The 72089-nt window shown below is 43.6% G+C and overlaps 1 pseudogene; it reads left to right on the forward strand.

Annotated features, from left to right (window-relative positions):
• Nucleotides 1–13755: 13755 nt before the first annotated feature.
• On the forward strand, nt 13756–13874 carry LOC124557202 (annotated as a pseudogene).
• Nucleotides 13875–72089: the final 58215 nt, after the last annotated feature.

Consider the following 72089-nt stretch of genomic DNA (forward strand, 5'->3'; position numbering starts at 1 on the left):
GATATGAGTGTCACTGAGGGACGGAAATGTGTCCCTACCAGATGATAATGCATTGTAAAGTCATGTTGTGGCAGTTCCTTATCAGTGGAAATAGAACCACTAAGTCAAAGGGCATTACCTCAAAACTCTTCGCCTATCAATCTGTCTATCTTACAAGGAAATGAAAAGAATTCTGTGAGGTCATCAGTGGCTCCACATGATGAACCATTACCACTGCCAAGCGCTGCATCATGAAGAAAAAAGAAGAAAAAAGTTGGAAAATTCTGAAGGAGTATTTCTGCGATTCTTCGTTGAAGGCACAGCAAGACATTACCCAAAATGACGAAGCTAATTACTTCCTAACGATTCTCAGGAGTCCCATAAACACTCTTCCCCTCAGAGGTAAGCGTTTGTGAAATTTAAAATACAAAAGCATGACTACAATTAATTGGAGGTAGTGAATGCTGTACAAAGTTCTACTGCAAACCAAAAAGTGTGTACTAACGAATCTTACCTTATCGTTATACAAAATTTTTCTTTTGCTGTTATACTTCTGCGAAAATTTGTGTTCTGTTTAGAAATTTTGTCTTGAATGTTCTGTAGCACATACTGAAATGTATGATTCATTCTGTAATTTGAATAAAATTTTTCAGGATAGTTTTTAAGTTCTTCATATAAAGAAAAAAACTCTCCTAAATGTCTGTCGCTATTTATGGGATGAATCCATAACCTCCTAGTTCTTCTGTACTTCAAAACTCGACGAGTTACTGCAGAGTCAAAACAATACCAATAAAAGAGTGAACACATTGTTCTACACGATAGCACAGACTAGCTAAAGGCGAGCAACTGTTGACTGCAGCTGCGTTTTCTACTGACTTGCTTGTCAGCTGTCGAAGGGTGGGGATCTTTTTAAATTTATTTATTTGGCCTCCCGCCAGCCATTTAGCCAAAGAGTGGGGATTACCATGACAGTGCAGCGCAGCCTGCCAAGGAAAAAAAAAAAAACAATGAAGAACAATGAAACGCACATCTGTGCCGATCTATAGTAGTTTCATTAACTCTCCATTATTTTTTCTGCCAAAGTAGACAACGAGACTACAGAATTGCGCTTCAGTTACCTTTTAGTTCGAAATACGAAATGTACATCATACTAATTGTAGGATGTTGATGACAAATAATTGTTTGTCTTTTGTGATGCAACGTGTGGCCAATTATAAAAGTATAGCAGATGATTGTCCAGTAGCCGAGGGAAAAATTCTTATACATTTGGATTTATCTAGAGAATGAGACCATAAAATAATAAGAGGGGCCGGCACTAGGTCTGCGCTGATCACTAGTAATTAGTTTTTTTTCTGTGCTACATTATATGACTACACTAAACCAAGCTGTAACCGCGCGAACTCCGTGGCTTGCGGACGCGGCACTGACGCCACTGAATAGCTCGCATTACTTGAGACCAGAGACAGATATCAGTATCATTGTCATTTCAAAAACTTTTTGGTACTTTGAGCTACATTTCATTCCCAAGCATGTATGGTCTAAAACGGATCTAACAGTAAGCTACCCGCTACATAACTTTTTCACTACAAGATTTGTAAATCAAGTGCACAACGTTGACAAATAGCATCATTTACAATGACTGTTAAGAAATATGGAAAGATAAATGATTCAATATGAAGCTAAGATGTTGCACTACCACGTGTACAAAAATCAGATTCTTTAGCCGCATACTTTCTTCAAAATCTGTTGGGAAGCGTTACGAAACTAAGAAATCACGCGAAACGAAAAGTAGACTTTTTCTTCTTTCACGACGTAAGTTACACTTTTAAGGAAAAAATAAGTTCATAAAACGATGTGGCGAAGTCTTATATACCGCTAAGAATTTTTAAAACATGAAAATCGGAGAAGTGGAAGGTAGCTCGCTACTAGTGTACGATCGGTTTCCGAGGAGTGAATGCATGAATCCGTGTACAAAATATGATCTCATGTAAAGACCGAACAGTCTGTTGAGAAATAGCCTCGGATGAAGTACTTGTGCGATGTTGTGTTAATATAAGACAGTCTACGGTAGATTTTCGAGGTGGCAATGAGCGAACTACTGTGTGAAGTGCAACTCAGCGTTTAGTTGAAGTTGCCTCGGAAAACATATTTGTACGATCTCATGTTGATTCTAATATCGTGTGAAGCATTTTTGTATCTTATGCGGTGCTCGAGAACTAATGATTATGAATATTAAAGAAACATAGACTGACTCTAGAAATCGGTTTACTAATTTTGTGACTGGTGAAATAAAACTGAATTTGTTGGCATGCTAACATTTTACGGTTCTTATTATGCTTAGCATTTAAACCGACCCACTTCTCACATTATTGTGCACTGTTTACGGCACAAGCGTTAGAGCTCGCTATTGACGGAAAAGAAATCAACTAGAGCAACATCTACAAGACTTGAGGTAAGCAAGTTGACTACAATTTAGCTACGTGACGTAGGGGGCGGACGCACTAGACTTTCTTCTGTAAATCACACGTAGCATCATTGTGGCAGACGGTATTTCGAACATTCATTCACCTGTCTGCTATGATAGTATTACAATAGGATGTGCGATTTCTACAGGACGAAATCGTAGATCATGTCCTCGTTCTTTACTCACAAACAATCTCTACGTGTCATGCCATTGGTTGACCGCTTTGTCACTACACTGAAAATGTTGATCAATTCAGGGAAGCAATACAGATAAAATCGCCACCATTCCAGGTGCGATAACCGTAGAACTATTTCCGTTAACAGAACGGGTTCAATAAAGTGTCATAGATAACGCCATCCACTGATTTTTAAAATGAATTGTGTTTATTATAATTAATTCAGTTTTGATTTATTATGGCTTTTTTATTTGTCATTAAGTGTCTAGGAGTAATTTCAGGCATACCTGGCCACTTTCACTCATTCACTGACAACATGGAAACACCAAAAATGGTTACCATCAAACTGTGTCTGAATAAAGAGACAAGAAATTATGGAGTGAAAATGCACTGACTATGGGAATTTTAAGGGGTGCCTCCCCTAAGTTTACGCCACTCTCGGGCTGAGAAGCAGAGTCAATGAAATACATATAAGTCATGATCTACGTAGACACTGATTTTACAGCATTTCAGTCAACTCCTCCATACGGCAATACATATTACCCGGCAAGGCTAAGTGCTAATTCCAAAATAGCAGGAACTAACGTGCTAACGTGACTAGGTACAGCCACGCTTCCATTAATGTAACGAGCGGTGTTACGTTGCAGCGCAAGCATAGAAGGTGAGCGCGGAAAATATCTTGACTGGTTGGCGCGACGGCTTCTGATTAACGTGACTAAATTTGCTGACGATGACAAAGAAAAAGGGTTTGTATTTCCGGTGGAGAAAGTGCAACCGAAATGTTAAAATTCAGCAAGAGGATTTACGGAAAGCGGGCAGAGTGGAATTCAAGTTTCTGCGCCAAATATGGATAAATATGTTTTCAGACAGCAATTTCTAATCTATTAAGAACAATATAAAGAAATACCAATTTTGAGAAAACTACACAGCTTTTGTCGTAGAGAAAATGAACTTCAAATCTAGCAAGGAATCTCTCAGAAAATTTGTTCTGTCTATGGGATTATTTTTAAAATGTGCTAAAATAAACGTGTTATGTGCGAACGAGAGGACGTAGTTTCAAGAAGGTCATATTAAATTAGGCTTTTACAGAAAAGTGAGCCATCACACACACATTACATTGTAAATACATGTTGGCAAAGTGACACTTCGAGAGAAGTATTATCGAATCAAAGTGCCGCGCAGCGTTTAATAGTTATGCATGCGGGCGGTGACATTGGTTGATCATTTAAGCGTTCAATTCTCATTTACGAGTCAAACACCAAAACGTCGGACTGTCACACAGAAATGGACCATGAAGTCTTTTCCTTATTTATAATCTAGAAATATTTTCTAAATAATCAAAACAAAACTAACTGGCGACAACCGTATTATCCTTCGTGGCAGGTTAAAAAAATGTGTGTGAAATCTTATGGGACTTAACTGCTAAGGTCATCAGTCCCTAAGCTTACACACTACTTGACCTAAATTATCCTAAGGACAAACACACACACCCGTGCCCGAGGGAAGACTCGAATCTCCGCCGGGACCAGCCGCACAGTCCATAATTGCAGCGCCTCAGACCGCTGACCGAGCGAGGTGGCTCAGTGGTTAGACACTGGACTCGCATTCGGGAGGACGACGGTTCAATCCCGCGTCCGGCCATCCTGATTTAGGTTTTCCGTGATTTCCCTAAATCGCTCCAGGCAAATGCCGGGATGGTTCCTTTGAAGGGGCACGGCCGACTTCCTTCCCCGTCCTTCCCTAATCCGAAGAGACCGATGACCTCGCTGTCTGGTCTCCTCGCCCAAACAACCCCCCCCCCCCCCCCCCCCGACCGCTCAGCTATCCCGCGCGGCCGTGGCAGGTTAATTTGTAAATTATTATACTCACTTTCCCTTGCTGGAAATGCTCTCGTCTGCCGTCATTTGCTGGTGACAAGACATTCGGTAACTCACAAGAAGAGAGGTGGGACTGGCTTTTTCAAATACTGCATACGGTGGTGGGGGAATAAAAGAATTATTACGATGAGTAAATGAAGCGATAAAGGATTATAAATAAAATAAATATAATTAATTAAATAAGGAATAGTCATTTTTATAAAGATTTAAAAGTTTCACCGCCCCTGAAGCGATTCGAAATCAGAACCTCTTGCGTGTCAGGCGAATCTTTTACACCTTTAAAAGACTCTTGGTTATAAATTGTAGACTCTTGAGTCTAGAGCAGCACGCAAATTATTTTTGATTATTCGCAATATTTTACTCTTCGGTATATTTCTAGCTATTGTAAGTGGCCAAAATGTTTCGTTACAATAACACAATAAAAACCAGTGATCTCTTCGCAATTATTTTCCGTAATGAGGGTGATCTGACGGGAGTAATAACGGTCTTACATGAATAGTATTTTTAAAAATCACTTCTTGAACAACCTCCTCTCTGTTTTAAATAGAAAAAACTCTGTGGTCTATTGGCTCTTGTGTTATGTACCATGATTGGTGGTCACCGTCGAATGAGAAGTTGGCTGCTGTTTACCAACTGCTGGACGTCGGCCGCGCGGCGGCAGTTACTCGCCGGTAGTGCTCGTGCCTCGTGTTGACACTGCGGTGTCTTGGGCTCTGATTGCTGGCAGCCAAGATGGGGCAAGCCTGAGTCCACCCTCCCTGTTCATGTTATTAGGGTGTTTAAGTGTAAGTAACAGAGGTCACGTTCTCCCTCCACCACAATAACCTATTAAAATCAAGTTCCCTCTCCTTCTTCCTTAAGTGACCAATGAAACTAACTACCTTTTTAAAATTATGACGTAATGCACTGCGCAGCGAACAGTAACAACAAAATATAAAGGACACTGCATAGCTAGAACTCACCATTAGACCCAGAAGACGGCCGCTGCACCCCTTGGCCAAAACGTTGGTTTTTCTCCAGCAGCAGTAGTTCTTTACATTATGACGCGTTACCATACCCAGAAAACTTTTATGTCGACTGACTCTGGCCGCGGAAGCCTACGCAATTAAATGAGTAACTACACTGTTTCACGGCGCAAGGCGTCGTATGGTTCGCACTTTCCGAATGACTTGGGGTCGTTGTTTACGTGCCCTCCACACCGTTAGAGTGTACCGGGTGTGAGAAGTGATAGACGATAAAGCACACAGTGGACTGATGAGAGACATCAACGGTAATTATAGGGTGTTTCACCCTCGCTTAAAGAGAAGACGACCTGCACATCGCACCGTCTGGCTGCTGTGAAGACCCCTGGAAGAAGATTTAAATAAATAATGAAAACATAACAACAAAAAATGAAACACGCAACATCCACTGAAGAGCCATAGAAACTGGTACACCTGCCTAACATCGTGTAGGGTTCTTGCGAGCACGCAGAAGTGCCGCAACACGACGTGGCATGGACTCGACTAATGTTTGAAGTAGTGTTGGAAGGAACTGACACCATGAATCCTGCAGGGCTGCCCGTAAATCCGTAAGAGTACAAGAGGGTTGAGATCTCTACTGAACAGCACGTTGCAAGGCAGCCCAGATATGCTCATTGATATTCACGGCTGGGGAGCTTGGTGGCCAGCGGAAGTGTTTAAACTCAGAAGAGTGTTCCTGGAGCCACTCTGTAGCAATTATGGGCGTGTGGGGTGTCGCATTGCCCTGCTGGAATCGCTCAAGTCCGTCGGAATGTACAATGGACATGAATGGATGCAGATGGTCAGTCAGGATGCTTACGTACGTGTCACCTGTCAGAGTTGTATCTAGACGTATCAAGGGTCCCACATCACTCCGGCTGCACACGCCCCACACCATTACAGAGCCTCCACCAGTTTGAATAATCCCCTGTTGACATGCAGCGTCCATGGAGTCATGAGGTCTTCTTCTTTAACGTACACGTCCATCCCCTCGATACAATTTGAAACGAGACTCGTCTGACCAGGCAGCATGTTACCAGTCATCAACAGTCCAGCAGTCATCAAGGGTACACGAGTGGGCCATTGGCTCCGAAAGGCCATATCGATGATGTTTCGTTGAATGGTTCGCACGCTGACATTTGTTGATGCCCAGCATTGAAATCTGCAGCAATTTGCGGAAGGGTTGCACTTCTGTCATGTTGAACGATTCTCTTCAGTTATCGTTGGTCTCGTTCTCGCAGGCTCTTTTTCCGGTCGCAGCGATGTCGGAGATCTGACGTTTTGGTTCAAATGGCTCTGAGCACTATGGGACTCAACTGCTGAGGTCATTAGTCCCCTAGAACTTAGAACTAGTTAAACCTAACTAACCTAAGGACATCACGCACATCCATGCCCGAGGCAGGATTCGAACCTGCGACCGTAGCGGTCTCGCGGTTCCAGTCTGCAGCGCCAGAACCGCGCGGCCACTTCGGCCGGCGATCTGACGTTTTACCTGATTCCTGATATTCAGGTTGCACTCTTGAAATGGTCGTACGGGAAAACCCCACTTCGTCGTTACCTCGGAGATACTGTGTCCCATCGCTCGTGCGCCGACTATACGACGTTCAAAGTTACTTAAGTCTTGATAACCTGCCATTGTAGCAGACACTTGTTGTCCTATTCAGGCATTGATGACCGCAGAGCCGCATTCTGCCTGTTTACATATCGCTGTATTTGAATATGTATTCCTTTATCAGTTTCTGTGGCACTTTGTGTAGTAAAATATTGTACCCTTTCTATTATCCTTTTGTTTTTTTAACAAAATGATCAGAGGCGTATTTAATTCTTGTTCGTGGGAAGATACTGAAGTGGTGGCAAACAACCGCCCTAGTTAGCTTTTAGGGTGAAAGTAGCGGTGGCACTAGCTTTTTTCTTGTTTTTAGGTTAGATAGGTTCTAATGGTTCAAATGGCTCTGAGCACTATGGGACTTCTGAGATCATCAGTCCCCTAGAACTTAGAACTACTTAAACCTAACTAACCTAAGGACATCACACACATCCATGCCGGAGCCAGAATTCGAACCTGCAACCGTAGCGGTCGCGCTGCTCCAGACTGTAGCGCCTAGAACCGCTCGGTCGTTCCGGCCGGCGGTTATATAGGCTTTTGTGGGTAGTGTGGGTAATAGGGGTCAACGCCTGAAGTGGAAGAGGTCTAGGGAAAAGAAAAGGCGGTTAATGCAACCGCTTATGAGAAGCGTTAAATACAAAAAATGGTTCAAATGGCTCTGAGCACTATGCGACTTAACTTCTGAGGTCATCAGTCGCCTAGAACTTAGAACAAATTAAACCTAACTAACCTAAGGACATCACACACATCCATGCCCGAGGCAGGATTCGAACCTGCGACCGTAGCGGTCGCTCGGCTCCAGACTGTAGCGCCTAGAACCGCACGGGCACTCCGGCCGGCGCCGTTAAATACATGTTCGATTTGTGATCCGTGACAAATTTTCGACTTCCGCCATTGCATTACCGCAATGCCCTGTGCGGCTGGAAGTCAGGAATTCCCACCCATCCCTTCCCTACCTTTCTCGATACTCTGTTTCGTACTACTCATTTTTCATCCCAACAATGACTACATCAATCGCATGTATCCAGGTATCAGGTGTGCAAACCCAATCAGCATCTCTCCCGTCGACGACTGCTTTCGCTGGTACCCAGGTGTCGGGGGTGCCACAGAGCTGAAGGTGGTCATTTAAAACAGTTTTTACGATTTTAGTTCTTTCCTCACACTTTTTCAAATTTGTTTGTTTTACATTTGTATGCAGTTAGCATTCCTTTATATTTGATGGTTGTGCCTATGTTTCTCTTCCTTTACAGCAGCGAAAACTGAGGAATTCTTAAAATCTTTTCCACACTTGTGAATGTCAAGTGACCAGCATGACGTGCACTAGCAAGGACGGCGATACGGTCTGCTTGGGTGGCTACCTAAGTCCTCAAAACTTCACAGACGTCCCCCCGAATACTTCGCTGGACTAGCACTCCTGTAATAAAGTGTGTCGTGAAACGTACCTGAAGAGCTTAGTCGGCTTGACGGCACGCTAGCTCAGCTTGATCGGTCGTGGGACTGGGGACCATTTATAATAACAAAAATTGGTGGAAGTTCTTGTCTGAAAGATATCATGCACCATTAGCGCAGAACCAGCGATGAAAAACGACGAAGAAACAGATCGAAAGGAAGAAGACAAAAAAGTAGGTAGAGCCACTGACCACGACATGTAAAGGTTCTTGGATCGAGTCCCGGTCTGGTACACAGTTGCAAACTGCCAGGAATTATCAAATCTGCACGCACTTGGCTGCAAAATGAAAATCATGTGAGGGGGTCCACTTGTTCTTGGAGCCCGATTTTGTAATATAGTTCATGAGAATTGACCTGAAACGATTGTCATATGAAGGAAAGATTGTATTTTTGACACCGCTGATCCAAAGGTGTTGCCTGAATGACAGAATCGGTAGGGCGCGCGGAGCGCAGTAGCAGTTGCCGTTGCACTGATTCATAGGTAGGATGTAACACTTAAAGCTAGTGGCCAGCTGGGAGAATTTAGTAGTTGGCCTATGGACGAATGATATTGTTTATACTCACGCAGAGCCAGTAAATGCTAGGTCGTAGTTATTACTATAAAGTGTAAAGTGTGTTATTAATTGGTGAGGCTGTAAGATTATCAGGAATTGAAGTGATACTGATTGTTAACTAATACTGAGCATTGCCCATGGCAATTATAGAAGGGTAATAAATTTATACCGTAACTCAAAGGTAAAGCAACTGGAACAAATTTGTAAGGTAATGAAATTTAGTATATTTAGATTTAACTATGCAGTGACGCAATTTGTGGATTTTGCTGAATTTTAAAGTACTGACCCCTGAATGCAGGAACCAAGTATTTTCTATCAGATTTAATGTATAGGTTGATTACGTATATCTGATTGGTAATATTTGGTGTGTTTTGTAATTCTGATACGGAGAAGTTAAATTTTGGAATCTATTTTGTCAAACGATGTCAGACTTTTTGTCATGTAACAATGAAAGTAATTTTAATGAAGACAGTAAGTGAGAACTGCAGAACAGTTGAGAAGTTCACTGTATTTGAAGTTAATCTAAAATGTTTCATATCAGGTTTTGTGAAGGAGAAACTTCATTTTGAATACAATTTTCAAACTGAAGCATTCGGTCCACAAAACTTTTTTAAAGAACGTTACAAACATTATGGATCATATGTAATAATATATTTGGTAACTTGGTGGACACTATCTGTCGGTGTTGGCTGTATTCATCCCTGTTATTTTTATTATTTCATTTATCTTTCGCGTAACCTCGTAAAATTCTAACGCTGCATCAGTGTTCTGGACTGCCTGTCGTCCACTTTGGAAACTTCCAATGAGAACTTCTTTTTGGCGGACTAGTCTACAAAATTATTGCAGTCATCTATGCATTTAGCTGTTAATTCGCCTGTATCGACGAATTTCGGAAAAATAAGCACCGTTAGTATATCTTGGTACAAGACGAAAATCTCCTCGTATTAAAGAGAATCTTGATGTACAAAGGAGGAACTTTCACGATGTGGGTCTTCTGGCTATTTTGTAAGACGAACAACTCCTTTCTCTTCAAAATTTTGTAATGAAAATTTCATCATCGTTTTCTGTTTAACAGGAATGCAGAGAGAGTTTGTCTCTTCAAGTGAGAAACACGACTGTACCTTAGCAGAGCCACACCCTATTTTCCTTCCCCATACTTAATATGGGCATAAGCTCCAAAAAAAAAAAAAAATGGTTCAAATGGCTCTGACCACTATGGGACTCAACTGCTGAGGTCATTAGTCCCCTATAACCTAGAACTAGTTAAACCTAACTAACCTAAGGACACCACCAACATCCATGCCCGAGGCAGGATTCGAACCTGCGACCGTAGCGGTCTTGCGGTTCCAGACTGCAGCGCCTTTAACCGCACGGCCACTTCGGCCGGCTGCATAAGCTCCGTCTCTGTTAATACTGATGTCAGTGAGAAGTTAAACTCCAACACTCCTTACTTTTTTTGCTTTGACGTGGCTATTTCGGTATAAGGTCAGTGAATGTCCTCATTTTTTCGTGTGGAGAGCATTGCTGCAGGAAATGCACAACTGGATAATTCATGAAAGAAGCTTCTGCTGCCATCTGGTTGTAGGGTAGAACATCAGTTGAATAATTCAGACGCTATGAACTGGTGCCACTGCAATATGTTGTCTTGGAATGACAATTACGGTATTGTGTCTGCAGATAATAAGATGTACCAAAATTTTGTCATTGGATTTTACTTTTAACTCAATGATGCAGGCAAAGATTTCAGATTTCTATTAAAACTAAGAATTACAGAAGTTTCCAACATTAAATCATAGTTTCCGTGTTACAAGATACAAAAAAATCTGTTAAAATGTATAGGTATTTCACGGTGCTGTATAAACCAGTGGCAGAGAAATTCTGACTGAGATGATGACGTTGAAGCAGGGAAGCGCTGGCCACAGAAAGCTGCGCGTGACCTCATCCAATACAAGCGCCGGCTGCCGCCACTCTGCAATCGACAATATCCGCACTCGGTCCGCGCGACGTCTTGCTTTAACATGCTCACATCTCCTTACGAGAAACACGACGTCCCAACCTCGCGCCACTCCGTCTGATTGTCAACGACGTTCAGTGCATCGATCGTGTCAGCGCGCACAATCTGGTAAGTGACTGACTGTCAAGCCTCGTAACTTTCTTTGCATTCCCTTCGTGGCACGTACCTAGCATGCACATACCACATGGTTGCATACTTTGATGTAAGTTGTTGTTTTATTGCGTATATTGTTTGGATTCCGAATTTCAATCGGTAAAAATGGTGTCCTGGTTGGATCACCCTATTGTTCGTCTAGTTGTCTTTCCGTCTGTTACGATCCCTTTTTCTCAGGAACGGGTACAGCAATTGGGTTGAAATTTAAGCCAAATACTAAGATCTACGGTTCCTTCGTGGTGGAAAAAATGTACGCCTCTAAGTCAATGAAATCAAAAGATACAGACATTTATGTCACATATTTTGATACTCGCACACTCAGTCGTCAGATCCAATAGAAATAACTGTGCACATAATTCAGTTTTTACGGAACCCTCACAGGGCGACTCCTACTCGCATTTTTCCAGTTTTTTAAGTAGTAAATTTGAATCTAAATGCGTCCTTTAATACTGAATTTATCCTAATACAAGTATTCGCTCTGCGACTCTACTGAAGAATTTCACATTCTCAAAATTGTTTCTAAAGTCTTCTTTTTTTACTCGAGAATAACAATGCTGGATTCAGAATTTCGTGTATTATTGTGGTTTTAGTGTTATTATTAACAGATTAGCTCGTGTCAGTGTTCCAGACGACGGTTTCGTCTAGTAGTTTCGTTGAAAGTTTGTCTTTTTATCGAACATAATAAAGTAACCACTATGTTTCACACGACATTACTGTTGAGTTCCGCAATATTTAATTTACTAGTTATATGGAAACTGAAAATACTGGCTCTCCGTTGAAAAGCTGAACAAGGAATGCAGACGCAAAGTTTTTCCAATTTACAGTTACTCAACTCGACGTGTACTAGCAAAATACTGCGGATAGAACAGTAATTATGTTGGAGCCTGCTTTTGTTTGTTCATGTACAGTCACCACCAAAGAATATTTCTTTATATAATAGTGCAGAGTGTTTCTACTATTTTACTTCCGTTTAGTATTAGGTAACGATCTTAGGAAGTCTGTAGGTTTTGGCTAGAGGCAACACTTGAAATTAAAAGAGGTGTCATACACTATTATTTTTGAATAGCAGTTGTTAGTAGACTTAAACACATGCCACTACCTCGAACATCCAAAAATCTGAAGGGACTGTCAGCTGTCCGACTATGCGCGGCGCATCGAAAGAGCGACATTGCCGCTTGCCGATTTTAGGTGGATTTTACATTGCTTGTTAGGTTTACTCAAAACACTTTGCATGTTAGAATACATTGGTTCATGTATAGGAATATAACACCTCACGGCTTATGCGCAGTAACTGGCGTTTAGGAGAACCCTATGAACGGAGCTAGTATGAGAACGAATGTTGTTCTTGGAGGTAATTATCATCGCTTTCCTTAGCTTACTTGGGCTTATAAATAAGTATGACGTTACCGTGTGATAAAATAGCAACAGGTCTTCAGGTAACGGTATATATCGCAACATCCTCTCTACCGCCTGTCCACCGGTTACTGAGAGATCTACGTCCCTGTGTCACTGTGGTTGGTTGGTTGTTTTGGGGGAGGAGACCAGACAGCGAGGTCATCGGTCACATCGGATTAGGGAAGGACGGGGAAGGAAGTCGGCCGTGCCCTTGGGAAGGAACCATCCCGGCATTTGCCTGGAGCGATTTAGGGAAATCACGGAAAACCTAAACCAGGATGACCGGACGCGGGATTGAACCGTCGTCCTCCCGAATGCGAGTCCAGTGTCTAACCACTGCGCCACCTCGCTCGGTGTGTGTCACTGTGGTTGAATAGCGCCCGGAAAACATATGTGAATAAATACAGATTTCCATGCTAAAGAAAACTTTCTTCAGTGCTTACCGGTTGGGGTAGTCACATTCACTTCAGTATCTATCTATCTTTGTTGAAATATCGTGAGCATTCCAGCTTATGGTAGCGCAGAAAGTTCTCGTTATGTTTGTTTTTATTTCCCTTTGCAGACATTATAACGTTAGTAGTATTAGACAACAGCAGCATGTTGTCATGTGCCTTGCCAACAGTTCACACATTTGCTCGGATTCAGCATCCCACTTGAACCGATGTCGCTGGAAGAGAGGCACTAGTTAGGAAAGCTGATACATACAAGGGAAGTGACAACGGAGGATAACGTAACGCAGGGTTTCAAACTCGGAATTTGCCGTGAGATTACTGGAGAAAACAAATCTGGTCTTCATCTAAGCTAATCAACGAAAATCCATCTCCAGATGACCAACCAGCTACTCCCAAATATGAGTCTACTCTTCTAACACTGCGCCAGGTAACTCACTCTTCTAACACTGCGCCAGGTAACTACAAACATTGCATTATTGTTTTCAATTCCTTCGCAACTCTTAACGTATTACGCTTCACACCTCACTTAGTTTCCTCATTCCTCGTCCGCACCGACTCCTGAACTATAAGGTAATTTTTGTAAAATGTAGCAGTTACAAAACAGGCAGCCTTCCGCATTTTTCATCATCCAGTTTTGCCAACGGCCTTGTCGCAGTGGTAACACCGGTTCCCGTCAGATCATCGAAATTAAGCGCTATCGGACTTGGCTAGCACTTGGATGGGTGACCGTCCGGGTATGCCGAGCGCCGTTGGCGAGCGGAGTTCACTCTACACTTGTGAGGCTAATTGAGGAGCTACTTGACTGAGAAGTAGCGGCTCCTGTCACGAAAACTGACAAAGGGCGGTAGAGCGATGTGCTGACCACATGCCCCTCCATTTCCATATCCATATCCAGTGACGCAAATCGGCCGAGGACGACACGGCGGCCGGTCGGTACCGTTGGGCCTTCCGAAGCCGGTTCGGACGGAGTTGTTTAGTTAGTTTTACACAAATTACAATGAGATATTCCTAGGACTGCTTTGTATAGATTATCGAATAAGAACATCAGATTTTATCCCATCAATTATTTAAAATGCCTTCTTGAAGTTCACCTGTGTAAGAAGATTACATTCGTCCACTGGGTAACGTAAACAGCAGAGAACGGAAAAATACATTTTAGGATGTTTATTTTCCTAATCAGTTTTGTTATTACTGAATATGGGTCATTTGTGGTGATACGACCATCGGCATATGTTCATTGATTTTTAAATCATACGAGCCAAAGGCGCACCTATGTCATTCTGATAGATAAAAGCTCCAGGTAAATAATTCCATACCTCTCATCAACCTTTAATGGCACTGTAGTGAGCTACTTCCAGTCAGAACATATTTATTGCTTTTATTAAGTCTGACGTATTCGGAAGTAAACTTCTTTTTCTAGGACAGCCATTCGGTATTCTTGTTTAATCTTCTCCAGCTTTTCATCTCCCTTCTACCGCTGAAACTGAAGCAAGAATAAAGATACAGATTTTTTTGTTATTATTAAATACTCTACTGTAACAGCTACACTTATTTATACCTGCACACAGAAACGTCCGCAAGTAATATGGTGAACATTCACCTTTACTCCTGACGTCATTTAATAGGCACATCAACAGGAACAATACACAAAGCCACTGCACTGTAAACACGGTATCTGCTGAATAATAAAGAAAACGTGCTGATTTAGGAAATAAACTTATACGTGATCGTAAGAAGCAGCTTCTGTGGTTCTGGTCATGTAAAATTCAACTATGTGAAACACGATATACACTGACCTGTGGATCAATGCACAATGAAATTTTATAGCTGTGTTTTGATTCCTGTCGAGTCAGTCAGCTACAAGATAAAGTAAATTTTTGTTATATATTGCTCGTATCGATGATTTAGCTGAGGATTTGTTGAGAGACAGATAACGGAAGATTGCGAGATCGTATGGTGACATACGTAAAATTTATAAAAACGCCAGTTGCACGAAATACAATATGTGACAAAAGTATCCGAACACATCGCGGAATTGACCACTAGATGATACGAAATGAGGGTCCGGTACTATTCATACACTATATGATCAAAAGTATCAGGACACCCCCAAAAACATACGTTTTTCATATTAGGTGCGTTGTGCTGCCACCTACTGCCGGGTACTCCATATCAGCGACCTCAGTAGTCATTAGACATCGTGAGAGAGCAGAATGAGGCGCTCCGCGGAACTCACGGATTTCCAACGTGGTCAGGTGATTGGGTGTCACTTGTGTCATACGCCTGTACGTGAGATTTCCACACTCCTCAGCATCCCTAGGTCCACTGTTGCCCAAACGATAGTGAAGTGGAAGCGTCAAGGGGCAAACCTTGTCTGTTGACTGACAGAGATGGCCGACAGTTGAGGAGGGTCATAATGCGTAATAGGCAGACATCCATCCAGACCATCACACAGGAATTCCAAACTGAATCAGGATCCACTGCAAGTACTATGACAGTTAGGCGGGAGGTGAGAAAACATAAATTTCATGGTCGAGCGGCCGCTCACAAGCCACACATCACGCCGGTAAATTCCAAACGACGCTTCGCTTGGTGTAAGGAGCGTAAACATTGGACGATTGAACAGTGGAAAAACGTTGTGTGCAGTGACGAATCACGGTACACAATGTGGCGATCCGATTGCAGGGTGTGGGTATGACGAATGCCTGGTGAACGTCATCTGCCGGCGTGTGTAGTACCAAAAGTAAAATTCGGAAGCGGTGGTGTTATGGTGTGATTGTGTTTTTCGTGGAGAGGGTTGCACTCTTTGTTGTTTCGCGTAGCACTATCACAGCGCAGGCCTACATTGATGATTTAAGCACCTTCTCACTTCCCACTGTTGAAGAGCAATTCAGGGATGGCGATTGCATCTTTCAACACGATCGAGTACCTGTTCATAATGCTCGGCCTGTTGCGGAGTGGTTACACGGCAATAAAATCCCTGTAATGGTGTGGTCTGCACAGACTCCTGACCTGAATCCTGTAGAACACCTTTGGGATGTCTTGGAACGCCGAGTTCGTGCCAGGCCTCACCGACCGACATCGATACCTCACCTCAGTGCAGCACTCCGTGAAGAAAGGGCTGCCAGTCCCCAAGAAACCTTTCCGCACCTGATTGCGAGAGTGGAAGCTGTCATCAAGGCTAAGGATGGGTCAACACCGTATCGAATTCCAGCACTACCGATGGAGGGCGCCACGAACTTGTAAGCCATTTTCAGTCAAGTGTCCGGATACCTCTCATCACATAGTGTATAAAGGGAGGCGAGAATTATTTTGTTGTCAACAGAAAAGAGTAACATCAGAATGGCTGTTAACATGGATGATTAGGAATAACAAACCTGTAATTTTCGGATATAGTAATTACTAGTGTCCTGCTTGACACAGTGAAGTCGTTTAAATATCTGGGCGTAACGCTGAAAAGCGATATGAAATGGAACGAGCATGTGAGAACTGTGGTAGGGAAGGCGAATGGTCGACTTCGATTTATTGGGAGAATTTTAGGAAAGAGTGGTTCACCTGTAAAGGATACCGCATATAGCACCTGTTCTTGAGTACTGTTTGAGTGTTTGGGATCCGATCGAGGTCGGATCGAAGGAAGACATCGAAGCAATTCTGCGATGGGCTGCTAGCTTTGTTATCGGTAGCTTCGAGCAACACGTAAGTGTGAAGCAGGTGCTTCGGGAACTCAATTGGGAATGCGTGGACTGAAGGCGACGTTCTTTTCGAGAAACGCTATTGAGAAATCTAGAGAAACTGTTTGAAGCTGACTGCCGCCAACATACATTGCGCTTGAGGAACACGAAGATAAGACACGAGAGATTAGGGCTCGTGCGTAGGCATATAGACAGTCGTTTTTCCATCGTTCTGTTTGCTAGTGGAACGGAAGAGAAATGACTGGTAGTGGTACAGAGTACCCTCCGCCACGCACCGGACAGTGGCGTGCGGAGTATCTATGTAGATGTAGATGTAGAACAAGGAAGTACAGAGGAGGTGGCGTTACGGCATAGGCTTGGCTTGTTTCTCGCGGTTAGGATGTGCTCCACTTATTGCGTATAAGAAAACTTTAGATATGGTTGGCTCGGGTTGTTTGGGGGAGGAGACCAGACAGCGAAGTCATCGGTCTCATCGGATTAGGGAAGGATGGGGAAGGAAGTCGGCGGTGTCCTTTCAAATGAACCATCCAGACATTTGCCTGGAGCGATTTAGGGAAATCACGGAAAACCTAAATCATGGTGGCCGGACGCGGGATTGAACCGTCTTCCTCCCGAATGCGAGTCCAGTGTCTAACCACTGCGCCACCTCGATCGGTGCTTTAGATATGGAAGGATATGAGCAAATTCCACAGTATTGTGTACTGCATACAGTAGAGGAATATTCAGAGAAGATTATTATTTATATCACGCATGGCAATGCACTCTGTTCTAAAGCAGCATCTGTAAGGCAACGGTTTGTAGACAATAACATTCCTGAAATGGACAGGCCTGTGCAGGGACCCGACTTGAATCCAGTAGAACGCCTTCCGAATAAATTAGAACATCGACTTCGCTCCAGATACCACCATCCAACATTATTACCTTGTCTGGTTTCGGCTCTTGAGGAAGAATGGGCCACCATTCCCCCACCGACCCTCAGTGGAAGTGTTCACTGGAAAGTTCAAGCCGTCATAAAGGCGAAGGGTGCACACACGTCATATTAATGTCCACTAATATGTGTCCGGACACTTTTGATCATTCTGCTATCAATAAAGTTAGAATTCAGTATATATACGATTTTATTTTTCCATTGCATTAGATTCATCGTATCGAGGTTTTAAACTTTGAGCATAATAACAAAAGTGCAGAATGAATGTTGAATTAATTGTATCCCATAAAGGTAACTGCTCACCTAAAAATACTCGTATTCTGGTGGTCAAAATCTTAAAAAAAACCTCAAGAGAAAGCATTTTCAATTTTTATTGAAGGATTCAGGCTACGTTCAATAACTCCAGTTTTGGGCATTTCTCAGAGGGACGATAGCGATCATTTTAACGACGACGAAAGACCACGAAACACAAAATGTATTAGCTTTCATACTGGAAAGTGTAACTAAATTATCTACGTAATTTTTAAAGAAAATTACAAGGTCCAGTCACATTAATATGACCACTGCCAATGTTCGTCGTCAACGTGCAGTAACCACTCGCAGACGACAGGTGAGAGCACTAGCAGTGGAGGATATATAAAACGCGCAGGCGGGGGAGGGGGGGAGGGGGGAGGGGGGAGGGGGCGAGGGGGGAGGGGGAGGGGGGGAGGGGGGGATGGGGATGCGGAAAGCAGAATAGTCGTCGTCGTAATGTGGAAACGGAGAGATTTATCTGACGTCCTATCGGGCATGATTATTGACTTTCGGTCCAAGGGTAGAAGTATTTGCGAAACGGCTAAGTTTGTAAACTGTTCGCGTGTCGCCGTTGTTAAAGTATACTGTGCATGGCAAAATGGCGCTATCCAAAACCGGCGCCGAGGCAGCTACGTTGCACCACGGGCCGTGGATGACAGGCTAAAAGACGGCTGCGCAGATGTGTGCGGGCGACCAGACGTGCAAATGTTAAGCGAATGACTACCCAGATGGACCAAGGGACTACCAACTGTGTCTTTTCAGCAACCGTTCTGCGAATGTTGGTGCGTATGGGCCGGAGGAAGCAGGCGCCCGGTTCATGTAGCCTCATCGGCGACGGAGGCTGGAATTTGCGCGCCAGCACCGCGGCTGTTCAGTCCACTGAGCGGCCACAGTTAGCCTTCTCCGATGAATCACTTTTTATGCTCCGTGGGACAAATGGCCGTCGGCATGTACGGCGTGAAGTGTATGAAAGCAGACGAGGAGGTAGCATTATAAACTGGGGAATGTTTTCTTAGCATTCCCTGGGTGATCTCGTCATTCTGGAAGGTACAATTGAGCAACACAATTATGCCCTTACCCTTGGGGACCACGTCAACGACTACATGCAGTGGTTTTTGCTAAGCACGATAGCATCTACCAGCAGGACAGTGTAATGTGTGAATGTGTGGTAACACCTCCACCGGGCTGCTCACGCCATGGATACTCAACCGACAAACCTAGTGCAGCTGGCCACAGCACTTGAGTCGGCATGGCTCCAAATACGTATCAGTAACGTACAAAACCTCACAAACTTCCTCCCTGCACGTCTCGTTGCCGTGCGCGCTGCAAAAGGTAGTTATTTAGGCTTTTGACAGATAGTCACATTAATGTGACTGGACAGTGTACTTTTGATTGAAATGATTTCTTGTCGTTGAATACATCTGAGGTTCTTCAATACCTGCATTAAAACGTAACACGACTGTACGGCAAAATTAACGCCGTGTTGTCCACTACGACGAAAGGTTTTCCATTGCTCATTAACACCGTATCTATTTCTAAGGCTTCCTTGAAAATTCAGATGTTTTCCTCTTGAACGAGATGTGCTTTCAGGGTATTTGATAACTGCCAGATTACGGGTAGCTGAGGAATATGGCATTCTTATCCCCGAGGTAATGTAGGCACTTGTCTTATCACGTGCACTGGGTTAAAGAGTGCATTGTGAATAAATAGACTGAAGGAAAACGACCTCCACTTGAATCATATGAAGAGGGTAGTAACTTATGGGTGGCAGGGGTCGCCTTCGATTATCCCTGAATGTAACAGTTGATAGATAGACATAATAAAGAAAATCACTCGACGCTTGAATACTGCACAACAACAACTGCAAGGAGCCACACCGTCAAAAATACGTGTACTTGTGCTCACTGCACGTCACTCCATGTAGAAATTATAGTGGTGTTCGAGTAAGAAGGCGCGATGCGTTCCGCGCAAATAGAGGCGGAGAATACTTGCTACGTCGCCTGTCTATTTGTTGTGTCCCACATCAAACTCCAGCCGTTGCCTACCCTGTCAGTTGGCAACGCTGGTGGGAGCGACACGTTTAGCAACTGTTCCTGCTTCTTACTCTCGCTGAATAGATGTGTATTCTCGAAAAACTATCAATGTCGCTCCTTAACGAAATACTGTCACGTTTACCGTATGCCACCCATAATGAATACTATAGTGGGTGAATACCCTCACCTAGTTAAAATAACCTGAAAAATAAACGCCAAATTTCTACATGCAGCCTGAAGTGCAGGCTACAGATGGACACGGTAGAATGGTTTTATTGGCTGGAGCGTCACATGGTCCACTGTTCCTTGCCGCAGCGCATCGACCCACCACCCGCCTTCGTACGTACACATCACTATAGGATGGGTGAAGGAACATCACCAATGGAAGTCGGAAGCTCGTCACCTGGTGAGATGTGATACACGTTGGTGCACTCGGATGGCAGGGTAGAATAATACCACCTCACAGAAAACCACACGAGGCGATATACAGTGCTTGCCAGCAGCGCTGTGTTCAGGCAAATAAAAGAAGTATTTTCGTATTAGGATGTATACAAGGGTCGAAAGGATACATCCAATGTCTCTTACAGGCGAACGATAAAGGAGTCATCTTTCCAGTCATATTCATCCGTTTGGCGGCCTGTAACGATTGAAGGCTGCACGTGTTATCAGCTAAACAATGCGGCCACCCTTTAGTCTTTAATTGTGACAGCATGGTTTGGAGAACACTTTAAAGCGACGAGTGTGCTTCTTTGGCTGCCCAAGTAAGTTAACCCTAATTCTACTGAGAATTTTGGACCCAAAATCGACCAATATTCGTTGAGCTGTCACGGATCGGGATGGTACCCTATCACCTTTGTATGTCGCGGATGTTCATATGACGCGTCATCCCCATAATTTGCTGTTGCGCTCCACTACAGTCGAGCCAGAGCAGGAGGATCCTGACAGTTGCAGTGAGATGAGTGCGGCAGCTTCGCGCGCCTACCTCGACCAATCACGTAACGTGATTTTGTAAACGTCTCTGTGGTAATGCCTCAGTATTGTCACATCTGTATAGACGAGTATTGTTTCCGCCTGCAGATGTTAGCGTGCAGCTGAAAGCTGGCAAAAGCACTGCTAGCTGTCAGGGTTCCTCTCATGCTCACTCCATTACATGTATGTGTTTTGCCATGAGTGTAACTACAATAAAATCACATGGTTATGGGACTGACACTGGTATTACACTATTGTTGCTCTGCTTGCCAACAATCAACGTGTACAAGAAAACAGCTGTTCAAAATGTCGACTGTTATTACCACGATAAACAGCTCAGTGTCACAATTTGGATCGTTCTCGCATATCAGAAAATTGGTACCCACGTGTGATAATCTTAGAAAAAAATCATGGATTTGTCGAATGGAATGTCGTACTCAAAATTCTTCGCACATTCTCAGAAGAAAATGCCCAACACTTTCACATCTTGTGATCGACATGGCTATGAAACTGAACTTAACACTGAACACGATAGTATTTGGTCAAATAGTGTAGTGCCTATAAAACACCGCCAACGGTTCGGTAAAAAAGAGGACCACTTAATACATGCTGTACGTCAGTGATACACAGAGTAGGAATGTAAATTACTCGGCAACGAATCACAGATGGTCGTATAATAATTGCATAAGCAGTCACCGGGAAACCTCACTTTGTTTCTCGGGGAGTTCTCTCCTTAATTTTGTACGTAAATAGGGCAGTGAGTCACGTAGGTTTCAAATAGGAATTTTGAGAAGAGCATTACAAGTATTTAAATATTCTCACACAACTTTGAGATCCGAGTAGATTGACGTTAATTGGTATTTGTTCTCGCTCCTGATTTAGTATTAATCATAACAGATGATGATTGATACTTCGCTTCGTAAAATGAATAGTTACCATGATTTACTCTTACAGCAGGTTACTAACTGGAATGTGCTACAAATGATGGGTTCCTGAAGGCCGTCGTCATTCGTCTTGACCGAAGTCATTATAGTTTGAGCAATTGTTCAGGCAGTTAAGGGTGAGGAGAGAATAAAGCGCAGCCATCCTGAAGCAACCACACCCTCTTTAGCCTGAAGTGATTCAGTGCTGATGATAATTGAGGCATTGAGATAAAAAACGGGAATTGTCATTTTTTGGGGTATAAGAGTTATTACGGTCATTGTGCTTTCCTTACGATTCCGCATCTGTTGGTTCTAAAAAGGGACTTCTTGAGTGATTTTTCCCTATCCAAACCAGTGATGAAATTTCGTTTCGTCACAGAGGCAAGTCCCTATATAGCACGGAAGGACTTGAGGCGTGATGGCAGCACTATACTGCGATGCGGCAAACAGCTATGAGGTTTCAAAATGGCTTCGGTGATGCAACCGTCAGGCGTGTCCAGAGACGATTTACATGAATTTAGAAGGAAGAAACCACGCCCTGAGTTGTGGGAAAGAAATGTGATAAAACAAAATGTGGTCACCTGTTGAGAGCATACCAACTGGAAAGAAAACCTTGTTCTTAAAAGTAAACAGGTGCAGATGGCAGGTAAATAGTCATAGAAAGTTCACTGTTTGTATCCTCTGTGAATAATACAGCGAAGGAAAAAATCGCTGCACCAAAAAATAATTAATGTGGATTCAAATGGTTCAAATGGCTCTGAGCACTATGGGACTCAACTGCTGTGGTCATCAGTCCCCTAGAACTTAGAACTAAGTAAACCTAACTAACCTAAGGACATCACACACATCCATGCCCGAGGCAGGATTCGAACCTGCGACTGTAGCAGCAGCGCGGCTCCGGACTGGAGCGCCTAGAACCGCACGACCACCGCGGCCGGCAATTAATGTGGAGTAACGGAATTTCGGAAATACATTTGTCTAGGTAACATATTTACGAGGTCTGTTCAGAAAATTACGGAACTTTCGTAATTTCTCGCAAATGGTTTGTTGGAGCGAAACGCGGTTGGCATCCCTGTACACGCCTGTGTTTAATGTGTAATGCCGGAAGTTTCATTGATGTATGTCTGCTAGTTATTGTTCAGTCTTCTTTTGAGTAGAGTGTTGTGTCGCATAGTTTGCGAATTTCGAGATGGCAGAGTTACAGGAAATACGCATCTTCGTTAAATTTGTCATGAAACTCAAGAAAATCTTTACAGAGACACACAAAATGATGCACGAAGCCTACGGTGATGAGTGCTTAAGGCGTACTTGGTGTTACGGGTAGCTGACACGGTTTAAAAAAGTCCGGATAGTAGTTAAAGATGACCCTCGTCTAGGGCGCCCTTCGACGTCCATCGAAATTATGCGTGCCAATTGAAGACTAACTGTTCGGGAGATTTCACAAGAATGTAACATTTGGGCTGAATCATGTGAAAAGGGAACGGCCTGAAATGTGGCGAGACAACTCTTGGCTCCTGTATCACGATAACACACCTATACATTCATCCCTGTTAGTGCGTGACTATTGCACAAAAAACGAAATCACTGTGCTGCCACATCCTACGTATACTTCAGACCTGACCCCTGAGCAATTTTCTTTATTTCAAAAGTTAAATACCTGGCTGAAAGGACGAACGTTTCAAACGATAGTAGAGATAAAAGAAAATTTGAGACGGCGCTTCGCGCGATCCAGCAAGAGGCATACTGAGACTGCTACCGGAAGTGGAAACGTAGTTGGGAACGGAGTATCAATTGTGGAGGACAGTATTTCGAAGGAGACCATGCACAATAAATAAAAGGTAAGAGTAGAAAAATTTTGTGGACAAAGTTTCGGAACATTTTGAACAGACCCCGTAAGTGATCAAGATTGAAAAATCACAGATTAATGTAAGCGTGAGGTAAACCATTGCAAATGTGAAATGCTGGTACACTAATAACCAGTGTAACCACCAGAATGTTGAATGCTGAACCTGCAAGTGATGATCTAAAGGATATCTGTGTTAAAAAGAAATTTGCGGTTACTTATGACTGTATGCTGTCCCCTATTTCGATTGTACAAGAGATATGATTCTTTCCTTACGCAGGTCAGGAGGCCTGAAGATAGAGTAGTGTAACGTTGAAACTGGTAGCAAAAATAAAATAAAACCGGAAATTTAGACGGATGAAGGTGTTGTGATTTGACATTGTAACTCATGTTGTGATTTGACATTTTAACTCTCCAATGTCACAAGCCAAGGCACTAAAAGGGATACTGACTTCCAGTATATTGTCTGTTTTGATATGTACTGTTTAATTATGAATATTCATCCAAGTAATAGGAAAGTGCGCCAACATGTGGATACGATTAAAAAGAATATTTTGCTTGAAAATATACTATTTTTTTTAGTTTAATGATGCTTATGATAAAATGAGCGTTTTTTTAAATAAAAAAGGAGATACGTCAGTGATTTCTATTACCATTTTCTATTATTCGGCTTTATTCTATGATTACTGATTTTGGTATAAGATTGTATTCTTCCTGATGAGCATGTGGGAGTAGCTATAAGGCTGGGAATAGTAATATTCATGATTATATACTTTTTTTAAATATATCTCAAAACTACTGCTGAGTAACATGTCCCCCTTTTGATCTTTACACCTCGAATGCTGCATGCCTGAAAACTCAGGGAACTTACCGTCCGCCGGGAAAATTTCAGGCCGAGCGGTTCTAGGCGCTACAGTCTGGAACCCCGCGACCGACGCGGTCGCAGGTTCGAATCCTGCCTCGGGCATGTATGTGTGTGACGTCCTTTGATTAGTTAGGTTTAAGTAGTTTTAGGTTCTTGGGGTCTGATGACCCCAGATGTTAAGTCCCATAGTGCTCAGAGCCATTTGAACCATTTTGATAATTTCAGAAACATATTTTATAATGAGGTGATAGTGAGCCATTTTGACTCAGATTGGTTCCGTTACCCAGCCCACCGCAAGTCAGGGTTAGAGAGTTCGTGAGTTATGCACAATATTGAGGGGGTTTCTGTTTTCAGCAAGATAACCGCAGATTCTTCTTGAACAACTGCTGACGGTCGACGTACACTATGTGATAAAAATTATCCGGACACCTGGTTGAAATTGACTTACAAGTTCGTGGCGCCCTCCATCTGTAATGCTGGAATTCAATATGGTGTTGACCCATCCTTTGCCTTGATGACAGCTTCCACTCTCGCAGGGATACGCTCAATCAGCTCGAAGATCCCTTGGGGAATGGCAGCCCATTCTTCACGGGGTGCTGCACTGAGGAGAGTTAACGATGTCGGTCGGTGAGGCCTGGCACGACGTCAGAGTTCCAAAATACCCCAAAGGTGTTCTATAGGATTCAGGTCAGGAATGTGTGCAGGCCAGTCCATTACAGGGATGTTACTGTCGTGTAACCATTCCGCAACAGGCCGTGCATTATGAACAGGTGCTCGATCGTGTTGAAGGTTGCAATAGACATCCCCGAATTGCTCTTCAACAGTGGTAAGCAAGAAGGTGCTTAAAACATCAATGTAGGCCTGCGCTGTAATAGTGACAGACAGAACAACGAGGGGTGCAACCACCTCCATAAAAAACACGACCTCACAAGAACACCACCGCCTCCGAATTTTACTGTTGACACTACACCCGCCGGCAGATGACGTTCACCAGGTATTCGTCATACTCACACCCTGCAATCGGATCGCCACATTGTATACCGTGATTCGTCCCCCCACACAATGTTTTTCCACTATTCAATTGCCCAGTGTTTATTCTCCTTACACCAAGCGAGTCGTTTTTTGGCATTTGCCGGCGTGATGTGTGGCTTGTGAGCGGCCGCTCGACCATGAAATTCATGTTTGGTCACCTCCTGCCTTACTGTCATAGTACTTGCAGTGGATCCTGATGCTGTTTGGAATCCATGTGTGATAGTCTGGATAGATGTCTGCGTATTACACATTACGACCCTCTTCAACTGTCGGCCGTCTCTCTCAGTCAACAGACGAAGTCGGCCTGTACGCTTTTGTGCTGTACGTGTCCCTTCACGTTGCCACTTCATTATTACATCGGAAACAGTGAACCTAGGGATGTTTAGGAATGTGGAAATGTCTCGTACAGACGTATGACACAAGTGACACCCAGCACCTGACCACGTTCGAAGTCCGTGAATCCCGCGGAGCGCCCCATTCTGTTCTCTCACGATGTCTAATGACTACTGAGGTAGCTGATATTTAGTACCTGGCAGTAGGTGGCAGCACAATGCACCTAATATGAAAAACGTATGTTTTTGGGGGTATCTGGATTACATAGTGTAGTTTTTTCTGCATATCGCACATGCACGTCGAGCTGACGGTTGTTAGAGCTCACTGCTTCTCCGCATCCAGTGCACTAGCGTGGAAGGACATGCGGATGCAGCGGTTCCCTACGCTAGCAGCGCGCTAATGAAAGCGCCTGGCACTCGGCAGGAGTAGTGGTTGTTATCAGGCACATTTTAGCGGCGCAGTCTCGCATTGTCTGTGCTCGCCTACGCTGGCCGCTCGCAACTCAATTGTACTCCTGCATCACTCGTTTGTTTCCACGTGGCCTTCGTGTAATTAAATTGGCTCGTTTGCAGCAGACCGCTCTGAAGACGCGAACTGTTCCGCGCCGAACCCGGTTTGCCACGTACTCTCATCATCCCATCCTTTAATACTAATTTCCGTGAAGATTTGCATCTTAGTGTAACAACATCCAGCATTTTGGTCAGATACGTTTTGCTACACGCACTCACTGCATTCGGTTTGCGCTTCGTGTGCTCATTTTCCTAATTAACGAGGAGAACACGACAAGTGTAATAATCCGATTTCCCAGAAACTTAGCCTAGTGGAAGAGGAGCCAAAATAAGCGAACACGTGTCCCCGCATTTTGGCAGATGCTCGTCCGTTACTGAGGAAATGACTGTCAAAGTTTAGATGCCTTTTAGCGTGCAACAACTTTAGCCTAACTTGTGGCCTAATGACTATCGTCGCGACCTCTCACTTTTGCGTTCCGTTTTCGAAACCTGTTTTATTATTTTTATTTATTTTATTTCGTTTATTTTTTTATTTATCTTCCCATACCCGTAGAAGGATACTACACGAATGTTTCTTGTAAGTTGGCCATACAGGGGTGTGTGTATGTGAAATCTTATGGGACTTAACTGCTAAGGTCATCAGTCCCTAAGCTTACACACTACTTAACCTAAATTGTCCTATGGACAAACACACACACCCATGCCCAAGGGAGGACTCGAACCTCCGCCGGGACCAGCCGCTACAAGGGCGTCATATTAATTGTAAAATTACCACTGGTTTTCACAACGAGTGTCGTACATCTATTATATAACAGACGTGTGTACGGTATTTCCATCAGTTACAATCTTTTCAAATTCTCATAGTCTTATATTTCGTTCTATATCAGTTCTTAGTACTTATATTTAATTTTTCAGGAAGATTTGGTGCATTCCTTTGGATGATACCCAACGCAAAAACTTTCGAATTATAGGAATTCAGATCACCACGAGTACTACTCGAGGGCAGGTTCGCCATAGCGACATTTCTTCGTATGAGTCTCACTTGGGAAAGAAACGCTACTACTGCTGGAGATTCACGCATCGGCAACAATCACGCGGCAAGCCACGTATGACGGATCACTTTTTCGACAACTGGCACTTACAATTGTTTATGAATCAAGATACACTACAAAGATTTCCCCGAAAACAATTTCAAATAATGTTTCAATTAATTTATTTTTTGTTTTGCTTTTTTTAAATACATTCAGGTTGCATACAATTAGCAGACGAATAAGGACAACAGTACTTCAAAAGACACTGGAAAACATACGTGTAGTAATCTTATACGTAGATGGGTAGATAAATTAAAAACAAAAATGAAGATAAAAATAATAGTAATAGGGTTTCAAACACGGAGTGCTAAATTGCATTTACTTGCTGAAAGGCACACAAATTGTCTCGAATAATTTGACCGTCGTTTTCTCACAAACGGTCTAGACAAGTGTTCGCCTATTTCAACCCCTCTTCCACTTAGATAAGTGTCCGCCGCTCGTGGTCTCGCGGTAGCGTTCTCGCTTCCCGAGCCCGGGGTCCCGGGTTCGATTCCCGGCGGGGTCAGGGATTTTCACCTGCCTCGAGATGACTGGGTGTTTGTGTTGTCCTCATCATTTCATCATCATCCAGGAAAGTGGCGAAATTGGACTGAGCAAAGATTGGATAATTGTACGGGCGCTGATAACCACGCAGTTGAGCGCCCCACAAACCAAACATCATCATCATCACTTAGATAAGTTTCTAGGAAATTGGGTTATGACGCTTGTCGTGTTCTCCTCGTAAACGTAAATACGCCAATTTATTAGAAACAAACGCCCCAGAGTGTTTGTTCTGATTCTAAGCTTTTCCTAACGTCAAACAAAAGAATGTCATATACGTGTTTTGTATACACTAATGTATTATGTTTTACAAATTTTTCTCAAACGTTAGAAAGCAAGTTGTCAATATCTAACAATGTCCTAGTATACAGGGTATTTCAAAAAGGACTATACAACTTTAAAAATTCATATACATTTATTGAAAGAAGATACAGACCTGGGTTTAGTGTTATGTTGTAGGGAAACACATCAAGATTTTTTTGTCATAAATTAAACTTGTTGTTTGTGGCTTCCGTTGGTTATCTTGCACACATTCCATTGGAAGTCAGTTTCTTCCCAAACTCGCTGTAGCACTGCAGGTGTAACCCGCTCAGTGGCGGCGTAAATTCTTGATCTAAGTTCAAGTAGAGAAGCCGGCACAGGAAGTACAAACACGATATTCTTGATGAATCCCCATAAAAAAAAATCGAATGGTGTCAGGTCTGGGGAACGTGAGGGCCATGCAACTGGCGCATCACGGTCAACTCATTGACGTGGAAAGCGGTCACTAAGAAAATCCCGGACGTCAGCCAGGTAGTGGGGTGGTGCACCATCTTGCATGAAGTAAACATTTCGTTCTTGGTCATCCTTATCGATCTGTGATATAAAAAATTGTTGTAACACACCCAGTTACACTATACCATTGATAGTTCTCTCATGGACGAAAAGGGACCATACACTTTGTTCTTGCTCAATGCACAAAAAACATTCAGTTTAAGGCTATCACGAACATGTTGCAATGTTTGATGTGGATCTTCACTGCCCCAAATCCTATAGTCATGTGTGTTAACCTTACCACTTAAGTGAACAGTCGACTCGTTATAAAAGCTGATTTTCTCCAAGAAATGTTCATCCACATGTAATCCATTTAATATATCCACACAGAAGTTCTTGCGAGAAATTTTATTGGTATCTTTTATTGCTTGTTCTATCGTCAATCTGTATGGTTTCAAATGCAAACTGTTCCTCAACACACGACAAACAGTCGTATGTGGGATCTCCAGTTCGCGAGATGCACGCCAGGTCTATTTCGTAGGGCTGTTGACAAAACGTTCTTTCACTCGCTCAGCGACGTCTTCAGATATGCTTGGACGACCTGATGGTTTCCCATGTCTTACCGAGCACCCTGTTTCTACAAAACATTTATGTCACTCATAAATTGTAGGCCTAGGAGGAGGATCTTTAGCTTACTTGGTACGGAAATTACGCTGAACTGTTATGGCCGACTTTGATTCTTCAAACCAACACACACAGCTAGCTTGCTGGCAGCCATCTTTAACGCAACTGCCGTTAGCGCTCCTTACTGTGCGATTCGACACTAGCGAACTACGCGAGACAAAACTTGATGTATTTCCCTAGAAATCTACACTACAATCACATCTGTAGGTACTATGAAGTAATGTATATGAATTTTCAAAGCTGCGAAGTCGTTTTTGAAAGACCTTCTATACTTATTTCGACGGGAATCCCACTTTGTATTCTTCTGAGACTTATGGAATATCTTGGCTGTGAGGTAGTGAACATGACAGATTGTTTCATGTATACTACTTATTGCTCAAACCATATTGCTCGCGTAGGACTGATTATTTTCGAAGCTATCATACAGACATGTTCAGTTCGGAGTGGGATGCAGGATGGAATTGCAACAGACAAAAACGAACGTTATTACAAATTTCCTTCAAAAATGTTGACGTTCGATATTGCACACGTGTTGGGCTTGTTACAACAAATATTATGCTTCGTGTTTTGTGCTTGACTGATTACAGTTCTCTTTGTTCTATCACCCCCCCCCCCTTCCCCCCCCCTCTCCCCCATCCCTCACACACAGACAGATTCAAATAAGCGACGGCCAAATCAGATTACGTCACATTTTCTGTCATTAACAATTTCAGTGACATAATATGACAATTAAAGACGAAATTTGGCCTCATTCATGGCTGGGGCTCATTACAGTGCTTCATACTGGGTGAATACGAACTCCATCGACGAAATTATGGAAGTTATTCAGGGATATTTTCTGGGTATTTTGGTATGACGGACCCATGGTCTCGAATATCTCGATATTGAGTAGATGCACTTCGTTTGCATTCTTATCTCTATAGCTGTGTGCACCAAAATATATGCGCAACAGTGCAGTGCAGATAGCAACAATATTCACTATTTGTCTTGCTTCCATTCATTCTCGATCCTCGCTGTTGATAACAAAAGCGTTCACTTTACGTCTACAAATGAGCTTTCAGTAGTGTACGGTTTTATCTTGGGATTGTGTTTCTGGCAGAATGGACAGTGATACACCGTAGTACTGACAGACCAGTGAGAAAGAGTTTGCCGATCGCCATCTCGTGTGTGGGTTAATGGTGGGCAACGGAAGAGCGGCTTACGACGCTACGCCGAGCTGTTCCGGCAGCGACGGTAGCGTAGTAATTTTGTACCTGACGGCCGTTTGTGTCGTTTCTTTGTAGGTTGAGATGATTGTACTTTGCAAACTTTTGTACTTTTGTGATGGTATTTTCAAGGGAACAAAGTTACTAGGTAAAAACACGAATAAGTCATAATTACATTAATACTCCGTAACCAGCCACTGGAGACAAAGGGTCGCTTTTATCAAAATACTCAAAAAATATCTCCGAAATTTTATCGGTGGAATTCGGGTTCACAGAAAATTTATAAAATTTCGTAAATAGAGTTTTATCAAACCGTACAGAGCAAAATAAACGAATACAATTTTTAACATAAGCTTACATACTACCGTATAGGAAGTGGAAGAAACATATCTACACCTACAACTACACACGTTTTAAGCATGTCACCATACAGTGCATGGCGGAGGGGAGGGTACCCTGTACTACTGCAAGCCATTCCCTTTTAGTTCGACTATCAAGTAGATCGAGAGAAAACGATTGTGTCTACGCTTCCGTGCTAGCCCTCATTTCTCTTTCTTTGTCGTATGTTACTTACACGAGATGTATATTGGTAGCAATAGAATCGCTGGGCAGTTTGTCGCAAATTCCGGTTCTCTAAACTTTCTCTATATTGATGAACCCATCAGCACCAAAACTGAGATCACAGCCTAAGGTCCACAAACCAGAATGTCCGATACGTCCCATTGTGAACTCCATCAATAGTCCAAGCTATAAAATCACCAAGAAACTTAATGATATTACCCGCAAGGCATATGTATTTGAAAATAACTTCTCCATCAAAAACAGTTATGAGTTCATCAATAGTATAAAAGATATCCCCATCCCAGTCACAACTAAATTTACATCTCTTGACGTAGTCAACCAATATACAAACATACCTGTCAAGGAAACAATTAGTTTAGTGAGAAATAACTTACTCAAACATGGTACAATGGGTAGAGCTGAAACCTATGAACTCATAGAGATCGTGGAGCTTATATGGTCACACAACTACTTCCTGTTCAACAACATATTTTACATTCAGGAAGATGGACTGGCAATGGGTAGTAGTCTTGGGGGTTTGCTAGCAGACATATATGTCAATAATCTTGAAAACAACTTTTTTAGATCCCAAACCCAACTAAAAGATAAGCTGCTTTATTACAAACGCTATGTTGATGACACTCTCATACTGTTCAATGGAACAACAGAAGAAATAGATACTCTAACCTAAGAACTTAATAAAATACACAATAAAATTCAATTCACAACAGAACATGAAACACAAGAAGGCATTAACTATCTTGATCTAACAATCTCAAATAAAAATCAAAAGCATAAATTTCAAATTTTCAGAAAGCCAACAACCACCAATGTTACTATACACAAATCCTCTTGCCATCCAGACAAACATAAAAAAGCTTTCTTCAGAACAATGGTTAATCGCATGCTTAAAATCCCAATGGACACAAGTGAAAGACAAAAAGAAACAGAAATTATTAAATCAGTTGCCTCCAGAAATGGGTACAACCCTGTAGTAATAGATAAAGTAATCCATACAGCAAAATTAAATCAACCAACTGCTGAACAACCACCCACAAACAAGAAGACCACATTTGTAAGCCTGTCTTTCCTAGGGAAGATTTCTCACCAAATTGACAACATCTTCAAGACATACAACATAACAATAAGTTTCTTCACCAACAACAAAATACAAAATAAAATCATACACAGCATCAAAACCACTATACAACATTATCAAAAGTCAGGTGTGTACAAGTTCATTTGCAACTCATGTCCAAGCTTCTACATTGGACAAACTGGTAGAAGCTTCACAACAAGATTTAAAGAACACATAGATCCACTCCGTCTTAACAACCTGAATAAGTCCAGCTTTGCCTCACATCATGCCCACACAATCACTCTGGAAACAACATAGAACAGAATCTCCAAATACTCCATTTTGCCAACAAGGGCTCAACACTTGAACTTCTTGAAGAAATTGAAATATTTATCAACACAAATACAGTACCTGACTACCTGCTCAATGATCAAACTGAACTGAGAAAAAAATTTTTCCTTCAGAACTTTGATGACCTACTAGTTCAAAACAAGTAACCACTCAATGAACCCTACGCCGCCTCCCCACCTCCCTCCCCAACGACCTCCCCCCTCCCTCTCCTTACATCCTAACTACACAGGTGCCAATGTAATATCTTACCACAGAATAAAACCTGTACTATATTTCTAAATGTTAAAGCCCTCTACTGCTAACATAAATCAGTACTTTTATACATATTACTTCTAGCTGGAACAAACAGAAGCTGCCTTTACCAATATTCCATATCACTTTAATGTAAGAATAAAAATAAGTCAACAGGTGAAGAACTTTTGTTCATGGTTTTTGAATATATAGTGTACAGCCATACAAACAGCTTTAGTGTATTACAATCACAATAACTTTTATACGTATACCTTAAGCTAAAATAAACAGAATCTACTCTTGCTAATACCCCAGATCATGCTAACATAACAACAGAAATAAGTCAACAGTTCATCTGAAGATTTGTTCTTAATTTAAATATAAAGGTCCTAGTCATACAGACAGCTGAATCTCACTGCAGATACAATACCTCTGTATCATTGGTTCCTGGGTATTCATGTTAATGCCAATAATTATATAAAAAATAAAAGAATCGCTATAAACTGCCTGCATTATACGTAATATACAAATAGAAATAAGATACCAGATCACCTGAAGTTTGTTCTTGTAGTAATTTATTTATTTATTTTATTTTGTGCTCTCATGTTATCGCCAGTCTGATTAAAATATTTGCCCTTATATCGGCTTTAATACATGTAAAGAAGAACAAATTACATCTCTGTGCAAAGTAGGCCTGTGCCATATCTTTCTGTCAAGATCTTTGTTACAAGCAACAGTTGTAAAGCGAATGCTGGATGCTGGCAAAGTCTCGCTGTCAGAGTGTAAATTAATATAGTTTGTGTGGAAGTGTGTGTAGTGACATAACAACTGGACATCAAAATGGAGGCAGACAGATGGTCACTAACCGAAAAAAGCCGCCTGTACTGTTGCTGTAAACAAAAAACTAAATTTACATCCATATCGACAGATAAGCTATAGTCATGGTGATACATTAAAGTGTGTTTCATCTTTTTGTCATAGAACCAGCACCCAGCATTATGCTATCAATAATGATGTAACCTCCTGAAACCATCTGAAGATGAACCTGAAAAGGTTCGAAAACCGGTTCATGGAATAAAACAAAATTATTAAAAGAAGTGTATTGGTTGCAGTCTTGTATAACTTATTTACATTTTCTCAATAGTGTTTCGCGAAACTAACGTCTGCTTCTCTCCAGGGAATCCTATTTAAATTCAAGTTGCGTTTGCATAATACTCGGTTGTTGACAGGACAAATAGGTAATAAATCTAGCAGCACTCTTCTGGTGTCCCTTTAAACCAACCTGGTGGGGATCCCAAACACACGAGCCGTACTGAAGAATGCTGTCTCCTTTAAAGATAAGCCACAGTTTCCTAGAATTCTCCTAATAAACAGAGGTCGACTATTCACCTCCCCTCCAACCAGCTTCAGTGCTCGTCTCATTTCATATTGCATTGCAACGTAAGCCCTAGATATTTAAACAAAATAACTGTGACAAACAGCACACCACTAATACTGTATTCAAGTCATACAGGGTCGTTTTTGCTAGTCATTTGCTATAGTTTACGTTTTTTCATTAGAACAAGCCGCCATTTGTTGCACCAAATAGAAATTCTGACCAAGTGATCCTGTGTCCTCCTAAAGTCAATCAACCACGACACTGTTGCACTATGGTGAAGCAAACAGTAGCAGATTGGGGCTCATTCTATCCGTGAGATCGTTTGTGTACTTTTGTATAGAGTTATTGGCTTTCGGCTAGCGTCTATGCCTCCATCTCAGTAGTCGATGTTGTGGGTTGGCAGGAGAGCCAACACCGTTTTACTAGAGGAAGCCGAAAGACACGCGTTTTAGCTCACGCAGGCTGGCGTGAGGTCTGGAACAGGTCAAGGAAATTAGAATTTAGAAAAACGGACGTAGCTGGTGGAATACTTAACTTTAATCCATTAATGGTGAACGTCGCTTGACGGTACATTATTACAGTATCAATAGTAACTGGTAATGGCGCCTTGCTAGGTCGTAGCAAATGACGTAGCTGAAGGCTTTGCTAACTATCGTCTCGGCAAATGAGAGCGTATTTTGTCAGTGAACCATCGCTAGCAAAGTCGGTTGTACAACTAGGGCGAGTGCTAGGAAGTCTCTCTAGACCTGCCGTGTGGCGGCGCTCGGTCTGCAATCACTGATAGTGGCGACACGCGGGTCCGACGTATACTAACGGACCGCGGCCGATTTAAAGGCTACCACCTAGCAAGTGTGGTGTCTGGCGGTGACACCACACTTTCTTGTTGATCAAGTGGTGGAGAATTTCCCGACAATCGTAATTACGTGGTGGACCGTTGCGTCTGAAGTCATTTTTTCTCCGCTGATAACAATTGTTCTGGTTCCCACATTGTCTGTTTCTACGGTTATCTCAGTCATAGTCATTACTACGGAAATATGATCTTTCTCTGTAACTATAATTATTCTGCTAATGGTTGTGATATGGGTGGTGTCTCTTTTGATCACGATTTGCGTTATAACAGCCGCCTTGTCGTGTCCGGTTATTATTTCTGTCGTCACCGAATTGTGACGGATGTGACCTGTAATTGTTGTCATTTTCCTGTTTTCGCATCATACCATTGTCTATGTCGATTTTTAATTGTTGCAAAAGTTCCTGAAAAGCTTCAATATCTTCTTTACAAAGTCCTGCCAAAATAATATGTCTTAAATGTTCAGGCAACTTAATTGAGCAAATGCGGATAAGTTCCTAGGGACTGTACGGGTTTGACAAAAACTTATTTTTGTGTAACCTAACTTCAAAATATTTTACAGGGCTGGAAAATTCAGACTGTTCGAAATGTTTCATAATAATAATACTATGTTTTACTCGATATTGCGTAGCCTGAGACCAATATGCAGAAAGGAAGGTATGATAAAAATCTCCTTCACTGTGACAGTCGCGAATAACCGACCGCATTCTTGCAGCTGGTTCTTTTTCTAAGTAGCCACACATAAATTCTAATCTATGTTCTAATGGCCAATTAGGAGGAAAACGATGAGACAATTGATGAAGCCAAGCTTGTGGATGTATATCATTACTGGAATTCTTGAATGTTTTAAATTTACGCGTTGTAATCATGTCGGCGAGTCGTAAATCTGTCATTCTTACGTCTTATCGGCGGTTCCATCTCAAGGTTTGGTGCACCCTGCCGACTCCTTAGAAAATCTCCGAAATACCTAGTGTTATTACTTTGTGACTTTTCCGTAGTTCTAAATCCCTCTTCCCGTGTCAGAGCGTGAGTATCCTCTGAAATATGTAATTCTTTTGTCATGTGTGCTAACTGATCTTGTACTTCCCGCATTTCTCTTTCATGTTGCGTATTAATTTGTTTCTGATTTTGTTTGAATTTCCTAATTTCCTCGTACTCTTCTGCGTCAGTAAAGGCTACCGGTTTTGTATAATTCAAATCATCATCTACCTTCGTAGATAAGTTTATTAACTGATCTGAAAGGTCGGCTACTTTTATCAATAATGAGCTAATTTCCTCCGTGTGTTTTTCTGAAACAAATTTTAGAGCGTGCATTTGTGTCGTAATCGTATCTACTGTGTCCTTTAAGTTTTCCTGATTTTTTTTACAAATTGGATGACCGTACCTGTAGATGCAAGTGAGTCAGTTTTAGCCTGCAAGGTGTCGTGATTTTCGAGAACAATGATCAGTAGTTCTTTTATGGCTGCTTCATGATTCTGTAATGCGTTTTCATGTCGCGAAAAAATAGGCTGAAAATGTTCACAAATTTGTGTTTTTACGTCTTTACAAATTTTTTGAGATTTCGATTCGATATTAAGTAACTCAGCAGTTAAAACTTCACGTGTTTGTTCCAGCGTTTGCTCAATTATGTCTAACCTTTGGAGTTATTGCTCTGTTAATTTCTGATTTTGTTCCATTTGTTGCTGTGTTTGTTTCTGATTTTGTTCCATTTGTTGCATTAATTGCTATAACAATGTATTATTAGTAAATGAAACATGTCGCTTTGTGTTTTTCGGCAGTGCATTTGCACCAGCAATATTCGGATTTTGAAGAGCAAAGAATGAATCTTGACTTAATTGAGAAAAGGGTAATGATGCAAAACCCGAATCTACGGTATTTGCCAGATTTTGTTCTGTTATTTCGCGTTCCTGAAGCGAACTGTTACCAATCGATCGATCGACAATATCTCCCTGTTCACTGATTGTTTCACTTTCTACACCACTATTTACTACCTAGTCCATGTCCCTATGCACTGTTATCAAATTATTGTCTCCAACATTTGTCACTTCATTACAAGGTGGTGCTAACAAGCTACGCTCATCGTCACTGTCAGTTCTCAATTTGCTTTGAAGCCTTTTCACACTTCATGATTGTCAGACTGTTCCACACGATAACACACACACACACACACACACACACACACACACACACACACACAAAATTGAAGAGCAAAAGTAAGAAGACACACTAAATAGCACTGAAAATAATACATATCTAATTAGTTGCAAAAGCGACTGCGAAAGACTTAGTGCAAATCCACTTGCATGCCACGACTGCTTTGCTCATTACAATACAGCACAACAATAAGGAACTACAACCACAAAGGAAATTCTCTATAAATAATTACGCGCTAGTAGTAAACAATAACTAATTTCTAATGATGCTCTAATTATTCAAACTACGAGAAAATCAGAAGATTCCAGTGAAGTATCCTCGGCTAAGGGTCCACAGGTGAAACTTCTTTATTTATTTTGAAACTGCTGAGTGCAACTGAACGTAATGTCACTTTGCTTGTCTTTATCATTTCATTTCTGACCTACAAAATTATTCCTGACAAATACTACTTAAACTTATTCATATACAAAGGTAACGCAATCTGACTATTAATTAACAAAAATGAATGGCCCTGAATTAGAAGAAATCTTAACAATAACCCATACATTTCATAAGTCACTTACCTCACAGAAAATCTTCATGACACGAACTGCAGCAAATACAGCAAGTACACAGCCAGCTAAACAAAAGGATTCTAACTGCTGTAGGCTCTAACGACTAATAGGCATGTGGTTAACAAAGGAAAGATTTTGTTGCAGAGCAAACAATGTATTTAGCAGATTTTACCTTATTCATGTGACATCTCGTTCCAAAAATTATATAATCGTCCGTGACATCCAGTTCCAAAAATTATATAATCGTCAATAATTCCATTACCCACATTTGACAATCCATGTCCAACCAATATTAAATCTCCATGACGGATACACGTCCAGACCGTCCGCTCTCTCTAACACTGCATCTAACCTCCATCACTGCTAGTTATTAACTTCTAACCGCGATTCTGACCAGCCAGCGAGTCCCTTACAGAGGGCCCACAGCGCTGTCAGTAATATTAATGCAGTCTAAAGCGCTGCCAACATACAAACATATAAACAGGCTACTTACACGTTGTACACTATGTTTCCGCATTCTTATCGAGATCTTGCCGACATGGTGTTTATTTACGGAAAGGCACATGGCAACGGGTGGCGGGCAGCAGGGTTGTATCACGAGAGCTACCCATGCCGACAACAAACACATCATTCAATGTTTGCAATAGTGTTTCGCCGTTTATTTGAGACAGGATCGTTTCAGGAAGCAGGAAATCGTGAAGGACGCACCCCAAATGTTCGGACACCAGACTTGGAATAAAATGTGATTAACACAGTGGAAGGCGACTGCCGTGTCAGTACCAGAGTTGGCCCGCCCGTATTTTCCTTACCACATCACGTGCTTGCAACGCCACCACTCCGCACTCAAGTAACTGTGGATAGGATCGCAACACCAAGAAGAAGTTATGTGACATAAACGAAAGTTGGTAGGCGTATTTCTACGTCAGGAAGATGACGTGTGCCGGCCGCGGTGGTCTCGCGGTTCTAGGCGCGCAGTCCGGAACCGTGCGACTGCTACGGTCGCAGGTTCGAATCCTGCCTCGGGCATGGATGTGTGTGGTGTCCTTAGGTTAGTTAGGTTTAAGTAGTTCTAAGTTCTAGGGGACTGATGACCACAGCAGTTGAGTCCCATAGTGCTCAGAGCCATTTGAAGATGACGTGTATTCAAATTTAGCACTAGTGGCATAAGAGTGGAGCTACTAACGCCACCATGAGGATACAAATCAAGTTTGGTTTAAATACGCGAGGTAACGGTCGCGAGCGTTAACTACCTTTGAGACTGAAAATGGTGACTCGATTTTAGTCAAGAATGCCTTCAAGACGACAAAGACATGACTGAATTTGAATGAGGTCGATCAATAAGGAAACTAGAAGCTGGATGTTCCTTCTGCGATACTGCAGAAAGTCTTGGCAGGATCAAATGGGTCAAATGGCTCTGAGCACTATGGGATTTAACATCTATGGTCATCAGTCCCCTAGAACTTAGAACTACTTAAACCTAACTAACCTAAGGACATCACACAACACCCAGTCATCACGAAAGTCTTGGCAGGATTGTAGACATCATACATGATTGCTGGCAGTAGTAATCCTGGGAATGTAAGGTCGCAAGATGACCGGGTTCTGCCGGCCGTGGTGGCCGAGCGGTTCTAGGCGCTACAGTCTGGAACCGCGCGACCGCTACGGTCGCAAGTTCGAATCCTGTCTCGGGCATGGATGTGTGTGATCTCCTTAGGTTAGTTAGGTTTAAGTAGTTCTAAGTTATAGGGGACTGATGACCTCAGAAGTTAAGTCCCATAGTGCTTAGAGCCATTTGAACCATTTGAGACCGGGTTCTGGACGGCCACGTAGGAATACCGAGAGGGAAGACCATGTTCGGTATATGGCTCTGGCGCATCAGGCTGCATCTGCAGCAGCAGTTGAGAAGCAGTTGGCACCACGGGCAGCGAGCTGACCGAGGCTCGGCCTGTCTCAGCTTTGCTCGTTCCTTTGTAGAAGTATGCGGTACAGCGCCACATTTCGTTTAGTATTGGGATGTGGCATTTTTTGGTCGGTTCAACTCTCTTCAGTTGGGCAGAACAGTGGTGTCAGACCTGTTTACCATTGCATGTTTGTTCGTGTGGTATGAAGGACAATGACAGTGCCTGTTTGCACAAAACGAGGCGGTCTAGCGATCTATCGTCACAAGCCTTAAAAAATGAATGGGAATGACAGAAAAAAGGGATGAGAAATCTCACTACGTATTATGCAGTTGGTTGGTTGGTTGGTTGGTTTGGGGAAGGAGACCAGACAGCGAGGCCATCGGCCTCATCGGATTAGGGAAGGACGGGGAAGGAAGTCGGCCGTGCCCTTTGAAAGGAACCATCCAGGCATTTGCCTGGAGCGATTTAGGGAAATCACGGAAAACCTAAATCAGGATGGCCGGACGCGGGATTGAACCGTCGTCCTCCCGAATGCGAGTCCAGTGTCTAACCACTGCGCCACCTCGCTCGGAATATTATGCAGTCTCATGAGCGATGGGGACTCCAAATTTGCTACAAACGATATTACAGTACCCTGGTGTCCGCCCCGATAGCTGAGAGGAAGTCGGCCTTTGGCTGTGCTGCGGTGAGGAAGCGCCGTTTGTGTGCGTGCCGCGGCGCGAGCGCTCGTGTGGTTTACACCGTACTCGGCCGTTTCGCGCGTGCCGTACTCAGCATATAGATCACCGTCGCGCACCAATACAGAAAATCGACGCTCAAATTTACGTTCCGCAACGAATTTGCACGACCCAAAGCACTTGAAGTCGAACGATTCCCACGAAAAGAGGCAAAGATTACGGCTACCTACATTCTTGGCATTCACTTGTCCATTTTGAGTAGCATCGTATATGTCAAGATTATCAACGACACAACATGTGAACGGATCCTTCGGGAGATGAAACAGGGCCTCCGTTTCTGTCACGCTGATGGCAATGTGGGGACTGTGCACTTTGATTATTCTGGCATGGGACTCCGCACGATCAGACTTTTCGAACTTCCATTCGAACTACCGGCGCAGGACGTCGTGGCAGCGCTACCTCCCTAAGGCACGGTGCATAATCATATTGCGGAAAAATGGACGCAATTCGAGACATATCCTGTACTGAACGGAGTCCGCCAGGTCAGAATAGAACTTAAAAGACATGTACCTTCATATCTGAATATCGGTGGTTGCCGTGCCATCGTTATCTATGACGGACAACTGAAGACCTGCTCTGGTTGTGGGAAGGAAGGACACCTCAGATCCGAATGTATCCAAAATCGGATCACTCAACTGCCGCCGGGTGACGCGGACCCGCCATCGCAGCCGACGCTGCTTCCTGTGACTTATGTAGCAGCCCTCACGACCGCTACCACTTCACCACGACAGCCGATATCCACTGTTGGGTCGCCGCTCCCTCCTCCAATACAGAGCGTTGAGGACACATCCGTTCTACATGTTACGGATTCAACTCCCATGGCGCCGCCCCCTTCGACGGATGACGCGATACATGACGATAACATGACTCGTTTATTGTGCCAACGGCGGCCTTTGTGCCGAAACGTCGTGAGTCGTTGCCATCGTCTGACACTGATGGAGGCACCAGGAAGCAACGCTCTTCGAAGCAATGGAAGCGGAGGCGTAGAGCAACTTGCGAACGGGGTGCGACACAGCCTCCAGAGGACGACGACTCCGCCTTCAATGACGACGCCACCACAGAGGCAGCCGCCCATTGCTGCAGTGTGGCACCACCGACCGGAACTGAGGACAAACCACACATATCCACAGTGGCGCAATCGGATGCCGATATGCAGGACAGATGCTGCCCACCACACCACATTTTGCAGACACTCATGCCGTGTCCTGAGAAAGCTAGGGGAGCCGATATTGCTCCGAGTTCCCCGGCATGGGCGGATGACCAGGACGACGACGGCACCGTGCAAGTTATACCAACAGGGCCCACGCCATTGGCGCCGGCTCTCTAGAAACGACTGCAGGTGAGATTTGGGGTGATGCGGAAGTGCCAATACAATCGGAAGCTCCATAGATAATTCCATTCTCAATGGATAACTTAGCACCTGCGGTTCGACAACAAGCGTATCGTATCGCCACGATTAATCTCAATACGATAAGAAAGGCAGTGAAGATCCAGTTGCTGCGTGAGATGCTTCGTTCTTGGGATGTTGACATTTCCCTGTTGCAAGAAGTGTATTTAGCGGCCCTCCCCGCCTTATACGTTTATGTGACATATATGTCACCGGCGGACCGAAATGGCAGCGGTACGGCAATACTAGTGCGCGACAGAATTGCTATCGAAGAAGTGACTTACCTTCCGTCAGGCAGGGGGCTGGCGATCACAGCGCTGGGCACGCGCATCATTAACATTTACGCTCCATCGGGAACTGACCAACGCCGCGAGTGATCGCAGTTCCACTCGGAGGTTATCACCCCCCTCTTTATTAATTGCTTCGATCAATATATCTTCGGCGGCGACTTTAACTGTGTGCTCCACCCCAAAGACCAAGTCCCACATTTCTCGACTTGTCAAGAACTTAGGCTAATGGTTCGAGATCTGCTTCTCACCGACACTTGAGAGAAAATGCATGGTGACCGTCCCGGACCCACATACCTTACCGGTCGCTCAGCCAATCGCCTAGACCACATTTATGTCTCACGAGCTCTAGCGCCGGGAGTGTTGGACGCCGAACGTTGGCCGATGGCCTTCCCCGACCATAGCGCTTTCATATGCACGGTCACTCTACAGCAGCAGCGGATATGGCGCAGCCGTGGACCCTGGAAGCTGAATGTGACACACCTTCAAGACCCGGAATGCCGTCAGATTATCGCCAGCACATGGATGGATTGAGAACGTCGTCTCCCCGATATTCTTCGACTCTAGCATGGTGGATGGAATGTGCAAAACCAGCTCTTCGGCGTGTGCTGACACAATATGGAAAAGTGATCGCAGCGTGGCATCGTCACACATTGGACTTTTATTACACAATGCTCCGCGAACTCGCCACCCAACCATCGTCATCAGACCGACAAATGGAAAGCCGCCGAATTAAAGATAAAATATTGTCTCTTATGAGGCAACGTTTGGCGGGGGTCGTCGTGCGGTCGCGACGTCAACACCGCGCGGAAGGAGAAAACCCGTGTATGCATCACATCGTGCTCGACAGCCGCCGACGGCGACAGCAGCTGATCACGGACCACATCTTGCCCGATGGTAGTGTCGTAATAACTCAGGCGGCGGTTGCAGAAGCCTTTGCAGATCACTATCTCCGGTTTTACGAAGAGGTGACTACGGAGGAAGCGGACGATCACGACATACTTCAGCACTTCTCGCACACCCTCGACAATGCAGCAGCGACGTCGTTTTTAGCTGGACTTACACGGGACAACATCGAGGACGCGCTTAACAAGGGAGCACTCAACAATTCACTCGGGCCAGACGGACTGCCGCTCTAGTTTTATCGGACTTTCCGCGATCTCATGATACCCCGATGGTTCACCATGTACCAAGAACTGATGACCCCCGATTCCCACGTGCCACCTGGTTTCGTCGAAGGTCTCCTCATACCGATACACAAGCCTTCCAGAGGTAGGACGGTCGAGGACTACAGGCCAATTACAATGCTAAACTCGGACTATAAAATCTTCGCCCGACTACTCGCCAGCCGCATAAAGAAGATCCTGCCACTACTCCTATCCATGGAGAAAACGAAAGCCCGCATCTCGTGGTCGTGCGGTAGCGTTCTCGCTTCCCACGCCCGGGTTCCCGGGTTCGATTCCCGGCGGGGTCAGGGATTTTCTCTGCCTCGTGATGGCTGGGTGTTGTGTGCTGTCCTTAGGTTAGTTAGGTTTAATTAGTTCTAAGTTCTAGGGGACTTATGACCACAGCAGTTGAGTCCCATAGTGCTCAGAGCCATTTGAACCATTTGAGAAAACGAAACAGGGCGGAGTGACCAACATGCAAACGGCAACCAGCGAATGCAGGGATTTAATAGCGATCGCCACATCCTGTCGCCTTCGAGCTCAAATGGCTCTGAGCACTATGGGACTTACCGAGCGAGGTGGCGCAGTGGTTAGCACACTGGACTCGCATTCGGGAGGACGACGGTTCAATCCCGTCTCCAGCCATCCTGATTTAGGTTTTCCGTGATTTCCCTAAATCGTTTCAGGCAAATGCCGGGATGGTTCCTTTGAAAGGGCACGGCCGATTTCCTTCCCAATCCTTCCCTAATCCGAGCATGCGCTCCGTCTCTAATGACCTCGTTGTCGACGGGACGTTAAACACTAACCACCACCACCACCACCACCACCACTATGGGACTTAACATCTGAAGTCATCAGTCCCCTAGAACTTAGAACTACTTAAACCTAACTAACCTAAGGACATCACACACATCCATGCCCGAGGCAGGATTCGAACCTGCGACTGTAGCGGTCGCGCGGTTCCAGACTGAAGCGCCTAGGACCACTCTGCCACAACGGCAGGCCACATTCGAGCTGCTCTGATCTCCATTGATTTCGACCACGCCTTCGACAGAGTTCACCACAAGTTCCTTCTGTCAGTTATGTCCCGCTGGGCTACCCGCATGACTTTCCCGACATGTTTCAGCGCCTTTTCCGCGGAGCTGCATCCCGTGTACTGGTGAATGGACGGATTGCGGGTCCTTTGCCGATCCGACGGTCAGTTCGCCAAGGATGCCCACTCTCCATGATCCTTTACGCGATCGCACTAGAACCACTTGTCGGATGATTGAAAAAGAGGCTCTCGGGCACGTCACTGTGGGATCACACATTTCACTGCAGGATATATGCTGATGACCTATTACTTGTCCGATCTGGTGAGGAGGTACGCTCGGTGATACAATGGATCAATCGATACGGATTGGCAGCGGGCAGCCTCATGAATGTGGCCAAGTCGGCAGCAATGCCTATTGGGAGAGGTCTACAGGAGGGCGATTTAGCCCCACTCCCACTAATCAACAAGATCCGGTTCTTGGGCATAATATTTACACAGGATGTACGCCGCACAGTTGCCATGAACTATAAACGATTACTGCGGGCGATACGCACAGAAGTTCGCCGGAACCTACTTCGACGGATGGACCTCCTACAGCGTGTGGAATATCTCAACCTTCACGTGGCGACTAAGATGATCCACATGGCTCAGGTTCTACAGGTATCGACAGCGATGGCACACAGACTGCAAGCAGCGTTTGGATATTACCTTCCCGCTGGACTCCTATTCAAAGTCCGCTACGAAACACTCACCCTTCCTCCTCGTGAAGGCGGACTGGGACTTAAAAATGTACGAGCGAGAGCTACAGCGTTATACTTGTGCACAATGATGAAACTGTGGACCCATGAAGATGTTTCCCTCACGGGACGTCTGTTAGAGGAATTGCTGCCGGCGCCTCTTTTGCCACCTGTCACGATTGCGCACATTACTCCCTCATTCTCGCGCCTCTCGGCACTTATTCTTGAGTATAGTTACGTACACCCAGACCTTCCCAACACTCGCAATCCCAAGGCGAGAGACATTTACAGTTTGCTGCTGAGGTCCATCCCTCGCAATGTGATTGAGAGGAAAAGCCCGACCACCCTACGGCCTGCAGTGTGAAGAGCGGTCCAGAAGCCGTTCCTCCCCACGCGGGTGCGAGCCACGTGGAACCAGGTTGTGAACGGGAAAGTTGTAACACGACGAAGGCTGCATGCTATTGGGATGATGGATACCCCTTTTTCCCACATTTCCACCTCGTTGATACTCACGAACACCGTGGATCGGTGTTCTGCTAGTGCAGAAGATCCTCGCCTGCCACCTACGTATCGAGCCTCGCACAATTGAGCCACGGTCCCTCCTTTGTCCGGAGGATTCTTATTTCCCTCCTGCAAAGGCTCACGCTCTCACATGCTTTAAAGGCATGTCCAAATACTACCTCTTTCGAGATGATGAGAAGATGGTACTTGATTACTGGCAATTTCCCCAGGACAGTCATAGCACACTTGAGCGTACACCTCCATATCAACAGCTATTTCCGAACTATTCGCGCAGTGTCTTCGATAACCCCCCTCACAGTTGGGGAGTTTTATCAACTTGGAAAATGGAATCTGTACGCAGATGGTCCATGCACATGGAATGGAGTGCAAGACTTGCTTACATTTTTGTATGTGTATTATCTATCATTATACGATTAGTTTCAAATTCGATTTCATAGTTTCGAAGGTGCTCTTGTTCTGTTATTGCTATGGATGTAAACTCTAATTTTGCTTGTAGTAACTGACAGACGCCTCTTCCCTAAAAGAAAAAAAATAAGTGCTCTGTGCGACGGCCTGCCGTGCCAAGGGGCCCGGGCCCCAGGGACTGGGTGTTTTGTTGTCCTAATCGTCATCTTCTCATCCCCATTGACACGCAAGTCGCCGAAGTGGCGTCAACTCAAAAGACTTGCACCAGGCGACCGACCTACCAGACGGGAGGCCCTAGCCACACGACATTTCATTTCAGTACCACGCAGAAAGAATTTAAAAACTTAGTTGACAATGAGAGAGCAAAATATCACAACGATCGACTGGCGGGATTCATTCTTTCTAAATTGATGAGGATGCATTTAAAAAGAAAATAAGGTTGTAGAAGGGACACATTCTGACAAAGGCAGTCCAGTTCGCTAAGCTCGCTAACGTTAAAGTAAACACGAGGTTTGAAGGATTCATTACAAGGATAGTTTCCTAAACGTTTTGAGGACACTGATAATCTTACATCTGTTTTTGAGATCGTTTGCCATTTCAGTTGAAAGTGCCTTGTGCATGTGCAGATTTAACTGATAGACCTGCAAGGTAATTCCTATTTTAATAACAAATCCTTTTACGTTAAAACTGTTCAGAACGTCTGTGTTTCTTTCCTTATGTATAGTTTCAATGTCTCTGCAAAAGTGCTGCAATATTTCGATCGACGTGTTTGTGTGTGAAAAACCTTTCTGTAGTAACGAAACTGTCTTTATGTGTGAAAAACCTTTCTTTAGTAACGAAACTAAATAAGTCACGATTACGTGGCGACTTCAGTGTGAAAATCTGTGAAATTGTCTGCATCTGCCCATATGCCGACAGTTCGTACCAGATACAAATTATGTCTTCAGAACGCCAAAAAAAATTAAATAGTATTGAAAATTCGTTTTGTTAGTGATTTATGTTATTGCGAAATGTAAAATATGAAACGAAGTCATATGCAGTGCGACTGTATTGCCATCTAAATGAGGTGCCTTAGCAATCTCCCCCCCCCCCCCTTCCCGCCCCCCCCCTCTCCTACTCGCGCTCAGACAGCATGGTGTGGCAGTGGGAGAAATGTGCAGCAAGGTTGAGCGCTATGCAACTCGTACGAGAGCACGCCTCGTGAGCCGAAATTTTGGCCATCCCTGTTGCATAGAATGCGGTAGACGATTTCTTAAACACAGAGTACCAGATTCAGGAGTTGTCGAATGACACATCAGCCAAACCTAACATCTCGTGGAAGACTGACCGGCAGAAATGGCGATGTCTCTTGGCCACCAAGGTACCTGGGACTTAACCCCGCTTTAAATTTTTAGTTGTGGGGATGGCTAAAAGGGGAATTCTAAATAAATAAATAAATAAAAAAGTAAACTGAAGAGGCGAATCAATAGTTCAGATTATGAATAGTGCTGCTCACATTAAAGAACTCCTGGACAACCTCAGAAGAGCTACAGGCTGTGTTGTCAAATTCGAGATAACCACATATTTTGTTATTAATCACAGTAAAAGTGATATGTGTGAGCTGCATGGCATTACACTGCAATCTTCATATTCAAATAATACTTGCCCTGTTGTAAATATATTTCTTTTTCCTACCACTATTTTATCTGTTAAAAACTACGTGATAGTATCTTGCCTCCCAGAGCGGATGCGTTGAAAGTAAAGAACTTACTGAAAGAAAGAAAAATGTGTTAAAATGAACAAACAGGGTCTTGGCTTTCGTAAAAAATAAATAAATCAGAAGGTGCAAAGCAATCAGTCCACGATGACACTACCCAGTTTCTGTCTGATGAGAGTAGTCTGTCTTTATCAGGAAGTCAAGCTGTCCGAAAATAAGATAGAATAGGCTCTAACACTGCGTCGACAGACGTAACACGAGCTGAGACTGAAAAAGCATGAGGAAGTCGACTGTGTCCTTTTCGAAGGAACTTTCTTAGGATACACCTTAATAGATTTTGGGAAAGCATAGAAAACCTTAATATCTATGAACGGATCGAGATACGATCCCTACTACTCTCGAACGTACCTCAACTCCCGCGAGACCGCGGTTGATACCGACCACGAAGAATAGTAGCATTGAATAAAAGCGTCCGTTTGTGGCGGTCAGATCGATGCCAGTACCTTCGTAGATGAGCTGATGAAAGGCAGCAGGAAATGGAATCATTTAATATCCACTATGTGCTGAAAACCCGCACAGAGGTTGATAAATAATGGACTGGGGCTTCGTAGTGTAACATTTCTCATTTCCCTGTGTAAGCAGCAAAAAGTTTGCATTTGTCGATCTTTAATACGGAATTTCTCGTGGCGTCACACTTCTAAATTTATCGTGTTTACACTAGATGAGGCGGCACTGAAGGTCAACCGCAAAGTAGAGGAACCGAGCGAGGCGACGCAGTGGTTGAAGCCCTGCAGTTATTTTCGGAGGACAGTGTTTCAGATACCTAACATATTTATGTTTTCCGTGGTTTCTTTACATCGATTTACTTGAATGCGTGAATAGTTGCTTTGAAAAGTATACGGCAGATTTCTTTCCCCGTAGTTGTTGCATCTGTCTTCTTTTTCAATATGCAAGGGGAAACACTGCAAGAAGGTGTTTCGGTACTATAATAAATTAATATAATTCGCTATGTCAAAGGTAAAATTGATACGTAAAGCAGAATCTGTATCGCTGCGGATGATTAGCAACGATTCTTCAGTTTCGTTTATCATCTCTTATTAAATAAGGCACGAGAAATCTCCTAGTTACCTTTCATACTCCGACTGTCTTCATTAAGGAAGTCTTTTTTCTTGCTCTGTTTGGTATAATAATAAAATTATTTAATTTCAAGGAAGGTTTCCTCTACATTTACGTTTTTAGAAGTCAAATTTTATTACCAAGTCATATTACTGTTACTGTGTAATACAAATAATTTGTTGCATTACACTTCATATTATGACGGACCGCCGTCAGCGAGCTTTTCCGCTCCGCAATGACGACTTTGAACCTAACTCTAAAAGAAATCCAAAAATTGCAGGTAAAGGAGACGTCTTCCGCCAAGTAGGAGTTTTGATACCACGTAACACAGAAATTCTGATCAGTCATGTTTTTAACGTGCTCCTGCTGTGGTCGAAAGAATTAGATTTCGGAGGATTAAAGTTCAATCATTTTCTTACAAATTCATTCATCATTACAGTACCTCTCCGCATTCTAGTCTCTGTGCTCTCTAGTCTTTCACCATAGGCTCTGCGATATACTTTGAACTTTGCTAGGTTCCCAAGAAATTGAGTCAGAACCACTCTGAAAAAAAATTTTTCATTTTGGCTTTCCATGTGTTTAACGGATTTACGCTTTGCACAAAAGCATCCCTAATTAGATGAAATATATTTCAATAATTTTGTTTGGTTATTGCTTACATGACTTATGGGCTCGGCACGTGCAATACAATAGCCATACTCTTACCCTAACAACATGACTGACTGATGAAGAGCGCAGCACAAAAGCCAACAGAAAATTGAGGTCGTTGATGTCCGACGACTCTAGTCAGGATACGGTTGTTTAGTTTCATTAACGTAAGGGGATCAGGCCGACGGTTATGACTGGAGTCCACGTCTTACTCTTCCAAGTGACGCAGGTAACGAAATACAGCTGAGATGTACATCACAAAAGCTCACCCAGAAACAAAAATACTAACAAAACAAAGGCTGAGTGTACAGACACTTCCTTCAGTTTTCAGTTTTGTTGATATTGTTGAGTTTGGTAGGTACCAAATATAGGCAACATCTAAAATAGCGAACCGTCACTAACAAAAAATGGGCGTACGAAGTTTAGGAACACGCTCGTACAGAATACAAAACAAGGGCTATTAACTTTATCGTTACAACAATTTTACAGTTATTACGATAGATTTGTCCTAATAACGTAAATTATGACCATCTAAAATTATATTAACCAAGTTAGCATGTGTTTTACACGTGTATAGCACATGGATGGCGTGAATTAAAAACTCTAGTACATGTTAATCTATAGTTTCCACAGCTTATCTTTGTCATAGGACGCAAGGATATTTAGAAAGTTACTTAAACAGGGTTACACAATAAGACACCACCGTATGAAACTTGAGTCTGAACTAAAATTATTCATAGTCGCACCACTGGATGTCGATGAAAAACAACATTTACTGTTTCTCTCTATTTCAGATATTTGCATTTTCTGTGGCCCGTATTTACAAAATCTGGTTATGATGCGAAAATTGTTGGTTGATAATAAATAAAATATATTGCATGCTTACCTTTTCCATGGATGGCTTTTGTATTAACCTAAACCTAAAATTAATTTCGGAAACTGGATCTATGCTGAACTTACTTAAGGAGTGGAAGACGTCAAACAAAAGTAATTTCAGAAGGGTTGTAGTAGGTTTTATTACCAACAAGTAATTTAATTTCCAAGGGAGAGGGTCACATATTTTTATGGTTGCATACTTGGCTCACCTTCATGCAAGAGTTTTGAACAGTGGAGGATGTTTCTGGTCCTAGTGTTATATTAAAGAATGCCACTACTATTTTCAAACGTTCACCTGTTTTTAACACCATATTTCGTAAGATAGTAAAAGGATTGTCAGGCTCTTGTCTTAGGCCTGTTTATTTAAACAACTATCTGCTTGAGGGTGTAGGATGTTCGGCAGACATTATCCTTTTATGAAATGCGTCTGAGAGTGACATTTCTTCAGGAAATTATTTCGTAAGAAATAAATGACTGGAAGTATGCAAATTAAGTTACTGTTCTAGTGTTTTTGTTATCAAAATCAGCTATCGCACTCTGATCATGTATCTCTGAACTTAGGTGTGCGAGACAGGCAACATGAGACTTTTCGTTCTAGTTCTCAGCAGTAAGCACACCCAGAAATATTGAGTATATAAATGTACGTATTTTCTTTTCATGAGCCTCTGCTGCTATGGATTACTAGCGACCGGGCGTGCCTTCGGACAGGTAGCATTAAGTATCTACGGCCAGACGACTTTCTTAGCGTAGCGTATTTTATTTACAGGTCATTGAGTAGAATGTCACAGAACAGCGTTAAGCGACAGAGTATCATGACCTTCATATAATTTAAGTGATGTAAGCAGCGCGCTGCAGGAAAGTTGTCTGGAGCCGTAAATGTCATGTGTTCCATATTGAATTGGTATGTGGAGTGACATCTCATGGCAATATGGGTGCTGTCATCAGCGCCCGTACAGTCCCAATTTTGACACACTCCAATTTTTACACAGTCCGATCTAGCCACTGTCACGAACGATGATGATGATGATGAAATGATGAGGACAACATAAACACCCAGTCCCCGGGCAGAGAAGATTCCCAACCCGGCCGGGAATCGAACCCGGGACCCCGTGATCCAGAGGCAGCAACGCTAGCCACTAGACCAAGAGCTGTGGACTTTTGACGAACTGAAGTGGCGTTTGTTGTGGGTTGGCAGGAGAGCCAACACCGTATTATTAGAGGAAGCCGAAAGGCACGCGTTTTAGCTCACGCAGGCTGGCGTGAGGTCTGGAACAGGACAAGGAAATTAGAATTTAGAAAAACGGACGTAGCTGGTGGAATACTTAACTTTAATCCATTAATGATGAACGTCGCTCTTGACTGTACATTATTCACAATATCAATAGTAACTGAACATGGCGTCTTGCTAGGTCGTAGCAAATGACGTAGCTGAAGGCTATGCTAACTATCGTCTCGGCAAATGAGAGCGTATTTTGTCAGTGAACCATCGCTAGCAAAGTCAGTTGTACAACTGGGGCGAGTGCTAGGAAGTCTCTCTAGGCCTGCCGTGTGGCGGCGGTCGGTCTGCAATCACTGGTAGTGGCGACACGCGGGTCCGATGTATACTAACGGACCGCGGCCGATTTAAAGGCTACCACCTATCAAGTGTGGTGTCTGGCGGTGACACCACAGCGTTAGTTGATGTTTAGTAACACGGCGCATTACAGCTGTTATGATGAAGCAGTTGCCACTACAAACGGAACTGGAAGAGTCAAGACACGGCCATCGTATGACGTGGCGACGGGGGATGCGTTATACCGGGGGCTGAGGGCGGCATCATTGGCATCTCAACTTAGTGGCTTGCAGAGAGGCGGCCGAGGAACACGTGGGAACATCGACGGTAGCGGGTTCCGGCGTCTGGCATGGATCTTGCCGGGGACGGTTTTCAGCGCGCGCAGACTCAACTACGATGGGTGGCGATTGACTCTGCAGTAGTTAATGCAAGTCGTGCTTACATTATTATTAGAGAAATTGACTTTTATTATGTATTTAAGAAATGTTAACTTCGGAATTTTGTGATTTAAAATTGTTTTATTTTGTGTGTCAGTAACAGAGCAACACGGCTTCTGCTAACGTAAACGTGGATAATGAAACCATCACTCGAGTGAACGCTGATAGTAATGGAGGGAATAATAACGAACTAGTAAACGTTAATGTGGATAATGAGATAACTATTCAAGCAGATGTTTATAGTGTTCAAAACAATACTCATGAATTGATCAATAATGGTGACTGTAATTTAATACCACTGAGTAAATGTCAATATGTATCATTTTATGGCACTGATGGAGTAAATACGAAACAAGAAGTTGATGATAGTGTATGTCAGGTTGAAGCAACAGTATTATCAAACAGTGATGATGAGGTTAGCGTTGGAACACGAGAAGAGTGTAGTCGTCGGAATATTATGTATACATTAATACAGATATAAAACGCAAATCGTAGGAATAAGACGAGGTTGACGAGAAGAATTATTAAAACTGAGTGTAATAAAATTTTAGAAAGAAAAATTATTACTGTGGTTAATCAGTTAAAACGGACTAATGAGAATCTGAGTAAGAATATTAGACAAACCAACAATGAGTCAAGGCAAAATAGAAAGGATTTATCAAAGAAAACAGATGAGCGAGTTAATCAGCTGACCATATCTTGTAACGAATGAAAAACGGAATTAGGCTCGAATTGTCTAAATTTAAGGCTCAAATGAAAGGCACGAGGGAAATGTTTAGTACAGTAAATCAAAAGACAAACATCATAACTGATCAGCTGAACAGTTCGTTGGAGGAAACACAAGGGGAACTGTCAGAAAAGAACAACTCGAATGAAAATAAAATGAAGGCACATGGCCGGCCAGGGTGGCTGAGCGGTTCTAGGCGCTACAGTCTGGAACCGCGCGACAGCTACGGTCGCAGGTGCGAATCCTGCCTCGGGTATGGGTGTGTGTGATGTCCTTAGGTTAGTTAGGCTTAAGTAGTTCTAAGTTCTAGGGGACTGATGACCTCAGAAGTTAAGTCCCATAGTGCTCAGAGCCATTTTTTGAAGGCACATGATGATAAAACTAGTGAACTAACATCTGGTGTTAATCAAGTAAGGGAAAAATCAGATAATACTGCTCAGTACTATCAAAACAGCATAATATTTCAATGCTGGAACTACCCACTAAATAATTGACAATACCCGTGAAATAAGCTATGTCAAATCTCAGTGTCATAACAGAGCAAGTGAAGTTATTGAAAAGATAAAAGGAATCCAATAATCTGTAACTAAACATATTGATGTTAATAAGCAGAAACTAAATCAGTTTGGTGCTCAAACTGAAAATAGTATTACAGAACGGTTACAGGCTTCGTATTTGCAGGAAAGGAATCGTATTGGAATAAGAAGCTGTGATGCAAGTGCTGACAGTTTTTTGCAGCTACGGAAGTTCCATCAGTTTTCTACAAGGGGTTTAATTCATCCTGTGGCATTTGTAAGACAAGACGTGTTAACTGCAGTGAAGCCTGTCCACGAACGCTCTGTATGCGTTCGACAGTTCTTGCAGTGTGGTGCGTGATGAAGATTTTTGTGGAACCGATCAGTGCGACATTCCGTGTGGTACGGCAACATGAACCATTTTGCGGCGATTAAATCAGGCTGGTTTGAATGTTCGGAGGTCTGTTAAATGCATCGTACTTGAACCACGCAATCGTCGAGAAAGAGATCGTTGATATAGGGAGCGTGTAGCTCGGTGTCAGCAAAGGTGGTCCAGAGTGATGTTCTCCGATGAATCCCGTTTCACTGTGGGAAGTGATTCTGGTCACAAGTTAGTGTGCAGACATAGGGGAGCAAATTACACGCCACAGAATGTTGATGAACATCGTCGGTATAGCCTACGCGTTATGGCGTGGACAGGCATTATGCACAATAGCTAAACACCGCTACATGTGTTTGTGCAAGGTACCGTTACAGCACAGAGGTATTGCAGAGAGATTTTTCTGAACCATGTCCGTCTGTTGAGGGGTGTGGTAGGTCCCGACTCTCTGTTTACGGACAACAATGCCCGTGCAGACGGGACCGCTGAGGTATCGGACGAACTGGAAAGTAAGGATATTGAACGTATGGAATGGCCTAAGTACTCACCAGACCCAAACCCTAGAGAATATGCCTGGGATGTTTTTGGTAGACGTTCTTCTCACCGAACGTTCCCTACCCCCAACTGTGCAAGAACTGAAAAACGCCTTGAGAGAGGACTGGCCAATATTCTCTAAGGACTCCTCAACATTTTTTAGCCAGCATGAATACACTGTTTTCAAAATGTGCTGTAGTGCCCAAGGAGAGTATATTGCTTACTGAGAGTCCAATATCGACATTTATGTTGGGAGTCTTACCTGTGTCAAACATGAACGTTATTTATGGCTGTTATCCTGCTTTCCCATGTGGTGAAATCCGTATCAGTTTTCGCTATAAATATGCCACTCCACCTCTATTACGTATCTACTGTGTTTCATGCCGTCCGTCATTACCTGTAAATATTCCTGTCCAACAACGTCTCTGTTCCTGAGCAATTATCAAGCAGTGCACAATTGTATAAGTGGATTATCTGTCTGAAATGAGATTTAAATTTTCGTTGAATTGTTCAGTAACAGAATCATCTGAGTCGGCGGTCAGTAAAAGGAACCAATTATTAATTTATTCTGGTTGTCAAGTATAATCTCTACTATACTAACTCACAGGAAATGTCAGTAGGATAATAAGGAGAGTTCTGGGACAGATAACGATCTTATCACATCTGTTGCCAGGTTGCACACTTCGGCTCGTGGGAACCACCGAGAATTGATCAAGGTCACCTCTTGGAACCTCCAACCCCTCCGCTACACTCACTCTCCCCCTCACCACTACCCTTTGCAAGGGGGGAGGATCCGAGGGTGTCTATACGTTAATAACAAATTACGCTAAGTCACGTCACTTAAGTTCTGGAATATGGCTATTTTTTAAAAAGAATTTAACATGACGATTCGAGGCACCAACAGAGACCACACCTAGGCAGATATATAAATACTCTCATTCCTTCAGAATTGTACGAATTTTCCATATTTTCCGCGTTTTTTCGTATTCTCCCCAGTTTTACTTACTTCTCACTCATTTTCTTATCTTTCTGGATTTTCCACAACATTTTACGTACTTTTCCACATTTCCCGTATTTTATTCAATTACGCAAAATCCACCCTACTGTTCCCATTGTCGCGTCAGCGTCATGATGTTCTCGAGCAGTCAGAATGCTATGTGCCCGAATTTCATTGCAGCACCAGAGAAACTGGTATAAGCATCTGTATTCAAATACAGAGATATGTAAACAGGCAGAATATGGCGCTTCGGTCGGCAACGCAAATACAGGGTGATTCACGAAGATATGCAAATATTTTAATATGTTATTCTGCAAGTAAAACTAAAGAAAAAAGTTCATATAAACATGGGTCCGGAAATGTATAGCTACGGAGTTACGGCTAATAAAAGACTTTGGCTGAAATTTAGCAACTTCGCTAATATGAGGACATCACAGAACTATAAGAGGTTAAAGCAAAGCACGATTTCCATTTATTTTGTTGTTATTGATCTGGTGAATCCAATAAAACATGTACCACCACCGGCCGGGGTGGCCGAGCGCTTCTAGGCGCTACAGTCTGGAACCGCGCGACCGCTACGGTCGCAGGTTCCAATCCTACCTCGGGCATAGATGTGTGTGATGTCCTTAGGTTAGTTAGGTTTAAGTAGTTCTAAGTTCTAGGGGACTGATGACCTCACAAGTTAAGTCCCATAGTGCTCAGAGCCATTTGAACCAAAACATGTACCAGACGTGTATCTGCAGTAGTTTTACAGAACATCCAGAGGGGCAAAGAAGTAATTTGGTAAAAATTTTAATTCTGTTAACTACCTGATCCAATTTGTTTTCTAAATTCCAGACAACTGCACAAAGTTTTCAGCAGAATTTGTAGAGAATTTAATTTTGGAAAATTGATGATAATAACGTTAACTGAAACTGTATGAATGTGTCAGATAATCTGCTTTTATTAATATCATAGCACACGCGAATTCATGTTAAACCGGAAAAAAATAAAGCTCAGTGTTAAGGAAGTTGTACAGTGTACATACAATTTCACAATACATTCGCAATAAATGTTTAAAAACGTGTTCATCGAGTTCAATGCATTTAGCTGCACGTGTTTGAACAGATTTTGTTGCTCGTTTCAGTTTCACAGGGTTTGAAAGGTCCCCTTTTTAACAAATTATACACGACTGTGCTTAACCTGACACACAATATTTTGTTAGCGCAACGCAATCTGACTTTCAGTAATCCCTACAAAAGAATGGGCCCTGACTAACATTAAACTATACCTTTCACAAATCACTTACCTCACAAAAATCTTCGCTACTCAAGCTACTGCAATACAGCGAGCGCCACTACTGCCAGCTAAATAAAAGATTCAAACTACTGAAGGCACTAACTACTGATAGGGATAGTTAGCAAATGAAAGATATTAATAGAGAACAAACAATGTATTTACCTTGATATCATCATATATAAATACAGCAGTTCATGACAAATTTCAAAACTCCGCCATCTCTCTCCCCACATCCACCACTGCTGGGGGCTCACCTCCAACTGCGCAACGCTACGCGCTGTTCACAGCCAGCTGCCTAACACTACAATGGCAAGTATTACAACAATGCAAAGCAGCCACAGACTGCACACAGCACAGCCAGTGATTTTCATACAGAGGTGGCGTTACCAATAAAAAAACCTAACCAGCCTACTTACAGGTTGTTCTTAATTTCGCCTACTGCATTCATAAAACGAGAAAGTAATGCCTCATGTGTATTGACTTTGTTCTCATAAACTATGTATTTCATCCATTCCCATACACAAAAATCCATTGGTGTTAAATCGGGCGATCTGGGTGGCCACAGACGTGTAGCACAACGACCAATCCATTTCTGGGGAAAATGTTCCCTTAAATGTGTAGTAACGGCGTTGATGAAACGTGCAGGCGCGCCTTCATATTGAAAATCGCGTCGCAAGTGGAACATCGTCGAGCAAGTGGGACATCTCTTCTTGAAGGAATTGTAAGTACGTCTCGCCAGTTAGACGTCCTGGGAAAAAGGAATGGTCCAATAAAGTGTGTGTTGAGTACACCACTCTACACATTTATGGTTAACCGCTGGTGGAAATTGCGTTGCACTGATGCATACGTCCTCGTTATGTAAATTGTTTATACCACCTCGAGTAAACTGAGGCTCATCAGTAAATTAAATGTATTTGAGTAACCGCCGATTAGTGTTTAACCAGTTGCACAGCTCCAAGCGAAGGGCAGGATCTCCCACATGTAAATGATGAACTTTTTGTGTGGTGTCACAGCCAGACACCACACTTGCTAGGTGGTAGCCTTTAAATCGGCCGCGGTCCGTTAGTATACGTCGGACCCCCGTGTCGCCACTATCAGTGATTACAGACCGAGCGCCGCTACACGGCAGGTCTAGAGAGACTTCCTAGCACTCGCCCCACTTGTACAACTGACTTTGCTAGCGATGGTTCACTGACAAAATACGCTCTCATTTGCCGAGACGATAGTTAGCATAGCCTTCAGGTACGTCATTTGCTACGACCTAGCAAGGCGCCATTACCAGTTACTATTGATATTGTGAATAATGTACAGTCAAGAGCGACGTTCACCATTTATGGATTAAAGTTAAGTATTCCACCAGCTACGTCCGTTTTCCTAAATTCTAATTTCCTTGTCCTGTTCCAGACCTCACGCCAGCCTGCGTGAGCTAAAACCCGTGCCTTTCGGCTTCCTCTCATAACCCGGTGTTGGCTCTCCTACCAACCCACAACATTTTGTTTATGCTAAGGATACAGGTTATTGTACTTCAGTGTACGCCATACCTTAGACTGTGAAATGCCTAATCGTTGAGAGATACGTCGTGTACTGGTGCCGGGCTACGTTTAACAGAGTGAAACACGTGACTCACTGATTAGTAAAGAGCCTATCAGTATAGGGCATATTGAGGGTTTTCCTTGGGAGAGGTTATTTAAATTAACGTGTATCGGACGTTTGAGTGTTGAGATCTGTGTCTATTGTATGTTAATTTGAGAGTAATTTAATGTTTCTTAATTCAGTAATACTGGATGCATTGCAACTGCTGTTGGCCTTTTGAGTGTTGGGAGAGGTAAAATTGATCTATTTGGTGATATGTGCCTCGGATAAGAGATCCGAATGTTCGGAAGTAATAAGAGTAGTGCGTCTGTCTAGCTCTCTTCAAATGGTTCAAATGGCTCTGAGCACTATGGGACTTAACTTGTGAGGTCATCAGTCCCCTAGAACTTAGAACCACTTAAACCTAACTAACCTAAGGACATCACACACATCCATGCCCGAGGCAGGATTCGAACCTGCGACCTTTGCGGTTGCGCGGTTCCAGACTGTAGCGCCTAGAACCGCTCGGCCACCCCGGTCGGCCTAGCCCTCTTCCAGTTAGTTGCGTCGAAGATTTGGGATATATTATGGTATTGTTGTAGATATGTGGGCAATGTGAAAGATTGTAGCTCTGTTGCGTGGTGAGGTGAATTCTGTTTTTTTACACACACTACGTCCACGTGGACGGAACGTTAAATGGTAGCAGTGTTGGTGAATGATTCAATTTTGCGACTCAGATGTTAAGGTTTAATTTCGTCGTCTCTGGAAGTCAACAAGTTACCAAGGAAGAAGTTGACTGAGCAAATATAGCTGACCCATCCACTATGAACAGAAAGTTACGAATGGCTTAAAGTAACGTTCAACGCCCGAAGTGACTCTGCATTCTAACTTGTTAGATGTCAGAGTTTATGTGGCGGTGGTTTATTTTTATTTATTTTTCTGATATTTAGTCCGCTTGTGAACGAGTTGCCAGCCCTCGTAACATATCATCGTATGATTGTGTTTAGAAAGAGAAATAAAATGGTGTTATTCAAAGTGTGAAGAAAAGTATATCGCGACTTATTAATAAATTGCAACACAGCTGCTGTCCTTTAACGAAATGAGTGAAAAAAATAACTGTTTAGAGAAAATAATAATTTTAATACAGAATTATTACTAAATCAGAGAGGTTTTCCAAAATAACTTGAAAGCTTGTGGAGCACTCAAAGATATTAAAACGAGGTTATTAATTACGAAAGAAATGATGTTACCAAAACTAGTCTAAAAAGGATATAGAAATTCAATATGAAGTAAGAATTAGGGGTGTGATAGAAAGTAGTTAATATCACGAAATATTTTGTGATGGTAGCAAGTAAGAGAGTGTCAGTGGTCAGACTGGCAAGAATAATATCGCCGGCGTATAATTACATTCATCGCTGACTTTAGAGTAAATATTTGTACACTTTAAACGAGAGTAAATACACACAAAATTCTCTGGCATTAAACTAATGCTCTCAAAAGAACAAGCCCGATAGTTTTATTCCAGTGTTCTGGCAGCAAACCAAGGTTAAAATACCTTAGTTTGCTGCCGGAACATTGGAATAAAAATATCGGGCTTGTCCTTTTGAGAGCATTACTTTAATGCAAGAGGATTTTGTGTGTATTTACTCCGCTGGTCTGTAAGTTACATGAAGTGAATCCACAGTGATATAATCTTGCGAGGATTAAAAGTAACCGGATACCGCCATTTAAGATTGTCGTGTATTGAAATTATGAAGAGCAAGAATTATTTGTTACGGAGTATTTAATCCCAAGACGGTTATTGTGAAGGAAGCTGATATTATTTAGACGCTTGCATATTATAATGTTGGCAACGAAAATTTTCATTAACAAATTACGTTTTCGTCAAGCTGATATTTCATTTTTTTGAAGAAGTAATTCTTTGAGAGGTATTCCGTTCAGCAATTTGGTTTCAAGTAACAAGAATATTTGCGATCGGGTGGGCTAGGTCCTGCGACCTTCTAATAGAAATACAGTCGGTACAGGGTTGGCGTTCCGCTTTCACAGAAGTAGTGCGAATGCATTTTATTATTCACGACGTCTTGTAAAGCTATGTTTACTGCGATTAGCATTGGTTTACTCGCGTGAATGAAACGGAGTGACGTGAGTAATCCAAGACGCAACGCTAACTACCGTGTGGCCAAGTGCTAGCTCCGGCGTAAACGATTTGTTAATTAGATTACGCATCATTCAGGTGATCCCACCGGGGAACATTATTTCGTACTACGACTGTCAGAAATGTTGCTTTATAAAGAAGCATACCCACCGTAATACAATACACGTAGCATGTTAACGTATAGTGTTCATGTACAGACCCGGTTTCCACAGGGCGCAAAGGATAAACATTACTCCGCCCGAGTGCACTGCTTACGGCCACCGTAGCTCCATCGCTAACATCTGGCGAATGCCTTTGTTTTTCAATATCATCTCGACAAGCATGGGTCCTGCGATCTGTTCAGATCGTGTGTCCGTCAAAGATGGGCTTTGACCTAGACATCGATGGAAGTAGAGGTCTGGACACCTGATACAAAAACTGGGAGCAGTACAAGATGTCGTTCGAGGACGTGTTGGCTTCGACCACTCGACTTGAAGAGGCTGGCAGTGATGCATCGGTTTGCCACCTCACAGAGCATGTACTGGATGCTTCCATGGCTGAAACGCCACGATAACGTCAGGATCCGCCGGATCGCTCTCGGCAGTTGCCACTGCACGCACTGGTAGCATTAACCGAGAAGAATAAAATCTCCCGGGAGCGGCGTCAAACACGACACTGAGGTACCAAGCGGCTGCTAAATCTGATGCGGCGAGAGATTAAGACTGCAGTTGACCAGCACCAATATCGGGATTGATCTACTCGTCTTGCGATGCTGCGTGTCAGCAATGGATCGACATGGGAGGACACAAACACCGTCCTCCACATGCGACACAGTTACCAACACTGCAAGTGAGCCAAAAAGTTCTCTGCGAGCTGGCAGCAGCGTCGATAGAAGATCGTGTGTATCTGGCCCACACTGCTCTCATAGAGCAACAACTTCCATCTTTTCTGGCACCCAATTCAGACGCGGGACAACAATTAGAAGAAATCAACGCAGAATAGGTGGCTCAACAACTCCTTTTCCTCAAAGCTCAAAAATCCGGAGGCTTCACCTGCTTACAAACCAACTTCTACGTCAGGTGGCTCCCGCCGCCGCACAGCATCTAGTGACGACATTCAACAACATCCTCCGCATAGTGAGGTACCCAGCGGAATGGAAGAAAGCCAAAGTTGTAACTTTAGGAAGAACTAACGACTTCCAAATAGCTGTCGGCGCATAAGCGTATTGTCAGCCGGTTGCAAGATGCCCAAATGGATATATCTGCACTATCTGGCCCAGCACGTCTTAGAGGAGCAAATGCTACCGGATGAACAGTTTTGATTTCGCCGGGGACATGTGACGAACAACCAGCTACTACGCCCAGCGGAGGAAGCGCTGCACGGTCTTGAAAGGAGCTCTTGGGCCAGTACAGCTCCTTGTTTCAAGAGCTTATGATTCGGTGTTGCATGGAGGATTCTCTTAAACTCAACATAGAGATAACTCTACCACATGTTATCCTCACCAAATCCTACCGGAAAGGGTACTGAAGGCACATCTGCAGAGCGCCGCATCTTCGCTGACTTCCCACAGGGGCCAGTCCTTGAAACCACTCTCTTGCACCCTTTACTCAGCGGGGAATGCCTAGGGTTCCTCAAGTCCATTTGGCCTTTATGCTGATGACACAGCGATCTAATCTAGTATCATCTTCAACGATGCATCCAATGGGCCTGTTACATCTTGACGCAGTGGATAAAGGAATAGAGGTAAAAATCCAACGAAGCATAGACGCTAGCTCTTTTCATCGCAAGACGGCCAGTTTCTGCGACTTTATCCCTAGAAAATGTCCAGGAAACGACAGTGCCTTGGGAGAGTACTGCAAAATAACTTTGCATGACCATCCACGGTCGCTTCACGTGCGATCGACACGTGGATAACCTCCAGAAAAAAGCGACTGGAAGACTGCGGGCAATCTGCCCCTTCCTCATCCTGCAACCTTCACTCACTCCGCAAGTGGGTGTCACCAGCTACGTGACCATAATCAACCCCATTCTGAATTTCACAGATGTCACATAGAGGCAGTGCCGTGGAGAAGCCCATAACACACCTCCAAGGTCTACCTGCTTCGCCCTGCATCTGCCTTGAGACTACCAACTTATCAACCTCCAAAGTAATAGCAAATACCTCGCCTCTGTGAGAGGTTCCACCAGGCCGCACAGGTCTTCTACCAGAAGGCAGTACAATCAACAGATCGCCACACACGCATGCCTGGAACTTGAACGTAACGCCTGAACGCCACGAGATGGCCTTACTTCTTCCATAACGGTAGTGCTGGTAATGAGGAACATAAAAGCAGAAGACCAGTACATGATAGACCAACCAATACGATAAGAAACATAAAAATAAAGGCAAACCAGTTTGAATTCACCAACGTCAAGGATTGAATTTGTCAACAGATCGAGGAAATACGAACAAAACTGGCATTACTGCAGCCTGCTTGCCGCCCGCCACTTTCTTGTGTCTTCCGTGCTGCTAAACAACCGCCTCGCCACGCTGAAATATTACTGAATTACAGAGTGGTGCCTCTCTCCTGGATCCAAAAGTTCTTGTATGTGGTTGGACACTCAGCGGTAACCTCTTGTTCGGTGTCTCGCCACGAGTAATTAACTGATTCTATACGTTTTCTGTGTTTCATACAAGAAAAGAGGTAGTGTCCGCTAGTTCCGAATTCCAGTCGAAGGTTTGTGTTATATTCGCCAATAGTCGTGGCAGGAAGAGACTCGACTACCACTGGAAGCAGTTGCTCTTATTGAGTTGGCTTGCTTTGCACGCAGCAGCTATACAGCTTCGTCACAGGGCCAAACAGTTTTACACAAACTGCTGCTGAAATTGTAGCAACACACATTAGAAACGTTTTACAATAACTTATCAATATAAATAATACATTACGTAACTTATGTCCGAAAATGTAGCGTGGCAATGTAGTTAAATGTTGACTTGCACTGAGTTCTGAATGCAGTGAACGGTGACTAACGAAGCTATTAGAACGTCCACCTGGGGCCTTCTGGCCAGCAACTGTAGATAGTCCTGATTCTGTCTTGAGGTACTGTTCATACCGTCGAAGATACTGATGGAGCAGTGCGTCGGCTTATATCCGCATTTGGTGGATGCATGAGAACTGTTTAAGTGACGTATGGCGGAAGGATAACATAGACTGTGATGTGTGCGCCCTCTGTAGAGTCTGACTACTATGGAGGCTGGCCTTGCCATGTGGCGCTCTCACTGCGTGTGGATGTATCTCTGGAGTCACAACAGTTGGAATTTATTTATAGGAGTCTCCATTTCTGATCCCATCAGAAGTATATGTCGATCTAGATAGGGCCATGCACATCTAGGCAAGTACCCAGAGTTTGTGCACCAACGAATGTTTCGCTTTAGCATCGGCACATGGCATACACAGAAACTGAGATTTTATATGGCGGTTTGTAGCATACTGGAGATCGGGGCAGTTATGCCGAGATCCCCAATCTGTGCGTCACTAAATGTCCCACCGCCGTGCTACAGGCGCGCAGGGTAGCCGCGTGGTCAGAGATGCCTTGTCACAGTTCGCGCGGCTCCCCCCGTCGGAGGTTGAAGTCCACACTCGGGCATCGATGTGTGTGTTGTCCTTAGCTTAAGTGAGTTCAAGTTAGATTAAGTAGTGTGTAAGCCTTGGGAACGACAACTTCGGCAGTTTGGTCTCATAGGAACTTACCATCATTACTGGTCATGCCATACAGTGCTTGCGGCAACAGAGCGCTGTCGGCACCCACTAGATACCAGCTCAGAATCCCCAGATTTGCCAGACCTATGATCAGCAAAAATTCGGCAAGTGTAAGGTGCTCGCCATTTGGCGCGACCCAAGTCGACAGTCATGGACGGGACTAGCTTTAACCGTCTGAAGTAACGGGCTTGTGTACCCGCTCAGATAAAGCGCCTCTACAGAGACAGGGATGCGCGCCGGCCTCTCCTCGAATCACCCGGCGCATTAATGACGACGGTGGGTGTGCCGGCGGGCCTATGTGCGACTTTTAGGCTGTTTACCACATCCCACTAGGTGAATACCAAGTTGGTACCTAAGTCCCATCTCAGTTACACGAATCACAAACATTTAGAAAACTTTCACTCACTCTCACACGGATAACAACATACGCAGACAGTTGAGGCACACATATTACGTCTTGGGAGATAACGGGATGGCGACAGGAAGGGCATCCAGCCACGCATTAAAGTAACCGTGCCAAATCCGTTAACAAGAAAAAGAAATGACGGACATGTGTCTGGTGGAGTGAATAACACCGAGGATCTGTCATAAATAACTAAAGGAATTATCTCTTTATAGTCTAATTGTACTTCAGTTTATAGAAGGATTGTTGACACTCATTCATGTGGAGGGAAAGTGGTGCCCATTGGCCAAACGTGGAAAGTTACCACTGGTTATGTTGGGGTCCTAGTGCGTAAAGCTTCGTGTAGGATGGGCTTACGAAGCAACACATCTTAGATTAGGGACAGAGAGATACTGCAAACAGACGTACAGAGCTGAGTATCGCTGCTCCACATGTGTGACTTCTGAAAATTGTGAATGGTCGAGACTTACTCTTCAGCAAAAATGTTCAAATGTGTTTGAAATCCTAAGAGGCCAAACTGCTGAGGTCATCGCTCCCTAGACTTAACACACTACTTAAACTACCTTAAACTAACCTCTACTAAGAACAACACACACACCCATGCCCGAGGAAGGACTCGAACCTCCGGCGGGAGGGGCCTGCAGTCCATTACATGGCGCCCTAAACTGCGCTGGCACTCCGCGCGGCTACTCTTCAGCACCAAGTACTCTTGCAGACCTCTGCAGAGTCCGCCTCGTCGACTTGACATATTGGACATTGCACTTCGTATAATTTTAAGAGCAGCCCTACCTGGTTCAGAACCAGGGACGCTCTCTTGGGATGAGCAACGTATCAGTTCAATCAGTCGCTTGTGCACAGTCATCAGCGCCCGGCCCGCTGCCTTCCTTGTGACGGCCCTGTCGTTGTCTTCAGGAACGCACCTCAAACTTGATTATCAAATAAGAGAGATACCCTGGCTAATCGTTTAACGTGAATTCTGACGATTCTTCGCTTGTTCTGCTCAATGGAAATCATCTCACGGCTTAAGACCTCTTCTGCTCATCAATCTATAGTTGCACATAAATGTTAGAGCTGTTACAGCACGGGAGCTGATGAGTGTGCACTTACTTCTGTAGGGTTCTGCTTGTAGAAACTTCCGGGAGTGGATCGTTGACAGCTCAGACTATTTCTAAGGCATGTAAGGCATGAAATTACTGATAAATATACCTTTTGAACTTTCTCATCAGGAATAAGCTCCCTAACTGTCGAGCACGTGTTGCGGCTACCGTTGGATTTATCCGATTATTTCCTTTTAGTGGAAGCAATTAGATGATTTTGTTACTTTTCCTGAAATATGTGTCCTCAGTTTTAAAATGGTGCAAATGGCTCTAAGCACTATGGGACTCAACATCTGAGGTCATGAGTCCCCTAGACTTAGAACTACGTAAACCTAACTAACCTAAGGACGTCACACACATCCACGCCCGAGGCAGGATTCGAACCTGCGACCGTAGCAGCCGCTTGACTTCGGACTGAAGCGCCTAGAGCCGCTCGACCACGGCGGGGTCTGTAATTCAGGGATTACTCCTACTACCTTTCTTCAATATAGGTGTAACCTGTGCTACTTTACAGTTTTTGGGTACAGATCTTTCGTCGACCGAACGGTTGTATATTATTGTTAAGTATGGAGCTAATGCAACAGCATACTCCGAAAGGAACCCAATTGGTATACACTCTGGACCAGAAGACTTGCTTTTATTAAGTGATTTAAGCTGCTTCACTACTCCGAGGATATTTACTTCTACGTTACTCATGTTAGTAACTGTTATCGATTCGAAATCTGGAATATTTACTTCGTCATCTTTTGTGAAGGCATTTCGGAAGGCTGTGATTAGTAACTCTGCTTTGGCAGCACTGTCTTCGATAGTATCTCCATTGCTATCGTGCAGAGAAGGCATTGATTGTTTCTTGCCGCTAACATACTTCACATACTACCAGAATGTCTTTGGATTTTCTACCAGGTTTCGAGACAAAATTTCGTTGTGGGAACAGTTATCAGCATCTCGGATAGAAGTCCGCGCAAAATTTCGAGCTTCTGTAAAAGATCGCCAATCTTGGGGATTTTGCGTCTGTTTAGATTTGGCATGTTTGTTTCGTTGTTTCTGCAAGTGTTCTAATCCGTTTTGTGTACCAAGGAGGATCAGCTCCGTCGTTTGTAATTTATTTGGTGTAATTCTCTCAATTGCTGTCGATAATATATCTCTGAATTCAAACCTCATCTGGTCTACACTTATATTGTTCATTTGGAGAAGTGGAGATTGCCTCTCAGGAAGGCATCAAGTGAATTTTTATCTGATTTTTTGAATAGGTATATTTTTTGTTAATTTTTGGAGAATTTAGCGGTTACAATATTCAATCTCGCTACGACAACCCTATGTTCACTAATCCCTGTATCCGATTTGCTGCTCGTTATTAACTCAGGATTATCTGTTGCTAAGAGGTCAAGTGTGTTTTCACAACCGTTTACTATTCGCAAGGGCTCATGAACTAACTGCTCGCAATAATTTTCAGAGAATGCGTTTAGCACAATTTCGGATGATATTTTAAGCGTACCTCCGGAAATAAACATGTGTTTTCGACAACATATCGAGGGAAATTGGAGTCACCACCAAGTATAATTGTATGAGTCGGGTACGTTTTTGAAATGAAAATCAAGGTTTCTTAGAACCTTTCAGCAGTTGTATCATCTGAATTGGGAGGTCGGTAAAAGGATCCAATAATTATTTTATTCCGGTTGCCAACAATGACCTCTGCCCAAACTAACTCACAGGAACTATCTACTTCAATTCCGCGAAAAGATAATCTAATTCTAACAGCAACACTGCTGTAGCCTATCCCTTCGGAACACCGTTAGGTTCTTCGCAAAAATTTCGGCTGGGCTTGTATCCGGCTTTAGCTAGCTTTCAGTGCCTATAACGATTTGAGCATCAGTGCTTTCTATTAGCGCTTGGAGCTTTGGTACTTTCCCAACACAGTTACGACAATTTACGACTGTTACACCGATTGTACCTGTATCTACGTTCTTCCTGTGTTCGGCCTGCACCCATTGTGACTGAAGCCCTTGTTGTGTTTTCCTGAGACCCTATAACCTAAAAAAACTGCCCAGTTCACGCCACACAGCCCCTGATACCACTTAGCCGCCTCCTGCGTATAGTGGACATCTGACCTATTCAGCGGAACCCGAAACCCAAACACTCTTTGGCGCAAGGCGAGGAATCTGAAGCCTAGACGGGCGCAAAACCGTCTGAGCCTCTGATTCAGACCCTCCACTCGGCTCTGTACCAGAGGTCCGCAATCGGTCCTGTCGACTATGCTGCAAATGGTCAGCTCTGCTTTCATCTTGCAAACAACACTGGCAGCCTTTAGCACTTCTGTTAGCCGCTCGAAACCAGCGAGAATCTCTTCAGATTCAAAGTGACACACATCATTTGTACCGACGTGATCAACCACCTGGAGTTCGCTGCACCCTGTGCTATTCATGGCATCCGGTAGGACCCTTTCCACATCTGGAATGACTCCGCCCGGTATGCACACGGAGTGCACATTGGTTTTCTTTCCCTTCCTGGTTGCCATGTCCCTAAGGGGCCCCATATCGTTTCTAACGTTGGAGCTATCAATAATCCCACCGTCTGTAACTGTCCGGAGCTTGCAAACTGAGTTGTTCCCTCGGAAACAGGAGAGGCGATAGCATCTGGCTCTGGCTCTCTTTAGCTGGTAGCAATTAATTCGTAACTTTGGATGGAGGCTGATAATAAACGACAATGGACGTCATAGGAAGCGTCTGCCACATGGAAGTTTAATAAGGACCGCTGTCATTCAAGATATACGAAAATTTGTTCAGTGTAATCAGCATCTCTGAAACATGTTTTCGCGTTGATAATAATATAGTTTGTAAGGAGATGGTCTTTTGCGAGAACTGTAACGGCAATGAAGAGACTGTACTCAAAGTAAATATTGGTGAGACGAAATAGAGCTCCTTTCAAACATCAGCAATTGGAAAGCAAATGCCTTAGTCTTCAAATGTCTCCTGTTTGTGTGCAATGTCAGCGATGAATCATTAGCGTCAGTAATTTGGCTCGTAATACCTCGGTGTGACAGTTATGAGTGGTCTAAAACCGAATGGCCATTATCTTACAGTGCGTTCGTAGCGCTGTGGATAGACGCATCTTCTCTATTAATGAAGTAGTTTACAAGATCCTCAGTCATTCCCTTCCGAGTGTACAGCTCGTCCGTCTGGGATGCATATCATGTCAGACAGACTGAGAACACTCTGACGGGAAAAATCACATTTCCAAAAAATAATGAATGCAGAGTAATGAAATTTCAGGGATACTTTTGTCTAGGTAACATATTTATGTGATTACATTGCAAGTTCACTGGTTAATGTAAGCGCTAGATACGGCATTACAAATGTGAAATGCTGGTACATTAATAAACCGTATAACCGCCAGAATGTTGTACAGGTGCCGGATGTTAGTTTCTGGGATGGTTTTCCATGCGTGTTGCACTTAGTCGGTCAATACAGGGACGGTTACAGCTGTTAGTGGATGACGCTGCAGCTGTCGTCCGATGATATCCCATATGTGCTCGACTGGAGGCAGATCTGGTGATCGAGCAGGCCAAGGCAACACGTCGACACTCTGTAGAGCATGTTGGGTTACAACAGCGGTAGATCTATGTAGGTGAACGACATCGAGTTGAAAAAAAAAACAAACGGGAATGCTGTTCACGAATGGCAACAGAAAAGATCGAATCAGCAGATTGACGCACAAATTGGCAGCCAGGGTATGCAGAACAACCAGGAGAGTTATCCAGCTGTCATACGAAATCGCACCCCAGACTATAACTCCAGGTGTAGTTGAAGTGTGTCTAGCACGCAGACAGGTTGGCTGCGGGCTCTTAACTGGCCCCCTTCTAACCAACACACGGCAATCAGTGGCGCCGAGGCGGAACCGGATTTCATCAGAAAACATAAGGGACATCCACCCTGACCCTCCGGTGAGCTCTCCTTGACATCACTGAAGTTGCAAATCGCGGTGGTTTGGGGTCAGCGGAATTCACGCTACAGGACGTCTGTCTCGGAGCTCCCCTTGAAGTAACCGATTTGTAACAGTTCATTGTGTCACTGTGGTGCTAGTTGCTGCTCAGATTGCTGCAGCAGATGCAGTACGATGCGCTGGAGCCATACGCCGAAGACGATGGTCTTCCCTCTCGGTAGTGCCACGTGGCCGTCCTGAGCCTGGTTTTCTTGCGACCGTACGTTCTCGTGAATCATGCCAGCAATCATGTACAGCGGCTACATTCCTGTCAAATCTTTCTACAATATCGCAGAAGGAACATCCAGCTTCTTGTAGCTCTATTACGCAACCTCGTTCAAATTTAAAGAGGTGTTGATAATGGCGTCTCTGTCGCGTTAAAGGCATTCTTGACTAACATCAAGTCATCACATCCAGTCTGAATGATAAATAACGCTCACGACCGTTACAGTGTATATTTGAAGCTAACTTGATTTGCACCCTCATAATGGCACCACTAGCGCCACTCTCGTGGGGCTGGCGCGAAATTTGAATAGTCATATTCTTTCAGGCGTAGAATACGCCTATCAACTTCGTGTATGTCGCACAATTCTTTCTTGGTGCTGCGATGTTTTTCCGTCAGTTTCATTAAAATAAATTATAACAAAGAGCTGCCAAAGTTGTGTCTGCATTACTTGGTCGGCACTCGAGAGCTACGGGCAAAGGAAAGCTTCGCACTCTGGCTCAGACGGGCCAATGAGTACCGACCGTCTGCCGAGCCATCCTTTGCCACTGCCGCCATTCGAATGCAGTACGGTGGATCAAAATGGTTCAAATGGCTCTGAGTACTATGCGACGAAACTTCTGAGGTTATCAGTCGCCTAGAGCTTAGAACTAATTAAACCTAACTAACCTAGGGACGTCACACACATCCATGCCCGAGGCAGGATTCGAACCTGCGACCGTAGCGGTCGCTCGGCTCCAGACTGTAGCGCCTAGAACCACTCGGCCACTCCGGCCGGCAGTACGGTGGAGTATTGCGTAGGCACATCGCTCTCCCGGCCGTTGTCGGCTTACTAGACCTTGGAGCCGGTACTTACGACTCAAGTAGCTTCTCAACTACCACCGTGGGGCTAAGTACTAGCCGGAACAGCAATACCACCAAGAAGACAGCTATGGCAGTACCGGTAATCGAACTCGAGTCGATGGCAGTCAGCCGCGCTGACCGCTGGGCTACTGAGGCAGATAGGGTTATAGGACTTCAAAACGGCGCACTGCACGAGTTGTGAAAGTTTCGAGAACCTATTTTCGTGGAAGTTTCTGGCGAGGTAGTGATCCCTTTTACATGCGTAGAGAGCGTACAGAGGCGGAGGCGTCTGCGGAAGTGTACAGGCAATTAGTCTGCCCGAACGGCTTCCGTGAATGCAGAGGTCAGGGCCGAGGCAAGTAATAACTGCCGCCGTATACAACGCGCTGGCGTGTCGAGTGTGAATCTAAATGTAGATGTATTGCCTCTCGTTAAGCATGCTATTTAATTAAAGACGGACCGGATAAAATTTGTTTTACAAGCTACCGCGCATCTTTAGGAGATACAACATTTGTGTTCTCACATATCACTTACAAGTAGAGTTCCGCTCTACGAAAACTACAATTCGGTAATTTTGGTACGCTAGTAAAAAAATGGTAGGATTATCTGTGGTATTGGTAACATAGTTGAGGAAAAAAGAAAACAAATGAAGGAGAAACTGGAATCCAACGACTTCTCTTTGGCTTTTGTTCGTTTGTTTGTTTTGTACATAATTAGAAACGCATGTCGTTAGCCTCCCCGTGTAGCCGTGTGGTCGAGGGTGCCTTGTCACGGTTCGCGTGGCTCCCGCCATCGGAGGTTCGAGTCCTCCCTCGCGCATGGGTGTGTGTGTCGTCCTTAGCGTATGTTAATTTAAGTTAGATTAAGTAGTGTGTAAGCTTAGGGATCGATGACCTCAGCAGTTTGGTCCCATAAGAACTTACCACAAATTTCCAACTTCCAAATTGCATGTAGTTCAGTGTTAGTCCACTATGTATTTTATATCTGTACAAAACAGAATTTGCGTTTTGTAAGTAATGAAAATTAGTAAATCGCTTAATTTCTCCGCAAAGCATAGAAATTAATTTTGATGTAAGTACGATTTACATGCATGAACATGAAAAACATATACACTCCTGGAAATTGAAATAAGAACACCGTGAATTCATTGTCCCAGGAAGGGGAAACTTTATTGACACATTCCTGGGGTCAGATACATCACA

Source organism: Schistocerca americana, chromosome X (assembly GCF_021461395.2).
Source record: "Schistocerca americana isolate TAMUIC-IGC-003095 chromosome X, iqSchAmer2.1, whole genome shotgun sequence".
NCBI lineage: Eukaryota > Metazoa > Arthropoda > Insecta > Orthoptera > Acrididae > Schistocerca > Schistocerca americana.